Here is a 72,089-nt window from a genome sequence, read left to right as displayed (position 1 = left end):
ACTCTGCTATATCTGATACTCTTGATGTTCTTGCCCCTGTCATGAGGATCCGCTTGAAGCCCAAAGTTAAGTGCAACTCCTGGTACGACTCAGACCTTGTCACCCTTAAGCGCAAGTGCAGGGTGCCTGAGAGGAAATGGCTTGCTTCCTGTACATCCTCTGACAAACTGGCCTGCCGCCTGCTCCAAAAGCAATACCGGCTCTCTGCCCGCACCAAAAAGGGAGCCCATATCCAAGCCTGTGTCTCTGCGGCATCCCACAACTCGGCCGAACTCTTTAAAATCTGCAAGAAGCTGGCCAATCCTGCTACAGTCTCTACCTCTCCTGTCCCCTATCAGGCCCTCTGCACGACCCTGGCTTCTCATTTCATCTCTAAAACTCAGGACATCCTGTCCTCTCTCTCTTCCTCTCCTTCTACTTCCCTCTCTCCCTCTGACCCTTCTGTGGCCACCTCTCCTCCCTCCTCCTCTGCCTTTCTCCTGTTCTCCCCTGACGAGGTTGCTAGACAAGTCCGATCTATGAAAGTCTCGTCAAAACAGGTTCTCCCCTGTTCCTCTAAAACCATCAAGGACCACATTGACACTGTGGCTCCTGCTTTGGCTGACTTCTGCAACCACCCCTTCGCCACTGGAGTCTTCCCTCCCCCCCTGAAGCACTCGCTTGTACACCCTCTTCTTAAGAAACCCTGAGCTGACACTTCCTGCCCTGCTAACTACCGCCCAATATCCAACACTCCTTTCCTGGGCATACTCCTGGAAAAGCTGGCCATCTCCCAGCTTAATCTTCACGCTGAATTGGTTGGTTGTCTCCATGACCATCAGTCTAGCTTCAGAGCTGCCAGAAGCACGGAAACTGCTCTCCTGAACATCCGTGAAGACCTGCTCTCCAACCTTGACTCCAATATCCGCTGTGTCCTCATCTTACATGATCTCTCTTCTGCCTTTGACACGGTCAACCATGCCATCCTGCTCAACCGTCTCCGTGATAACCAGGGTATCACTGATCAGGCCCTGGCTTGGCTGACCTCTTTACTCTCCGATCAACCCGCCCAGGTCCAACTTGGGTCCTTCCTCTCCTCTATCTTTATCTCTACCTGTGGTGTTCCCCAGGGGTCTAACCTCTCTCCCAGGCTGTTTAACCAATACCTGGCACTTCTTGCCCACCACATTGCCGCTCTCTGCCTCAACTTTCAATGCTATGCGGATGACACTCAGCTCATTTTCAGGCTCCCTTCCACCACCTCTTCTCCTTCTCTCATCTCTGACTGCCTGTCCGCTATCCAGGACTGGTGTGCCGGCAACGATCTCTGCCTTAATGCCAGTAAGACTGAGATGCTCCTCATCGGCACACCTGCTCCCTCCTTTCCGGTTGCTCTCTGGCCGGCCTCTCTTGGCCCTCTTCCTTCTGCCACCTGTGAGGCCAAAAACCTTGTGGTCATCTTCAACTCCACTCTCTTCTTCTCTCCTCACAGCGCTGATGTCTCTAAGTAGTCACACTACCAGCTGCACCCCCTCAGAGGTATTCTACCTTTCCTCTCCTTCCCCAGAAGCTCACTGTCTCCAGAGCATTGGTTCTCTCTAGGCTGGACTACTGCAACAGCTTCTTTCTAAATCTGCCTGCTTCTACTCTCCGCTCTCTGCAACTCATCCAGAACAGGACTGCAAGACTTGTCCTTGGCCTCACGCCCAGGGATCGCATCTCTCCAGGACTGACATCTCTGCACTGGCTCCCAGTGGCTGCATGGATTAAGTTCAAAACTCTCTGCATGGTCCACAAGGCCATCTGGGGCCTGGGGCCTGAATACCTCCAACTCCCTCTTCTTAAATTACTTCCTTCTCAAGCTTTTTGCTCATCCGCCTCCAACTCCCTCAGGGTCAGTCGCTTCTCCAAGCAACGAGTTGGTGGTAGATCTCTTTCTTCGGATGGTGAATTCCCTCTGGAACAGCCTCCCTGAAACTTGAGGAGAACCATCTCCGGTTCCGCAAGCACCCCAAGACCTTACTCTTTGCTTCTGCTTTCTTTCCTCCTCTCCCATGCTGACCTCCTGACTGAAACTGCACTGGTCACCTGGCTACCCTCTGTTCTCGGACTCAGGTCCCTTCCCCCAAAAGCTGCACACCTGCACTGCCTCCCGGGCAACCCCTGCACTTGGGGGCTGTTTCTGTATCCCTACAGTCCCCACCAGCTCTTGACACTTGATGTCTGGACTTTCTCCTGCACTTTCCACTAGTTGGCTGCACATTTACCTACTGTTTTATTTATTCTTTACTGTTGCTCCTATGTATTGCACTGCCCCCTCACCCTTCCCCCCGCAATTACTCTCTCCCCCTCCCCTGCACTTGCGCGATCTCAATATCACATGGCCTAGTAAGATCGTTGCCTTTGTATTCCCTCTGCTCCCCCTCCCTTGCCTCGTCGCGCCTTGTAACACTTGTGTATAGGCGCATTACAAATGCCATATCATATCATATACAATATGCGTTATTTGTATATCATTTTGGCAATGTCAACCTCCCCAATATGTTCATCGAGCTTTGTTTGATTCTTACTGCAATCTTGATCCCATTTAACTATAATTGTTCAAGAAATGGGATATGCATCATAATGACTGCATATCTGGGCCTTTTTAGAAGTGGAATGTGTAGTGATACGATGTGGAACTCAACCTGTGAACCAAATAGAAATCGACACAACCATGACCCACAAATGCCTGATTTATACCGACAATACAAAGCTGGGTGGCTGTCCTGAATGGCCCACAGATGCCTGATTTACACTGATACTAGAAAGCTGGGTGGCTGTCCTAAATCGCCCACAGATGCCTGATTTACACTGACACTAGAAAGCTGGGTGGCTGTCCTGAATCGCCCACAGATGCCTGATTTACATTGACACTAGAAAGCTGGGTGGCTGTCCTGAATGGTTTATCATGCACTACTAAATCCCTGTTATTAAAGACTTCATGTAGAGGACAATGTTTAACTGATTTTAGGAGAATATGTACTCTGTGTTATTCATACACTAGTTACTCTGAAGTATAGAAGCACCATGCTGACATACACATCAGAATGCTGCAGAGTAGATCTTTCCACAAATACATATATGTACTCTGTTGAGTTGTAAATGTAATACTTTTTGAAGCAGACATGTTCATCCCACTATGCATAGGCCATTATTAAATAGAAACCAGGCTTCATTTAGAATCAATGCGGTTTTATAACCTCTTCCAAGATGTCTGCCGGCTTTCCGGAGGTCGACCTGCAGTAGAAACTATAAAGAATTCCCGCTGTCCTGATACTCGTTTGATCCGGGACCATGAGACAGCACAAGATAGAAGCTGTGAAAGTCATTGTGCAAGCTAGTGGTAAGACTGACCCTGTCTCCATACTGTGCCTGACTCGCGCATGCCGGGCGCTGCGCGGCACGACAACGAGGCTGAACCTCGTTATAATCTGATTTGCTTCGCCGGTAGGCAGAGTCGCCGGTGGCCAGCCACGAAGGCCACACAAAGGCCCTGTTTGGTGCCCAAGTCCTCCACTCCATCCATCTTCCTAGAGGGGTGAGGGCAGGAGCCCCCCCCCCATGCCAGAAGCAGATCCTGTGCTGCAAGGCAAGCTGCTGCCTCAACGGAGAAGGGCCTGCCTGACCCTGTCTCCATACTGTGCCTGACTCGCGCATGCCGGGCGCTGCGCGGCACGACAACGAGGCTGAACCTCGTTATAATCTGATTTGCTTTGCCGGTAGGCGGAGTCGCCGGTGGCCAGCCACGAAGGACACACAAAGGCCCTGTTTGGCGCCTGTTCGGTGCATGTGGGGGGGGGCGGTGCGGACTGCACCACTCTACCGCAGGAACTGTAACCTCTCCAATGATGGGCCTCCAACACTACGGTAAGCCTTTAGGCCTTACTCTGCAAGATTAACAGGAACATTTAATTGCAAAATTTCCTCATGTTGAACTCTGAATCGTCATTGCCACCACCATTGCTGACTAAGTGCCATTCTGTAACCCCTGTCGCCCTGTACTGAGCTGAGCAGAATTAACCTTGCCTACTATCCCATTGCTTATAAGCATGAGACTCACCTCTTAAAAATGGCCGCTCTTCTTAGGTGCCCGTTTGCCAGCTGCCACCCAGGCCCTGCCACCAGGTGCCTCAGACTGCGTGCCCGCACGCTAGAGTCCACCTTCAGCTCCCAGCCTACCCCCATGAGCACCCGAAATGAATGTCTATGCTCCCGTACTGTGCCCCCCACTATATGTGCTAACAAGGTCAGGATCATCCGCCCAACCGCCAAGCCCGCAGCCACTATAGCTACCCACAATATAGCTGTCAATGAATCAGCTCACCCCATTCCAAACTATATTACTTCTATATTAAATGTGATTCCACATGTGTCCACCACTACCGAAAATGAGGTCCCCAGTGCAAAATCTGTGATGTGCAATTCTTCTGCCCCCACTTTGAATGCTATTGTGCCAAATATGATTCCACGTGTGTCCACCACTACCGAAAATGAGGTCCCCAGTGCAAAATCTGTGATGTGCAATTCTTCTGCCCCCACTTTGCATGCTATTGTGCCAAATGTGACTCCACATGTGTCCACCACCATTGGAAAATCAGCGCTGTGCAACTCTTCTACCACCCCCAGCGTAACCACGCCGACCTCTGCACCCACTCTCCCCATGGACCCCCCCCTAGCCGTTACAGAACCCCATCTCAAATGCGCCATGATCAACGCTAGGTCCATCAATGCCCACGCTCTGGACATCAATGACCTCATCACCACCCATGACCTCGATCTACTCATGATCTCAGAAACCTGGCTTCACGAGGCCTCCGGCCCCGCGCTCTCCCTTGCACTGCCCTCTGGTTACTCCATCACTAGACAGGATCGACTCTCTAAAGGCGGAGGTGTAGCAATCATTGCCAAAGACGCCCTTTCGATTAGAAAGGTAGAGAAATCCCTACACAACAACAGCAACTACCTCCAAGTCAAAATCAACATCTCTCCCCATTGTACCATTACTATTCACACTGTCTATCGCCCTCCAGGCCCAACAGGAGACTTTCAAGCCTCTCTCACCCACCTCCTCTCCGACAACCTCAAAAAACACTCAAAAGCCATTCTCCTTGGGGACGTCAACCTAGGCCTCCTGGACAGCAAGGATTCAGCAGCCAAATCCCTTGACTCAGCCCTCAGGGCACTAGGATACAAAAACACCATCTTCTGCCCAACTCACACCCAGGGCAGAACTCTCGACTGGGTCGCACAGCATAACTGCCCACTCATCATCACTGGAAACACTCCCACACCCTGGTCTGACCACCACATCATCACCTTTAGCATCCTTACCACCAGCCCTTCCACTCCCGCACCACAACCCCTGCCTACCTGCCTCGCAAGAAGCTCCCGTCAGCTCACTAAGGAAAGGCTACTGCCCTTCCTCCAAGGCCCAGCCTTCAGACCACCTTTTTCCACAGACCTAGAAACCCTCGCAACAGCCTATGATGTTGCCATCAAAGCAGCTATCAACTCCATTGCACCACTCAAACCCCGGAAATCCAAACCAACTACCCACTCCAACTCCTGGTTCACCCCGGACCTTCTCATACTCCGCAATGAGAAAAAGGCTGCACTTACGCAGTGGCAAACATCCCACTCCGACAAAGATAAGCTGATCTTTAAAACCAGCTCCACCATATACAAAAAGGCAATCACTCTAGCAAAGTCCAAATCCTTTGAATCCAGAATCTTGGAAGCCCAATCTAGCTCAAAAGAAATGTTCGCCATCTTCAGGGAACTAGAGACACCCACTCCCGCCCCCCAGAACTTCACCAAAGACAAAGCCTGCTGCGATGAAATACAAACGGCCATGCAAATCAAATTGAGGACTCTCCAAAGCAAAATACTGGCTACCAAACTAGCCCTGCCTAATACACACATCCCTGTCCCACCACCAGCCTCGGACCCCCCCCCAACCTTTTTCCTTCAAACCCATACAGGAAATAGATATCATCAACATAATGAGGAATATCAAACCCTCTAACTGTAAAGGTGATGCATGCCCAGCCACCATCATCAAGGACGGTACTGAAGCGCTGGCTCCCTTCCTGACAGCCTTTGTCAATGCGTCCTTTGCCAGAGGGCAAGTCCCTGCATCCCTCAAGGAAGCCTGGGTCTGCCCTCTTTTAAAAAAAACAACTCTTGACCCAACATCCCCTAACAACTACAGACCTATCACCACTGTCCCTTTCCTCCTCAAAATATTGGAAAAAGCAGCCTACCTGCATGCAGGTCCGGCACTTCATTGAAGAGAACAAACTCCTGGGACTCCGTCAATCTGGCTTCCGCCCCAGACACGGGACTGAAACCGCCATACTTGACCTGAAAAACCAGATGGACGATGCCAGAGACATGGGCAAACCAACACTTCTCCTACTTCTTGACTTATCCGTGGCTTTCGATCTTGTAGATCACGACGTCCTATGCCACCACCTCTCCTCCACGGCCAAGTTCTCCCCTGACGCCACTGCATGGATCACTTCCTTCCTACAAGACAGAACCATGCAAGTATTCTCTGACCTAGCCTCCGCCTCACCCTCCTTCATACTCTGTGGTGTGCCGCAAGACTCCTGCCTCTCTCCCACCCTGTACAACATCTTCACACGGCCCCTCGTCCTCATCCTCGACGCTATGGGTATCTCGTACACTAACTACACTGACGATACCCAGATCCTCCTTACTCTCACTGGCAACTACGACACTGACTCCTTGACCCTTAACAACCTCTACAACACCATCCAAGCCTGGATGGCAGACAATGGACTATGCCTCAAATCCGATAAGACCAAACTCCTCCTGATAGGTTCCACCGACACACTAAGAAATCTAGACTCCCAATTCAGTCACTTCACCATCAACACCATCAAAATACCTGTCTCAGACTCATTCAAAACCCTTGGCGTCTATTTGGATTCCAACCTATCCATGGACAGACAAGTCAATGCAATAGCCTCCTCAGCTGCATATCACGCTAAACTAATCAACGCAGTCAGGCCCCTTCTCTCCAAAGAGAACTGCATAGCCAGAGCCATCACTGGCTCCAGGCTAGACTACTTCAATGTACTCTTTCTAGGAACCTCCAACAAAAATCTGGAAAGGCTACAAGTCATACAGAATAGTGCGCTCCGTGCAGCCCAAGGCATTGCTAAAAGAGAACACATCTCGGAGGCTAGAAAACTAGCCCACTGGCTCCCAATTAAGGAAAGAATCGTCTTCAAAGCTCTTACACTGACCCACAAGTGCATTCACCTCACTGCTCCCGTTTACCTTTCGGTAAGGATCCACCCTGTCTCCTCCACAAGGCCAACCAGATCACCCTATACCAACATGCTCTATGTGCCACTAGTAAAAAGAGCCAGAGTGGGTGGTTCCAGCTTCCCATATCTTGCACCCACACACTGGAATGCCCTACCTCCCACTATCCGAGGTGAGGCCTCCCTCATCGCCTTCCGTAAAGCTATGAAAACCATCCTCTTCACATAAGGTCCCTCGCATCAGCATGAATACTATACATATGACCCACTGCATAAGCTGGAATGTAATGACCAATTGCATAAGCTGTAAGTATTGTATTATGTCTGTAATATTTATAATGTACCAACGACTGCTACCATTCCTGTACCTCTGTAACTAAGCTCTCACAAGTAACAGCGCCTCAATGCCCTTGGGCTGCTTGCGTGCTATATACATTTAAATAAAAAATTAAATCTAGCACTGTGTTCTTGGTTTCCAAAATAGCGGCGTACCTTTATGTATATAGACACTATAGATATATGTGTCAATCTCTTAAGGCTCCCCTTCTTTACAAACGGGCATACATTTGCCCGTTTTAGGAGCTCATTTAAATGAACTCTGCACCTTGTTAATAGCATGTAGTGTACTCTACAGGGTGCGTTGTGTCTTGAAGTCCTTTAGATTCGGATGTTGCACTGGCTACATCAAGATTGTGATTGTTACCAAACAGTTACCTAAATTGTTGTTGTGAATAATAATTAGTATTGGTTGAAGTCAATCAAAGCAACGTCTGATATGAAATAACCGATTTGTGTCGTTCTGTTCTTACAGACACAATGATGGAATAATTTGGGAAATTGACATGTACAAACAAGTGATTAAACCTAGACATAGAGAGGGGCTAGAGGGCCAAACAAGATGGCTGCACTCTAAAGAGCTCCCACACGGCCTAAAATTAATCCTGCCTAATCCTTGTCTATCCAGAACTCCTCTGCCTTGACAAGTGCATTTCCACCCGGCCAGAAGGTTCCCCTGCTGCGACGCTGAAAACTGGAGCAAATCGCATGACTTCTGAGGGAAAACGCAGTCTCCCAGACCTCGGAGCGCGGGAGACAAGCGGGCCCACCGGAAACCGGGGAGCGCAGCAATAACCCCAGCCCATGAGCTGAGCGAGAGGGCAGGATCGGCGGACTCCCGCGATAAATACGCGGGTTGACACCGCGGGGAGCCCTCGGACAGGAACGTGCTCGAGGCAGCCGAGGTGCGTTGGGCGAGTTGGAGGCCTGCACCACCCCTGGAACTTCCTCCCTCGCCCCTGCAACCAGATCCGATTCGCAGAGAGGAGAGACCCGGGCCACGGCACTGCAGCACCAAAGCCGTGCATCAAGAGAACTCCTACAGCATCTGGAGGACCCGGAAAACACTGGTGGACATCACCCGCCGATTACTCAGGTACCAGGTGCGCGTGGGTGGACAGTCAGCTCTAGCCTAAGGTACTACCATCCTGAGATCCCCCCGTGAACTCAGAGCATCACAACCCGGACGAACTGCGATCACGCTGGGATCCCCTGAGCCATCCGGCTTGATGGTCACTCATAGACTTCACCCCCCCTGGCCATAGCAGCGCCTTTGACTTTGTGAAACCAGTGCCTGGTGGTAGACCCAGTCACAAACGGGTCTCTCACAACGGCCCCTCCCCCCAAGGCGCCTAATCCAAAAGACTCCCGCGTGGACCTGGTGGCCTGGGGAGCCCACCCAACCAACCCCCAGAATCCGTACATCACTCTCAGGCCCACCGATTATTTGCTACTCCCTTCGCGGCCCCCCAACTGGCTCCAAACCCTCCCAGAAGGGCAACAGACCACAATCCCCTTCCGTGACAACTCAGCCATAACACCAGCATACTCGAACCTCTCCCTCCAGCTATAGTAGAGAAGCAGTTGACACCTCAACCTAGTAGAGCCAGAAAGAGCAAGCTGCAGGTGGCTTCCGCTTTAGAGGTGGCAGGACTATCAAGTTGTCAAACACTGCCACAGCGAACTCACACACATTCAGCAGGAACCACCCCAAACTAAAGTGAAACCACACACGCAAAGCTCGTAGGCGCACCAAGCAAAGTGCTATCCATCACACTCTCCGGAGCACAAACCACGCTCCCCCCGAGGGGTGACAATCTCTACTCCACCACCACAGACCAGAACAGAAATCATCTCCACACCACAACAAGCTCAATGGGGAAGACAGATAGATCACAAAGGAAACTGACCGCCCCTAAAACCCCACGACTACAAGAGGAACCAGACACCCCCACGGCCAGTGAACTCCAAATGGAAGAAACTTCCGCGTCTGCCGATATAAAGACTCTTCTCCTGGATCTGAAGGCTGGCATAGGAAGTCTGAACAGTAAAATGGACGGCCTCGCCTCAAAGGTGGATCTCCTCCAGCACCGACTAGAAACTCACTCTGAGAGGCTCAACGAAGTGGAGCAACGAGTGTCCAATCTGGACGATGGCAAAACAAGCCTGGAGACGAGACTCACCCTGCTAGAATCCCAAATGAAAACTACTGCCGCCAGGTGTGAAGATTTAGAGGGTTGTTCCTGTAGGAACAACATCAGAATCGTCGGAGTGGGAGAGGGTCATCTCGAGAAGAAGATGGAGGACTTTGTTGACGCACTGTGCACCACTCTCTTTGGACGCGAGGCGCTTTCCTCCCTATTTGTCGTAGAAAGAGCGCACAGGATCTGCTCCACTAAACCCATCCCAGGAGGGCAGGCCAAAATCACCAAATTGCTAAACTACAAGGACCGTGACTCCATCCTCCGCTTGGCCCTAGAGAAAGGGGAAATACACCATGATGGGAACAGAATCCACTTCTTTCCTGACTTCTCGCCGCCGGTTCAGTCCCAGAGAAGATCCTTCTCATCCACTCAGAGATAACCAGATCACATATTCAATGATGTTCCTGGAACGCCTCAGAATCCAGCACAGGGGAAAAGCCCACTTTTTCCAGTCTCCAGAAGAAGCTAATGAATTCCTGGACTGGGCAGGTTGCTCCACACCTAACCCCACCCAAGCATGCCCACAAAGAGACAGAAGCAGGAACCCTCCATAAACCAAATCGAAGTCAAAGGCACCAACACCAAGCTGGAAAAACTTATCTCATGTTTCGGAGAAGATCGCTGCAATACTGCACCGTCCAGCAAACGACTATATGAACAACGACCAATTGGTCAGATCAAAGTTAGTCTCAACAACACAGACTGTCAATGGCCAATTAAAAACCAACATATACCCTAATCCGCTCCATTCAAAGTCACAACCTGGAACATAAAGGGGGGTAATATCCCATCCAAAACAAGGAAAATCCTACAGTACTTGAGAAGACATGAGGTCGATGTAGCAATGGTCCAAGAAACGCACTTAATTCCCGGAAAAGATCACATATGGGCCAAGTCTTGGGGTTCATACAGTAGGGTTGAACAACTCGCAACCCTGGGTGAGCTCGCTCCTATTCCCCTCAACGGGTTTCAATTCATTCTCAACAGTATTTCATGTTTCTTCATAAAGTAATCCACCATTTTCGTTATAATATTTAAGTTTCAATGTTTATTTATTCCTAACCAATCAGTGTTTCAAAGTAATTGCCAATGCATTTCGGACCTCCGTCCATCATCAGGGCTATCAACACTATAAATCAATAATGTTCACATCATCATGACCCATTCCCAATGATTCACCCAAACGTGAAAGTAAAGTAAATATACACATACCAGGTTAAAGTAATGTTCCATCATGGCGTTCACATCAATGTAACCCATCAAGAAAATATACAAAAACAACCATTATAGATCATCGTTAAGCATTATTTCACGATATGATTTCATAATGTACCAAACGTTTTCTACCTGTTTAACTTTCCGTCCCCAGAGTGTATGTTCACCTCTGTTGTCTGTATCCTCACGTAACGCGTATTCTCTGTAACAGATATTTATGAATGTGTGTGTGTATAATTGTTTCCCCTTTTGTGGTTCCCCTCCTTCAATATTCCCACTTCGCCTCCTCCTTTGTTGTGCTTACCTCTACTCTCCTGCTCTCCGTACGCGACAGTCATCCCAAAAAGGAGAGCTGCCGCCACTCGTACAAGCTTTTATCAACACTACTCATTCCCGCGCCTGCGCGCTGCGTTCAATACTGTTACGTTTCACTAATCTTCTCCGCGCATGCGTAAATGTGTCTGTTCAACACTTCAGAAGTATCATACATATCTGCTCGTGTAAACACCTGGTACTTACTAATAGAATTCACTGCTAGGCAGTCGTTAGCTGCCTTACGTCCCACAGGGAAATTAACCCCTGCGGGACATACTGTGAACTCCAACATTAGGTGCATTTATTGCAGTTAGTTCCACAGTTAAATGGTGTTAGACTACCTTAAATTCTACAGGGCATAAGCTCCCTGCAGGCATGTCATGCATACTAACAGTCATGATGTATCTTTACATTTAACACATTTTTTTCATTTTTTACACATTCTTTTCACATTTTTCTTATGTTACACACATATTTTTCATTATAGAAAACACATAAAGTTCAACTCCTCATTAATGCCCCCTGGTCTCAGGGAGTCAAGCCGGTCAATCCAAAACGATTCTCGTTGATTCAATTTCTTTCCCAAATCTTCATGTGCATTGTTTTGTCTGATAACCTCCAAAACTTGAATCCTCATCTGGCTGATGTTATGCTTCATTGTGTTCCAATGTCTGGCTACTGCCGAATTCGGATTCTTATTCCGAATACACGATCTATGTTCATTCCATCGCAACTTACCCGGTCTCTTGGATTGTCCAACATAGTAAATGCCACACGGACATTTAATACTGTACACTATGTTTGAAGTATCACATGTTGCATATCCCTTGAGTTTTATTTTTTCGCCTGTGCGAGGGTGGTCAACTGTATCACCTTTTGTTATAAAATTGCAGTTACTACAATGCAAGCAGGGATAAGTTCCTTTTCTCAATGTATCCAATGCTCTCTTTTCAGGTCTTGTTTTGACCAATCTGTCTCTCAAATTTGCACTCCTCCTGTACGCAAAAGTTGGAAATTCCTTGAACAAGTGTTCAACTCGCATATCATTGGTCAATGTACTCCAGTTCTTCTTGATTACACTTTTTATCTTGTTGCTTTGTACTGAGTAACATGACACATATACAATATTTGGTGCCTTCTTCTCTCTCCTTGTACCACTCGCTGTAAATTCCATCACTCGTTCTTTAGCAGATTCTATCTCCACTGGTTTGTACCCTCTTGCTTCAAACCTCCTCCCCATGTTCTCAATTTCTACCGCACATGTTCTTGGGTCGTTAACAATCCTTTTTACTCTCATCATTTGACTGAAAGGCAGATTTCTGATTAGACTTGGTTGGTGAAAACTTAATCGGTGAAGTAGATTATTGCGATCTGTTTCTTTTCTGTAAATGCCGGTCAAAAAATTGTTATTGTGAATGCGTATTTCAACATCTAAGAAGTGAATTTGTGTTCTTGAGATTTCTTTGGTAAATTGTATACGTTGGTCAATGTTGTTGAGATAGGTGAAAAAATCATTGAAAGATTCCTCTGGGCCATTCCATATTCCAAAAATATCGTCTATAAATCTGACCGACATCGTTATGTAATTTCTCCATACCGCATGATTAAGTACATGTTCTTTTTCAAATTTATGCATAAAAGTATTTGCATATGTGGGAGCCATGGAAGCCCCCATCGCTGTTCCAGATTTTTGAATGAAAAATGTATTTCTATACTGAAAATATGAATTTTCAGATATGAACTGTAACAATACCAAAATGAATTCCTTCATAGCTTTCAAGTCACCTTCTTGAAGAAGTAACCACTCTATTGCTTCTAGACCCAGGTTGTGTGGAATAGAAGTGTAAAGGCTTCTCACGTCGATTGTGAACATAATTGAAGTATCTGTGAATACATTTTTCTTCAGTATTTCCAAAAAGTGATTAGTGTCTTTAATGTAGGTATCTGTTTTTTGTATCAATGGTTGCAAAAATTGGTCAATATATTGGCCCAATGGCTGCAGTACACTGTCTACTCCAGAGACTATAGGTCTACCTGGTGGTTTTATGACACTTTTATGTATTTTAGGTAACGTGTAAAAATTCGGTATTTTTGGGTGTTTATTTGTAAGAAAAGATCGTGTTTTGGCACTTATCCATCCCAATTCCTCTGCTTTCCCCAAGAGTTCTTCTAAATTTTTCATTATCTCAATGGTTGGGTCATTATCAAGCTCAGAATATACATCCGTGTTTCTAAGCTGATTCATGCATTCTTCATGATAATCTTGACTGTTCATTATTACAAGTGCTCCTCCTTTGTCCGCTGGACGTATGGTTATCTTGTCATCTCCATATAAATCTTTCAACAATTTAAATTCATTCGGTTTCAAATTTCCATATCCCTTCCGTTTAAATGACACTTCTTTGAGATCTTTGAGTACTTGCCGATGAAAAATATCAATAGATGGTACATTTACGGGTGGCATAAAATTACTTTTCTTTCTGAACTCTTGTAATTCCTCTGGGTCTTGTTCTTTAAGTTGTGACATATGGAGTTCATCAAAAAATACTTTTAGTTTTAATTTTCTCACCAATTTGAATAGGTCTATCTTAGTCTCAAATAAAGTTGTACTGTGAGTAGGTACGTAACTGAGCCCTTTTTGAAGTAACATTTCTTCACTTTTAGTCAGTATTCTGGATGATATGTTCACAATTAACTTTCCTTCTGTCTCGCTCCTCGAGTCTCTACTCTTTGACTTTCTTTTTCTTTTCCCCCGTCTCGTTCTCTTCCTTCTGTCTCTCGTCCTAAAAAAGGTCGGGTTGTTCTAGACTCTCTTGCCGATGTGGTAGGTTCTGCTTGTTGTTCTATTATCCTTCTCCCTTCAGCTGTACTTTGTGGCGCTCTGGGGTCTTCAGAATCCGTACTGGAGGTATTATCTGTACTTCCCTGGTGTCGTTTCTTTTGAAATGGGGTTTGATATTTGTCCATCCAGGTATAAACCTCTCCGTTCAAATAGTCATACGTATCCCGTCGGAATTTCCTCACTTTCTTGGATTCAATTTCACTCTTGTATGATTCAAGTTTATGGTTGATGTCAACCAATATTGCTCCTAATTCTTCTTTACCAACCGCTGTACACAATTCTTTTTCTATTTCTTCTATTTCTTCGTTAAGGGTTTTAACGTTCTTAGTGAGCTCTTGAATAGTTAAGAAAATCAAGTCTAGCGAGCACTTGTTCAGAATCGCCTCCCACTTGCGCACAAATTCTTTGTCTTCCTTACATAACGTTGGTCTCAAATTAATTCTTAGTCCCCTCGGGATTCTCTGGTTTTTATAGTAACGTCCTAAAGTAATAGCATGTAGCTTTCTGTTAATTTCTTTGGTTGGATGGATAAGTGCCAAAACACGATCTTTTCTTACAAATAAACACCCAAAAATACCGAATTTTTACACGTTACCTAAAATACATAAAAGTGTCATAAAACCACCAGGTAGACCTATAGTCTCTGGAGTAGACAGTGTACTGCAGCCATTGGGCCAATATATTGACCAATTTTTGCAACCATTGATACAAAAAACAGATACCTACATTAAAGACACTAATCACTTTTTGGAAATACTGAAGAAAAATGTATTCACAGATACTTCAATTATGTTCACAATCGACGTGAGAAGCCTTTACACTTCTATTCCACACAACCTGGGTCTAGAAGCAATAGAGTGGTTACTTCTTCAAGAAGGTGACTTGAAAGCTATGAAGGAATTCATTTTGGTATTGTTACAGTTCATATCTGAAAATTCATATTTTCAGTATAGAAATACATTTTTCATTCAAAAATCTGGAACAGCGATGGGGGCTTCCATGGCTCCCACATATGCAAATACTTTTATGCATAAATTTGAAAAAGAACATGTACTTAATCATGCGGTATGGAGAAATTACATAACGATGTCGGTCAGATTTATAGACGATATTTTTGGAATATGGAATGGCCCAGAGGAATCTTTCAATGATTTTTTCACCTATCTCAACAACATTGACCAACGTATACAATTTACCAAAGAAATCTCAAGAACACAAATTCACTTCTTAGATGTTGAAATACGCATTCACAATAACAATTTTTTGACCGGCATTTACAGAAAAGAAACAGATCGCAATAATCTACTTCACCGATTAAGTTTTCACCAACCAAGTCTAATCAGAAATCTGCCTTTCAGTCAAATGATGAGAGTAAAAAGGATTGTTAACGACCCAAGAACATGTGCGGTAGAAATTGAGAACATGGGGAGGAGGTTTGAAGCAAGAGGGTACAAACCAGTGGAGATAGAATCTGCTAAAGAACGAGTGATGGAATTTACAGCGAGTGGTACAAGGAGAGAGAAGAAGGCACCAAATATTGTATATGTGTCATGTTACTCAGTACAAAGCAACAAGATAAAAAGTGTAATCAAGAAGAACTGGAGTACATTGACCAATGATATGCGAGTTGAACACTTGTTCAAGGAATTTCCAACTTTTGCGTACAGGAGGAGTGCAAATTTGAGAGACAGATTGGTCAAAACAAGACCTGAAAAGAGAGCATTGGATACATTGAGAAAAGGAACTTATCCCTGCTTGCATTGTAGTAACTGCAATTTTATAACAAAAGGTGATACAGTTGACCACCGTCGCACAGGCGAAAAAATAAAACTCAAGGGATATGCAACATGTGATACTTCAAACATAGTGTACAGTATTAAATGTCCGTGTGGCATTTACTATGTTGGACAATCCAAGAGACCGGGTAAGTTGCGATGGAATGAACATAGATCGTGTATTCGGAATAAGAATCCGAATTCGGCAGTAGCCAGACATTGGAACACAATGAAGCATAACATCAGCCAGATGAGGATTCAAGTTTTGGAGGTTATCAGACAAAACAATGCACATGAAGATTTGGGAAAGAAATTGAATCAACGAGAATCGTTTTGGATTGACCGGCTTGACTCCCTGAGACCAGGGGGCATTAATGAGGAGTTGAACTTTATGTGTTTTCTATAATGAAAAATATGTGTGTAACATAAGAAAAATGGGAAAAGAATGTGTAAAAAATGAAAAAAATGTGTTAAATGTAAAGATACATCATGACTGTTAGTATGCATGACATGCCTGCAGGGAGCTTATGCCCTGTAGAATTTAAGGTAGTCTAACACCATTTAACTGTGGAACTAACTGCAATAAATGCACCTAATGTTGGAGTTCACAGTATGTCCCGCAGGGGTTAATTTCCCTGTGGGACGTAAGGCAGCTAACGACTGCCTAGCAGTGAATTCTATTAGTAAGTACCAGGTGTTTACACGAGCAGATATGTATGATACTTCTGAAGTGTTGAACAGACACATTTACGCATGCGCGGAGAAGATTAGTGAAACGTAACAGTATTGAACGCAGCGCGCAGGCGCGGGAATGAGTAGTGTTGATAAAAGCTTGTACGAGTGGCGGCAGCTCTCCTTTTTGGGATGACTGTCGCGTACGGAGAGCAGGAGAGTAGAGGTAAGCACAACAAAGGAGGAGGCGAAGTGGGAATATTGAAGGAGGGGAACCACAAAAGGGGAAACAATTATACACACACACATTCATAAATATCTGTTACAGAGAATACGCGTTACGTGAGGATACAGACAACAGAGGTGAACATACACTCTGGGGACGGAAAGTTAAACAGGTAGAAAACGTTTGGTACATTATGAAATCATATCGTGAAATAATGCTTAACGATGATCTATAATGGTTGTTTTTGTATATTTTCTTGATGGGTTACATTGATGTGAACGCCATGATGGAACATTACTTTAACCTGGTATGTGTATATTTACTTTACTTTCACGTTTGGGTGAATCATTGGGAATGGGTCATGATGATGTGAACATTATTGATTTATAGTGTTGATAGCCCTGATGATGGACGGAGGTCCGAAATGCATTGGCAATTACTTTGAAACACTGATTGGTTAGGAATAAATAAACATTGAAACTTAAATATTATAACGAAAATGGTGGATTACTTTATGAAGAAACATGAAATACTGTTGAGAATGAATTGAAACCCGTTGAGGGGAATAGGAGCGAGCTCACCCAGGGTTGCGAGTTGTTCAACCCTACTGTATGGATATTGTTTTAGAACCTAGTGCCTAGGCTCAAGGGTGAGCCCCCATAATTGATTGAATAAAAGTGAAAGAGTAGGAATTAAGCAGTGCCCACCCCATCTCCTAATTGTATATTTGCTCCAAGTCTTGGGGTTGCCATAGATACTTTTCATCATACTCGTCCTACTCTAGAGGAGTCGCAATCTTAATTCATAGAAGGATCAACATCCGACTAACCTACACAGCAAAAGACTCCGAGGGCAGGGCTATCTCGGTAAGTGGCACCTCTCCACCCATGATCCGACCACAATAATCTGGGGAGGTGATATGAACACTGTCCTCGAGCGAATCAGAGATAGATCACGAGCTGTACCACAACCAAAATCTAAAGCCGCCTGCAAATAGAAGAAATCTGCAGGGTATTTGATCTAAAAGACGCGTGGAGAGCAGCCAACGGAGATCTACAAGACTACACCTTCCACTCGGCGGTACACAACACGAGATCTAGAATCGAATACCTATTCACCTCGACAAATGGCCCACTAAAGAGCAGCTCATGTCACATACTCCCAAGAACTCTCTGAGACCCCTCCCCTATAAACCTGAGCCTCAACTCCACCCACCCGGGATCCACGCTACAACGCTGGCGCTTCAAAACCGGCTCCATGCAAGACAAGATATTTGCTTCCGAATTAAGAGAAGAAATCAACACTTTCCTAGAAGCCAACATAGGTTCAGTCACCTCCGCCAGCACGATATGGGAGTCATTAAAATGCTTCACGAGGGGAGTCTGCCAGGCCAAAGAGAACGGCATCCTTAAACTCATCAGACGGGAGCTGGCAGCCTGTGAGGAACACCTAAAAAACCTTGAGCGCCAAAGCATGACCACGGACGACCCGAGAATAAAGGCCACCCTGAAAGAGAAACTGCAGAAATGTAATGCCTTGGCTGAGCGAGAACTAAAATTCGCAAATCGCGGCAACCAAGTCAGACAATACGGCGAAGGACAAAAACCTGGCGCCCTCCTTGCAAATTTAATAAGAGCCGACCATAAGTTGACTCCAATCGAAGGTATTCGCAACACGCAAGGAGTGATGGTACATACAGACGAAGGAATGGCGGAGGAATTTCAACACTTCTACCAAGATCTCTACAGTACCAAACACAAGGGAAACTCAAACGCTCTGCTAGAATATCTAGAAGACACTGATCTATACTGGGTTGAAAGCCATCTACGAGAACCCCTCAATGAATTGGTCACGCAAGAGGAGATCACTGAGGCTATCAAGACGCTTCCGAACTTCAAGGCCCCCTGCCCAGATGGCCTAACAGGGGAATTTCATAAAGCATTTGCGAATACCCTAGCCCCTCTCCTGGCAGCAGCATACGAGGTAGCTCTGGAAAAGGGTGCCCTCCCCCAGACCACGTGCGAAGCCAACATTGTCCACTTGCACAAACAAGACAAACCTCCAGAAGAATGCGCATCCTACCGCCCCATTTCCCTACTCAACCTCGACAATAAAATACTAGCAAAGGTGCTCACAAACAGGCTGATGCCACTGATGCCTGCCCTGGTTCTCGCAGACCAGGCAGGGTTCATACCTGGCCGCAACACGACCTTTGGAATCAGAAGGATGTTCGGTGTCATGGAAGCATTAGATCCATCCCAGCAATCACTCGATGCTGAGAAAGCATTTGACTCGGTAGAGTGGCCATTCCTGTTTGCAGTATTAACCAGGATGGGTCTAGGAGCATGCTTTATTAAACTGGTATCCCTTTAATACACCAAACCACAAGCCAACATCATAGTGGGATCAGCAAAATCAGCTGCCATCGACCTACAACGCGGCACAAGGCAAGGCTGCCCCCTATCAGCTCTATTATTTGCCTTGGTAATGGAATCACTTGCCTCCAACCTTCGCGAGCAGCGACAACACAGGGGGCTAGTCATAGGTCCACATAAACTTATCATCTCCCTGTACGCGGACGATGTTGTGCTGTTCATACGTGACCCCGTAGACAATCTGAACCCGGTCATGAGGGAGGTGATCAAATTCGGAGCAGCCTCCGGCCTGAAAATCAACCAGTCAAAATCCATAGTGTTCCCACTGACCCCAGCGACTAAACCATTTGCGGATGATTTCCAGCTTACGTGGAAAACATCCAAGGTTCGGTACCTCGGAATACAAATGTCACAAAGTCATCAGGAAGTGTTCCACGATAACTATGAAGAAGTTGCCAAATCATTGCAGGAGAAGGTGGGTCGTTGGAAGACCCTACCACTGACCCTCTGGGGAAGAGCCTCCCTAGTCAAGATGGTGATCTTATCGAAGCTCCTATACTTATTTACCAACATTCCCATATTACTACCACAATCCTTCCTGAAGAGACTGAAAAGTATGGTCCTTGATCTGCTATGGGCGGGCAAACCGGCCAGAGTGGCACACTCAATACTAACTCTCCCAGTAACAAACGGAGGTCTAGCCCTTCCAGACCTGTAGAAATACTTTTGGGCGGCACAGGCACAATTCCTCAGCTTCTGGTACTCCACACATTCAGTCAGACCCCACGTGCAGGTGGAACGAGCCCTAGCAACGCCCAACCTACTGAAGGCTGTCATCCTCGGCCAGATCCCCGTCCCCAACAACACCATGAATGTAGTCTTATCGACGTACAAAATCTGGAAAAAACTCGCTCAAAAATACGGGGTGCAAACCAGGTACTCGCCCCTCCTCCCCGTCAAGTTCATACCAGGGATCCCGCTGACGTTGGAAAGAGTTTTCCATCAATGGTTGGAAAAGCTCCACATAAACACCCTAGGGGACCTCTTCACAAAGGACAGCTTCCTAACTCCAGAACAGGCGAAGGCGAGAGACGGCACCACAGCGCTCGACACTTTCATTTATTTCAGATCTCGCTACACATTGCAAGCACTCCTGCCAACCTTTCCACTTCAACCTCCGACCTGGCAACTTCTACACAACGTAATACAAGCGCAGGGAGAGGGAAGGCTGGTCTCGCAATTGTATAGAGCCATCATCGCCGACACAGCCCCCGATAACTCCCAAGCGAAAACCAGATGGGAAAAGTCCCTAAATTTATCCATCTCAGAAGAAGACTGGTCTTTCATCTTGAAACAAACGCAAAAAATCGCTGTCAACACACGCCTCAAACTAATCCATTTTAACTTCCTTCATCAAACCTATTATACACCAGCCAAAGCAAACAAACACCATCCTGAATCGTCCTCAAAATGTGAGCGATGTGGGACAACGTCAGCCGATTTTGTCCACCTCGCGTGGGACTGTCCTAAACTAACTCCGTTCTGGAACCATGTCCTAGAGATAACTGGGTCAATCATCGGAGAAACTGTTCAACCCACCCACACAGCTGCTCTACTGCGAATGACAAGAATGTTCTCAGCATCAATAAGGAAACTGGCAGGTCTACTGTTAACACTCGCCCGTAGGAGAGTCGCCATGGCCTGGTCCCAAGGCCCTCTCCCCACAGTCTTCGCCTGGCGTAGAGACATCCTTTATTGCCAGGATGTTTAAACAGACTTCTTCAAACTACTACCTCTCCACGCCCGCCCACCAGACATCTGGGGCCCGCTGGTACTGTTCCTGATGAAGGAAGCCGAGGAGGCCCCTGCCTCCCCAGATAGCACTCAATAAACAAGAACCGCGCTTTCTTGAATAATTCTGGCCCGGCATCCCACATCGCTCTGAGACGTAGAACTGACTAGGTGCAGAATACATCAACGAAGATATTTAACTCTATGGCGGGGAGAGGAGGTGGGTTGGGAGGGGGGGGATTGGGAATGGCGCATAGTTAATTCCGCCCTAATGTGGGTGAGAAGTTGTATTGTGTTACAAAAAAACAAAAATAAAGGTCTTAAAAAATGTTTTTTTTTAAAACCTAGACATAGAGGTGAGTGAGCATATAATTAGAGATAACTAAGGTTACACCGTTCACTGGGTTTATCTTTAGTAGTTCCCATTATGTGTTCACAGGCTATCCTCCGATGAGGTACCAATATGCTTACCTATGAAGTCAATTATGAACGCTGCTGGTATAAACTAAGGTACTGACCGTTCCTCTTCCTTTATGACCCATACAAATTGATGTGACCAATTTAATTGGTATTTTCTATAGAAAAATGTGGGCTTTGGAAAGAAAATACATTTTGATTAGGTTCTCTCTACCCAACAGACATGATACATTTTGTATTTTTCCTGCATGTGCTACACTCCTTCTTGAGGTTTTGTGGATTGCTTATTTATTCTGTTTTTTTGGACCTGAGTTGGGAGCACCTAGGTGTAAATTTTTGGATGCCCCACCGAGAACCACCAGAAACTGAGGAGCTGAACGCTCTCTGCCGCATGCACAAGGAGGTGAGGCCAGGCTCCAGAGACCAGTTTGAGTGCGCCCAACCGAAGAGGCATAGTAGACGCTGAGTCCCCCAAATGTCTGCCTGATCCCTTGAGCATGGCTGCCTGCCCCGGGTGGAACAGAAAATTAGGAGAGGTCCAGCATAGAGGGAGTTCGAGGATCGACAGACACGTGAGTGCCCCCTCACATGAAAGCACAAGGCACAGTGTGGTATATCATTTTGTACATTTGTCCTTTTCTCTTTTTAATTATTCAGTAGCACAAATAGTGCAAGGATCTCCCCAAGGTGGGGAAAGATTGCATTGTGTAGTAGTGCATGTGATTTGGAAAAAATAGATGTTTCCTGAAGTGGAGAGAGAGAGAGCGCAGCGTAATGGTGTAAGGAGATTTCGGAAATGACGTCATAAGTAGTGTAGTGCTGTAGTAGAATAGTGCACGTGGATTAAAGAAGGGAAGCTCCTCAGTAGAGAGGAAAGATGATGTTGAGAGTAAAGTAGTTTTGATATGTGGATGTATAGTCATTTATGTTACGATTACGGCACCGAACTGCGAAGAAGTGATTTTGTTTTTTGATGTGTGAAAAATAAAAAAGTAGTAATTGTGATATTTAGGGGTGTTTTATTCGACAGTTTATTATTGTGATTAGGGGTTTGTTTGGACATTGGTGAGTTTAGAGGATGGATTTTTTTGTGTTAAGTCAGATTTGAGGGAGGGGTTTGGGATTGATTGGATTGGTTATGCTTTGGATGGTTTTGTTAATTAATGAAATATATGTGTGTGAGGTTGATGAGGTTTGTGTGAGGAAGGAGCAAAAGAATGTGCTGTATGGGTATGAAAAAGTGAAAGGTGACAGGAGCGAAGTGAGTTAAAACATTGAGAAGAAGAAACGGTTGACAATTTGTATTGTGAAATTGGGAAACGTTTGACTGACTTTTGTGGATGAAAAAGTATTTTTGAATTTTAGTATATTAATATTGACAAGGGAGATGGAGGGAAACTCACAAAGGGTAGAGGTATTGGGCACTGCTGGTACAGCGTCAAAAAAGGGATCAGGGAGAGAGAGACGTGTCGGCACCATGGTGACTCCATTGGCGGACTATAGTCCTTGCCGCAGCATAGAGACAAGAGTGAAATTTCACTTTGAGTGGGTAAGGGACAAAGCAGGGCAACTATTTACACCCTGACCCAGAGAGAGAGAGGGCGCCCACAAGCGATATATCATAGGGGACGTGTATGCCTGTCTAACAGCAAAATATAAGGTCCAGAAGATGAAGAAAATACAGGGTGTTCTAGAATTGTGGACGTTTTATAAAGAGGAGGGGTGCCCATGAACACGCAGGAGAGATTGAAGGGGTGTGAGCACCCAGGCCCAGGATGCCTCTGCTGCCACAGCAAGCACAGCAGCTGCTGTGATGCTCTCAGCCCCACCCACAGCATGGTCATTTCCTCTAAAGGCTGAAGCAGGGTATACCAACCCCTGATATGCTCCCGACAGACGAAAAAGATAAAGTAACAAATACTACCGCACATAGCAGAAGTACATCAAGGGACTCAGCACTACCCTTGTTACAGAAATAGGGGGGAGCGCGCAGAGACAGATAGACTAAGTGTAGAAAGAGGCAGAAGAGTAGCATGTGCGCACAGCAAGGGAGCAAGAGGAGGTGCATGTCATGGCTATAGCTCCTGGCCCTGGTACTCAGGGTCTCTGGGCCTCATCACAGTGTCCCTGCATGGCCCCAAGGGCCCAATCATGCCCCAAGACTCTCCTGGAGTCAGTCCTGGTGACTTTGGCACCAGGCTCATTTGGCAGAAGAAGGACCTGGAGCTCTCAATGGGAATGGAACAACATGGCTGCCCCCACATGGTTCAGTTCAGAACTGAACCATGCGGTCTAGCATCTAAGGTGTGGTCAGGCCTGAAGGCACCTGGGATACATGCAGACTACTTAAGCCACACCCAAGCTGCAGCACACGCTTTTGTGTTGCTCTGCACTCGCAGCGTGACGTTCACTGTGATCTGTCCTCAGCATTCCAGGCCTACACCTGCAAAGGAAGAGAAGAAGAACACCATTAACCATCCTTACCTGCTTGTCAATCCTGCTCCTGTCAATCGCTCCAGTGTCACCTCGGAAGCTCGTCCTCGCTTGAAGGCAGCAACCTGGAGGAGGAAAAAGAAAGACAACATTAGTAAGCGTTTCCATCCCTCATTCAAGCATCATTCAGAAGCACACTTACCTAAGCGAAACTCGCTGTTCGTTTATTCCGTGCCGGCCTCCATCAACCTGCAAGAGAAAGGCAAGGCAGGTAGCTCTCATACTTACTCGACGGCAGTCCGGACAACATCCACTCATCGCTCTGCATCCTCCCGGCCGCTCACCATCCAGAACATCACGGCGGGCTGCAAGAGAAGAATAACACAGGTTAGCAAACAGCAAAAGCGCACATAGCGCCATGCTCCGCGCATTCACTTACCATCTCGAGCACAGCCCTCTCAACCAGATCAACGTCTTCATCATCCCTTCTGCACCTAAGGGAGAAGGAGCACATTAACAAGGGCAATTACAATTCCGGAAAGATTATCAAGAACAATAGACTTACCTGAAGAACTGAGTTACAGCAGGTCTGGACTCTCGGGCCCGCGCCAGTGAAGCAACTTGGCAGCGAAGCGCCCCATTCATGACGCACCCCTGCACAGAACTGCAGGACGGAGAGCACATCTTATCAAAATCCAAGGTGAGGAAAACTCTAAGGGGGTCGCTGGGGTTCACAAGGGAGGTGGGCCCAGAAAGAAAGAGATTGTGGGCTAGACCAGAACTCCTGTATTCCAGACTAGATCCTCGGCAGAACTAGAACCCGGGGGAGGCAATTCCAGGTCGGGAGCAGTCCAACCAAGTCCGGTGGCGTCCCTGTGGATACCAGGTGAGCGTTACAGTGCAGCGATGTGACAATCCACCCCTACATCAATGGAGATAGTGTTCAAATTGGACACATGAGCCTGTTGCTGATACAAATTTGCCACCTCATGGGCAATTAAAAAACGATTCAGATTGCAAAGCCAGGGAGGATGAGATGGGGTCCCATGAAGAAGGGGAGGAATAGGACGAAAGGCCCTGGGCGGAGAGACTCAGTAGAAGACCGACTCATATAGTGGTGGAAATGCCAACAGGGGGCGGGGATCAGGGAAAGATTAGAGAAATAAGGACACAGTTCCCCCTATTACAGAAAGGCAGTGGGGGTACTCAGTATGTGCCTCGGCCAAATATGGACAAGGACAAGTTGATGACTAGCCTACCAGCCCCCACCGCAGGTGCAGGGAAATGGATTTATGCCATAGAAAAGGAGTTGGCAGGGATAACATTAAAAGTAGATGACATGAAGAGATTTCTAGTCACCCTATTGGGGTAACAAGCTAATGACTTATGGCAGAAGAGGTTGTAACAATAAATAGCAATGCCCATGACAGGATGCCATTCAATAATTGCAGAACAAATGTATGGAAGTCACTGAGGGAAATGTACTCTCTTGGGAAGTGCTCAGAAGTGTGTCAGCGGTTTGTCGGTACATTGTTTCCATTGCATTCTGTTTGAAGTTGCTGCCACACCACTAAACTCTGTGAAGTTACATATCATATCCCTTGCTCGTGGGAAGTGCTCAGAAGTGTGACAGCAGTTTGACAGTTCGACGAGGTGGCGCGTGGTATCGTAGCTAAATCCTCATTATCCGTACACCGTACAATGTCAAAGGTATTTGTATTGCGCACCATCACCACCGAAGTGACCTACTGTTGGTCATGGTGCCGTTAGGGCTTTTGGAAGTAGCAGCTTCGTAACTGACGAGCCTGATGGCAGCAAAATGCTGGGAAAGGAACCAGCGGGAATCAACAGTAGAACTGTTCTTCATTTACCTTAAATCGATTTTTCACGTTCTTTACTCCTGTGCTGTTTTTCTTTTTTAAACATATTTTTATTAAGAGAGCAGGTTTACAGCGCAACAGAACAAATAAACATCATACCGCAGTTGAATCACTTACAGCATGTGCAGGGATATGCATCGGGTGCGGTAGTAGCATATGCAAACAAAGAGCAAGTCACTGAACATCATGGTGAGGATGAGGGTGTAGTATCAGCATCGGAGTTCAAATCACACAGGTAAAGGCGTAATAACATTCAAATGTCTTTAGGGCGGCATGGGGACGGGAACGATAGTAGAAATAATTCCTCATCATCACTCACTGTACATAAATCTCTTAGAAAATCAGCCCTGGTCGGGGCGGTTGCAGAGTTGCAGCATTTAAGGATACACTGCTTGGCGACAACACATGAAATATTGAACAACCGTCTTGTAGACTCCTTCACCTTGCCAATGTCACCAAACAAGTATTTCAGGGGAGCGAGCGTTGCCGGGATAGCAGTTATGTCTTCGAGCAGTTCCGCAACCTCCCCCCAGAATTTCACAACCAGTGGGCATGACCAATACATATGGTAAGGGCCCGCACCCGGAGCATCACATTTGGGGCAGGCACCCATGCAATTGTCTACGAACTTAGCCATTCTGGCAGGGGAGTAATGGAGTTGGTTCAAGATTTTAAATTGGATTAGACGGAGCCCAGAGTTCATAGAGACAGATCGGGTAAGTTGACAGTAACGGGCCCAGCGGATATCATCTATCTGGGTGCCCACATCCCGCTCCCAAATTTCTTTAATCGTGTTCCGTGAAGGGGAGTGGGCCTGCGCCAGGGAATACAGCATCAAGACCCCTTTGCTGTGGCCACTCGTGGACACTATCGCTCTAATGCATTCATGTGTTTGGGGTTCTAACGGGAATGTTGGCCATCTTGCCGAAAACGCAGCTCTCATTCGATGGTATTGGAAGCGTTTAAGCTGGCCCCCCCCTAACACCTCAATGAAATTCGCAAGGTCGCAAAATTTGACCTCTGGGAACATATCCCCTAATGTAAACAGTCCCCTGGGGTCCCAGGAACGCTGGAGGGCCTGATCAAATGTGGGGGAATACCGGAGAATTTCCACAGAGGGACTTCTGGATCGTAGGGGGAGTCTATACCCATTTTCTTATACAATCTAACCCAAGCATGAGTGGTCGTGTAGACCGGGTCAAATGGACAGGTGTCACCGTATCTAGGAGTAAGGAGGACTGAACGAATGTCATTGGGACGGACAGAGTGCTTCTCAATCAATACGTGTGGGGCTGTGTCGTCAGCGTTAAACCAATGATTCGCAAATTGTGCTTGCGCACACAAATAGTATAGTTCAAAATCTGGTGCCGAGATACCACCCTGTGCAAAGGGTTCAACCATCTTGACCCACCCCATCCTGGCTGTCTTCCCATTCCAAATAAACGAAGAGGCGAGTGATTTAAGCTTTGAGAAAAAGGGTCTACCAGGCCAGATCGGGATGTTATTGAAATAATACAATAGTTTAGGGAGAACGATCATCTTGAGTAGTGCCACTCTGCCATACAGGGACAATGGCAGGTTGGCCCATAATTGGAGCTTGGTCGTAAGGTTCTGCAACAGTTCCCCGTGATTATGTGTGTACAACAGTTGTTTGTCTCTAGCGACCATAATCCCTAAGTAACGAACCGTATTGGGAGCGAGCCTGAACCCTTCAATCCCAGCCAGGTCGCCCGTATCATCGGTCAGGGGAAATATTTCAGACTTTGGGACGTTGATCTTCTATCCTGAATATTTTGAGAATTCCTGTATATCGGACATGATGGGTTGTATGTTCTCCCCAGGGTTGCGGACGTAAAGTAGAGTGTCATCAGCGTATAACGAAATAATCTGGGGGGGCCCAGTCATTCTGAGACCTCTGTGTGAATGGTTTTGACGTATGAATTCTGCCATAGGTTCTATGGTAAGTGCAAAGAGTATTGGTGAAAAGGGACAGCCCTGCCTGGTCCCCCTGTGGAGATGGAATGTAGGGGATAGTGTGGCGTTGGTCAATACCTTGGCAGTCGGTTGTGTGTATAGTAGTCATACACCTTTGATGAAGTACTGACCGAAACCAAATCTCTCTAGTACTAGGAAGAGGTACATCCAGGATACGGAGTCGAAAGCCTTTTTGGCATCCAACGGTACCACGGCAGCCTTAGCCTCTGGGTCTATTTGCGCCATTACATTAAATAGCCGCCGCAAGTTAAGAGCCGTTGAACGGGCAGGTATGAAGCCCGCCTGGTCGGGGTGGACCAGGATCGGCATATATGGAAGGAGTCTGGTGGCCAGCACTTTAGGGAAAATTTTCGCATCAGTATTTATCAAGGAGAGGGGTCTATAGGAAGCCATATCATGTGGGGGTCTACGGGGTTTCAAAAGGACCGTAATGATCGCCTCACGCATCGATTCTGGCAGAATCCCTTGGTTCATCGCCTCATCCCACACCTTTAACAGTAGCGGGGCCAATTCATCACATAATTCCTTATATAGTTCCGCACCTAGGCCATCAGAGCCAGGTGAACGACCACTCGATAGGGATTTGATGGCTTCCGCAATCTCTTCGACAGAAACAGGTCTGTCCAGTACACCACGGGTTTCAGCGGTTAGTGTAGGGAGATCTAGATTATCTAAATACCGGAACGTGTCTTCTCTGTTCTTTTTGTCATGTTTAGAGTATAGGGTAGGAGTAGAATTCAGTGAACGCGGAGTTAATGTCCCGGTCAGTATTGACCGTTATTCCCGCTGGTGTCTGTATGCTTGGAATCGGGTTGTGGTATCTATCAGCTCTGAGCATATCGGCTAGATATTTCCCTGCCTTGTTGCTCTCCCCATACCGTCGGGCTTTGGCTGGGGCGGCCATGTACAAGATTTCTCTATTGGCCAGTTCATGAAATTCTTTTAGGGTAGTGTGAATCTGTAACATCTGTAACAGGGTCCTACTATCCCGCGTGATACCATATTCGGTTTGCAACACGTTTATTTTGGCTTCAACAACGTCCAGTTCACTCCTCACCGATCTCAACATACCAGTGGACTTGCCAAGGATAGCTCCCCGGACCCAGGCCTTGAATGCATCCCACAGGGTGGCATATGTGGTGACCGAACCCTCATTCACCTCCAAAAACTCTGAAATCTCTGTGTGTAGGGATTCACAGATGTTAGGGTCCCGCAGGATCGTCTGGGGCATTCTCCACCTTCGTGCTGGTGGGGAGACATTACTCAGGTTAATATCAAGTGTTACTGGTGCGTGATCTGAAAGGGTGCGGGGATGTATTTCGCAACTGGAGACCGCCCGGGCAAGGGAGTGACTAACGAGCCAATGGTCAATACGCGAGTGGGAATCGTGTACAGTCGAATAAAATGTAAATTTCTTTTCACATGGGTGTAGAGCACGCCAAATGTCTATCATGCCCATCTGTTCCATTAGCTGTTTCACGGCTAGTGCAGCCCTGGAGGGGGTTCTAGGGGCGATCGAGGAGCGATCCATGGATTGATCTAATATCATGTTAAAGTCGCCACCCCAGATTATTTGTGCCTCCCCTGATGTGGACAACAAATCAAGCATTGTACAACAGAACTGTGGGTCGTCAATATTAGGTCTGTATGTATTAACCAGTATTATTGGGGATCCCGCCATTTCCCCCCACACCAGGGCATATCTACCGTGTTGATCTATTTTGCTAGAGTGATATTTGAAGCAAAGCTTATGATGTATGAGCATCAACACTCCCCTGGATTGTGTAGAAAATTCTGTGTAATATCTATGAGGTCCCCATTTTGGCAGGAATTTAGTGTTGACCTGCCCAAGCGCATGTGTCTCTTGTATAAATAAGATGTGGGGTTTTTGGCGTGTAATGTACGCTGCAATCTTCCTTGCCTTAACCGGGTTATTTAGTCCCCTGATATTCCATGAAAGTACCCTTATATTTAGGCCCTTGGCAGCCTGTGTCGTACTCAAACCTTGTGGCATGCCTTTGTCCGTACCATTGCCTCAGTCGCAAGAGGCACAAACTACCTGCTGAAAAACTGCTCTCTGGTTTTAACTTAACAACAACTTGGAGTAATAGCTCCCCCAAAAGGCCCGGTATGACGCCAGGCACAACCATAACCCGCTCTTCCCCCCAACCCCCACCCGCATCATCAACCCCAACCCAATGATGTAACCCTTGAGTCATAACCTGGAAAAACTCCTTGGGGTGTGAGTTGCACCCACATGGCCGCCAATCCCGGAAACCAACACAGCTCTACTTCAGCAATTAACGACAATCAGGGCCGCTTCACCCCCTATGGTTTAAACGATGCATCAGTGCAGCCAGAACAAAAAGTGGTCAACCAGCAGGGTCATCAGGCTCTTTTGCGGCCTCAGGCGGTAGATTCCGATTTATGGCCCGATCACGGGCCGGCAAAGGGATAAAGGCTTCAACATACGACATAGCTTCAGCAGGAGTCTCAAAGAAATGGGCCCGACCTCCATGTAGTATCCTCATCTTTGCCGGGAAGACAAGCGAGTAGGGAACTTGACGGAGCCTCAATTGTTTCTTAACAGGTTCGTAGGATCTTCTCAGTGTCTGTACATTATTAGAAAAATCCGGATATATGTGTATCCTGTTATTTTCGTGTAATAAAGTCCCCTTTTCCCTAGACATCCGCAGGATAGCGTCTCTATCTCTATAATTGAGGAGGCGGGCTATTATCGTGCGAGGTGGCGCTCCAGGTTTAGACAGAGGTGCCGACGTGCGGTGAGCACGTTCCACAAGGAAATGGTCCGAAAAGGAGTCTGGACCAAGGAGGTCTCTTAGGAGGGCTTCCACTTGACGTTCCATGGACCCTTTACCAAATGGTTCAGCCACCCCAACCAGACGGATGTTGTTCCTTCTGGAACGAGATTCGAGGTCCTCACATTTATCAAGGGTCTTCCGGAGGTCACCCTTTAGTTGAGCGATGTCGCGGCCATGCTGTATTATTGAATCTTCATTAGTGCCAATCCTATTTTCGGCCTCAGTAATGCGTGCACTTTCTTTGTCCACCCTCGCCTTCAGGGAGCTAACTGTTGCCCCAATATCGTCTAATTTAGTGTTAACCGCCAGGAAGCCATTTTGAACCATTGACATCAATCTGTCTTCTCTCTCATCCATCGGTAGCCCAGATTGGCTATCCGTCAGCTTCGGCGGAGGTGTTGCAGATCCGCTAGGCTGGGTACTGGTGTAGGAGTCCATTGGGCCCGTTGTTTTGGAGCGCACTCCCCTCTGCTTGCGGCGGCCCATGCGGCGAGACGAGTGGCCTGTGTCCTCCCACATATCCCCACACACTTGTAGCAGACTTCAGGGTTCCTTTATGCAGGTCTAGTAACGTGAAAGGGTCCCACTGGCAAATGTTTCTATGGCCCAGCAGAGGAGTGTAAAGCAGACTCCAGGAGCGCCTGAGAGCGTCTGGATCAGGCCATACGTGGTGTGAGCACAGGGGTTGTGTAGATGCACACTTTCAGCGGTATTTTCGGAGGTCACCGCAGTATCGGACGTTGGATTCTGGGTATCTGGGGTCTTGCGTGGCTCCGGCTCGCACGGCCCCCAATGGTGTGCCAGGAGAGGGGTCACAGCTCACACTGCCAGGCGTCCACACGGGTTTGTGCAGTAGCACGGGGTCCCACCATCTATCCAGGGGGAACCCTCCACTTCGTGTTCCAGGAACACGTTGCCGCGTGTAGTCACCGGCAGATTGCGCCACTAAAACGCGCTAAAAATAGTTAAGGGCCGTGGCACTAGCCGGCAAGTCTCCTGTGTTTGCACGGTGCCCTCAGTCGCCTCACCCAGTTACCGTGATTGAATTGGCCAACAGATATGGCGCCAACCGAGGTCCTCCCTAGTGCGGGCAACTCCTGTTCATGTTTCCCCCACCGCACGCATCACCATCCGTGTGCTCACCTGTGCTCCGCGTAGCCGCCAGTGGCCAAAACGCACGGCAAGGCCAGGGGTCGCAGCGTGCGTCGGCCGCCGCTCGTGGGCTGGGGGCCCGCCTCTACTCCAACCAACCACGGACGGGACCGCCGCAGGCATGCCGCACCTGAAAGTGCCTCCACACACGGGGCGAACTGTCTTGTGTCTCCACCACTCACCGAGGTCTCACGGGGCTCAAGCACGCCAGCAGGTCGAGGGCGGGAGCGCCCAGCCCCCTCCGCAGGAATCGGGCGAGCCGCGGCTCACAGCGTGTCGCATCCCCTCCCCCAGCGACTCAGAGGGGAATCCTCCGGAGCTCGCAGGCGGCTCGCCACAAAGCCGCAGCCCGTAGGATCTTCTGGGCAGCTTTGCTCGGGTATGTTCTGTCGCAGCAGCCTCAGATTTGCACAGCCTGTGCCTGTTATCCGGCGCCACGTAGCGCTGCCTTTTCCTCACTCCATAAGCGGCCCTGAAGGAGGATATTGGTAACAAGGATTCATACGAGCCGGAGCTCCTGGATTAGGCGGCCATCTTAGTCGTGCGCAACAGCGCCCCCATCACTCCTGTGCTGTTTTAAACATGGTTCGCATTCTGAGAAGTAAAGCCAACCAACCAATAGAATCCTTGTCAGCAGGTGGCTCGTCAGTGGCTCCATTCAGTGTTATATGTGAGTCAGACAGTACGGAAGGTTGATTGTCAGTCGTGGAGGCTAGTGAGCCATCTATTTCTACACATGTATCCTATTTTTCCCAATTTATGAATAGCCCAGCTTATGTGAAGAACAAGACGTGTCAGCATCAGTATTGAATATTAGTAGGGTAGGGGTGAATAAGGCTAAGAAAGTTTGGCTTTCCCAAACTGACAGAGAAAGTATCAGCTAAGCTATGAATATCGGCCACTACATTTACACTGAAGCAAGATGAAGTAAAAGACACTAGGCAATTGGCCCCAATCTTCTGCACTTTGGGGGGAAAAGTGGAAGGATATGGAGCAAAATGGGAAAAAGTGGTGGTTAAGAAGTCCTTAGAAATAGAAAGAGAATATGTCAGTGATGTCCATTCTATAAGGGCTGATCCAATGTACTCTTGGAGTAAGGACCAAGGGGTAGGCAAACCAATGAAACAGACTGAGTCAGATTGAAATTGCTTCTACTGTGGTCGCTCATTTGGTAAAAGTGGGGAAAAACCTCTTAATTGACAAGGTATCATGCCCCTGCCTTCTGAAATCCCAAGTTTGAGATTATTTACAAGGCATTATTTGGCGCAGGTGTAATTCTTGAATGAGAGTATTTTGGATGTACTTAGGATTAATCTCTACTCCAAAGTAGTAAGGACTGTCATATTGGCTGGGTGTCAAGCCTTTCTGCTGCTGGGGCATCATTTGAGAATTATATGGTAATTTGTCTGCAAGAGACTTGGATGCGCAACCCCCTCTGTTATCGAAGAGTTTAATGTGTGCCATTGTCTCAGGAGGATTGCTCAGGGGCAACACGCTCATCTTGGAAGCAAGACAACACGGAGCAACACAGGTTCGATCCCCGGATCCACGCTTATAAACCTCTGGCTATTCAGCACATTATGAATAACCAATTACAATAACAATGTCAAGGCAAATAAGGGTGATAAGGGTCGTCTATAGGGGGACTGTTGGCTGTTATTTGGGGTGGTTCAGGTTGCTCAATTCATCATATTTATTCTGTAAGAAACTATATTTTACCAGCGAGAATGGAGAGGAGAGATTTTATTTCAGATGTGGTACAGTATTGTTTATTATTTAATGATTATTTTAATCCAGCCAATGCTGAGTTTGATGAATTTTTGACAAATATATCTGACCTTTTGCATGCTGAAAGCTCAGAAGATTCATTCTATTCAATCCTCCGTTCACTTCGCCATCCCACTTCCCTATCACTCCTCTTTCGTTCACCTCTTCTCTTTCACCCTGTCTCCTTTCTAACTCACAAACATCTACAAACAGAGAGAAGGTGAAAAGAGAACTGTCTCTACTGTCTCTAGGTTTCCATTTTTGGTGCTAGTGGTAAAGACAAAATTATTAGCAGTATTTTCTTGGCAATCAAGATGTTCTTCAGTAAGTATTTTAAGTTTTTGAAGCATGGTGTTTATCTGGAGTCAGCTCTTGACAGCCATGACTCACAAGTCCTGTGCCCATGCTTTTGGGATACACATCTGGCCAGCTGCTGTTAGCTATGCTTGCATTTAGTGGCTTGTAGTAGGAGTATCATATGTCATTTGAGAGGGGTTTTATAGATGGCTCTAATTCCCCCAGGTCTCTGCGCACTGGAGACTGAAGGTAAAGCATTTGAATATGTCCATTTGGAGGGAAAAGCCAAGTCCTGAAGGCCTTCTGAAAAGGAAAGAGGTTCTTGATACTTCTGATGGCAAAAAGGAAGAGACATCCAAATACGGGGAGGGGGCTCCATGGAGAAAGGTATTCCAATCATTTCGTCCTAGGCAAAGCCAGGAATCCGGAGCATATGGAAGATTCTGTAACAGAGCAGAATGAAATGTAGTTCTTCAATTTATCAATTATTAATGATAAATGCCGGATCCGTTCCAAAACAAACACTCAGTGAGTGATGCAAAGCACCTTGAAAATAATCCACTTTACTACTAGAAGCAAATAGAGCAGTCTAATTACAGGGGTATCTGAACTCTTCTGCAAAGACTTTTCAATTTAAAAGTCTAGATTATTTACACAAGAGGCCGGAGAAGGGACTTCCGAGTGGAGATTGGCCAGAAAGACCGGATCCATTCATCTTCGGGGGCCACCTATGAGCCATACCTGTCTGCTGAGCATTGAGTTTAAGCCATTGTTTGCTCATTGCTTGTAAATTGTGCTGTGGTGTCTCAGCCTGATACCCCAGGTAAGTCTCTATATGGAGTAGGACCACCAGCCCACAACATTTTATGAGTTTAGCCAGATGTTGCATGAAACTGGAATACATTGTATAAACAAATTAGCTTTGGGACATGATTGAAATTATACAAAATAGACTATAAATAATGTTGTACTTTGCTTTTCGCTCTAAATCTCATATAAAAGTGACATGTGTAAATTACATCAAAAATCACGTCTTTATATTGAAAAGGATTAATCAGCAATATCCATGTTGAAAGCTAACCAAGTGGGAGGGCTTCTTCTCACTCTGTGATATGGCAGAGGTGCTTAAGAAGTTAAAGAACTCCAGAGCGCCAGGACCCAACGTACAGTAAACATTATCATGAAAGGATATACTATGGAATGGGCTGAGAGCCGAGCAACTATGTTCTGCAACATTGCATCTTCCATCATTCTCCCTGGACTTGGACTGTATCTTTGCTGGTCATAGTTTTCAAAAAGTCAAACCAGGGGGGTCCAAAACTCTACAAGCTAATAGCTACAGGCTAGTAGCTAGAGGCCAGTGGCTTTTCTAGATGCAAGATCTGGCATCGCTCATATTAAAGTGACCATACGTTCAGGGTTGTCTAAGTGGAAAAGAAGGGGATTTCAGAAGTAAAGTAGCTGGGCTAAGACCAATAAAATCATTAAGAAATATCATGCAGGTTTCCAGAAACAGCTGGGGAATAATATTAATGGAGCCGATCAACAAACTGATAGCACTGACTAGTGTGACATTAAGAGACATACATGTTCGATAGCGCCTCTGGTGGGCTACAGCCCGTTTCTCTTAATGGAAAATTTAGATCTTCTTCTTTAAACTTTATTTTGGTTTTAAGTAACCATAAATGTACAGAGCAGAAATAAAAAGCATTGAATAAAAGGTTGTCAAATCTTAACACATACCAATAAATGTTTAAGACAGATTAAGGGCCTCATTACACGGATGGCGGTAAGGGTTTACCGGTACCGGTAAGGGTACCAGTGCCGGTAAACCCTTACCGCCTTACTACGAGGTCCCTTTGTGGGACCCTACCTTAACGGCTGGTTTTAAGGACGGGACCCGCAAAGGGACCTAGGAGGTAATTACGGTACCGCAATTTGCGGTACCGTAATTACCACCTTCCCCATTCCCATTGAGCCCTATGGGGGCAAAAATGGGAATGGGGAAGTGCCATGGTGAATGGGGAATTACCACCCCCACACACCTTGGAATAGGGTGGTAATTCCGCCATTCACCATGGCGGACCCGGTAAAATACCAGCGGCAACCATGACGCTAATAGCGTCTGTGTAATGAGGCCCTAAGAGTCGTAAGACATGGGCCACATTATGAGTTTCTTGGTATCTTGGCAGTACATCTGCTGAGCAACCACCAAACATATTTACTGTTCCCACCACTAAGCCTGGCGGAATTACTATCGAATTATAAGTGGCCTATGGTGGTTTTAGTCCCCATTTATGGAGTCCATGTGACTCCATGGGGATAGCAGCAGAATTACCACCAAAGCTAATTCTGCCAGCGTTAATTCTGCCAAAAAGGCAGTCTTTTGGCAGAAAAGTCATAGAATTATCTCCAACATTTTGCTGGAGGTTTTTCCTCCACCTTACATCCAAACCTATAGTTTGGCAGTGCGGTAATGCCACGGTAAAGCAGTGGTAACTAGGTTACCACTGCATTACAACAGTTTCGGGCCACACCGCTAAACTCATAGTGATGCCCATTGTCACATGGATAATAGAACGGGCAATCACATCGAGTATCATAATTCATAAGTGGCTATAAGGCAAATCAACATCAAATTGCAGTATTCAAAATACATTTAAATAATGAATAATTAAACCAACAATACAACTAACGCCCTAGTTGAAGAACTATTTTCCATGTGTAATACACAATCAATCACACCGATTATTATATTTAATTACTAGAAAACAAGATACTAAATAATATCAGATTGCAGTATTCAAGGTACTTTTCAAAGAAGAAAAAGGATTAGCAACAACAGTGGAGAGTAACCGTATAATAGTCTACTATCAAGTTGCAACCAGACACTATAATTCATTCTATCTTGGATGAGTCCATAATGGCTCATGGCAATGCCAAGATCCTACATCTTATCCACCTGGCCTGTGCCAAATAGGTGGAAATCACAAAGATGACATCTAGGTCTTTCGATTTCCTGCACAGAGCTTCTGCCTCACTGAGAGATTGTATTCCTCTATTACTTAAATATAGGTTTACATTTTTGTTGAGTGCCCTTTTATGCCTACAGCACAGAAATAGAAAATGTACGTTTTCAAGCTCTTCAGAACAAGATGGACATCTATCTGACTGGCCCTTATTCCAGTAAGACTTAAACAAGGCCATTGGCAAAGTACCCAATCGCAATCTTATGTATAAGGACCTTTTGAATAGATTGTTAATGACGTACAGATGCGCTTGTTTGATAATTAAATAAGAATAGTCTCTTGACAGTGCCAAACACTTGTTAATGTTCTTCCCCCATGGACCACTCTACATGTGCTTCAATGACAGTTCATCTACTTTTCAGGGTGATCACAGAGGGATTTAACCAGAACTCCCCCTATTGTACCCATTGTAAGTGATCTCTTAGGTGTTTAAACCATGAGAGGGAAGTTGTATGTTGGTGCCCCAGCAAATCTAACAGGGCTTCCCTACATTTAATCAAAAGTGGATTGCTGGACCAAATGCATAACCAGTAGAGTACTGGTTTCAGTTTGATATTAACACCAATAGATTTTAGCACAAGTTCTAGATGTAGCAGGATATTTGGTGTGCTGTGGGACGACGACTGTGGCCAGTATTTTTTATAAAAGAGTTTTTAATTACGCTCAATCTGTAGATGTTGCAGCGCCCCCACAATTCTGCACTGTACATCACCACTGGTAGGGTCTGCATTTGATAGATTATCAAAGCCGAGAGAGGAATATTGTTACCAAAGATTTGGAATAGGTCACGATTACACTGCTCCTTTCCCTTAGGATGAGGTTGGCTTTAGCAATTTGTTTTTTCTAATTCATGTTTCACCCAAGGCTGATTGCGAGGTAAAAAAAAAAAAGGACATCCTCGATTCTCGTTTCCCATATACATAATTTCTTGCAGGAACAAGAGCTAGACTTTTCCCCACACCTCGGCAATTTGGTCTCATCTGCGTTAAGTTTAATTAGCCCACTTGGGGTGCAGGAAATGAGGACACCATCACCCTCAAACATTTGCAATGGAATCTTTTCAACCTATGCTGGGAATGTCAGATGTGTATGTGAGACAGTATATTATCAGGCACCCAATTAAAGAACACATTAAACATTAAACACCAATTAAAGAATGCCAACTTGTCTAATACCCTTCCCAACATAAAAGGGGTTAGTGCATTACTGCGTCCACGTCTCAATTTATGATAAATCAACAGAATAATATTCTTGAGGCCAGTCTTCCCATCTCAAATGCCTATTATTTATTGATGAACGTAACACATGGGCCATCTCAAACAATATACATTTGCCAAGTCTGTGGCTAGGGTTCTAGTCAGGATGTAGTGAATACTTTCACCTCTTCTAATGACATTGCCGGCTTCCAGTTTCTTACACCAATTAGTATATAATCAATATATCTAATGGTCCTGGCGTTATGATAAGTAGGCTGAGGTGGTATCACCGTGTAGTCTCCCATTATATGCCCTAATACCCAAATTATAACAAAGCTGAGCAGTCTGTAAGGCACATTTATAGGATTTCCTTAGGTTTGGTGGAGTTGGGGGAGGAGAGCCCCAAATCAAGTCCTCCTTATTAGCAACAAACATTTCATGTAAGGGTTCTCTGAAGGCTTAGATCTCCCACAGTTAACAACATTGTTTTGTTTAATTCATCACCAACCCAATTGGCTACCAAGTTATAATGTCCTCATACCATTTTAGCCACAGTGAGCCTCATTCCGAGTTTGGAGGTAGTCATGGCGCTATACCACCGACTTGGTGGTAAGTCCCCATTGTAAAAGCCATTCCCCATTCCCATTTGAGCCCCCATAGGGCTCAATGGGAAGGGGGAAGGCGTTAATAACGGTACCGCAAATTGCGGTACCGTTATTGACCCCGGTATCCCTTAGCGGGTCCCGTCCATAACGCCTGGTAAAACCAGGCGTTAAGGGAGGGGCCCGCTAAGGGAACTCGGAATAGGGCGCAAAGGGATTACCGGCACCGGTGTCCTTACCGGTGCCGGTAATCCCTTTGCGCCCACCTCGTAATGAGGCCCAGTGTCTGTTACTTTTATAGATGGTTAATAGCAAAAATGTATCACCTCCTGGGATTTCAATAAATAGGCCTTGTATGTCTGGTGAATCTGTATCGATAGATTTCATGTGGGCATTCAATTGTACACAAACCCACATGCATAGCCCCCCACTTGGCGATCCTATCTTATGAGAGGGACAGGCAGCGGAAACGTGAAACACATATAACCCTCAAAATATAGAGGGTTACAGGTCCATGTTTCCTAGAAACATATTAAGTCTAAAGATCTAATGAAATCAACCTAATCAAGGTCGTCCAGATGTTTGCACAGGTCAGCAATGTTCCAAGACACCAGATTAAGCTCCTGCATAAGATCCCTCTCTTGTGTTAATTCAACAGTATCACAAAACACTGGCAAACAGGGAAGGGAATGTCAAACACTGACTCATGCAATGTTGAAGGATATCGGTTCAGGGTTGGGCAAGCGGGGAGGAGGATGCCAAACACCGACTCATACAATGTTGAGCAAGGGTTGTTAGCGGTTTCTGCATGGATTAAATTAACTGGGGATCGACCTATCCTCTCAGGGCCTGCTGTAGAAATAGTACAGACGTCAATTGGTAGAAGCTCCTATGCAAGTTCCTCATTACGAAAGGTAATTTTAATATCATTTTGGCACCTTCCCTAGGGCATGAAAGCGCTCTGAGGCCCATGGGCATGTGGCACGTTATAAAAATTAAAATAAATAATTAATTAACATAGATTCAATAGTTTCATCTCTCACAATTGACAAGTATCCGAAAGATATATTTATTGATAAGACTGTCTTTCCCCTGATATTGATTTCGATACATTAGTCATGTATAATACTCCTCCTCTATGGTTATAATCAGGAGGTCTTAATAGGGCTGTATTTCTTTTCTAAACCTGGTACCTAATCTCCCTTGTGCCGATAACCATTCCCCAAAACAGTATGAGGTGCATCACCAGATATTTTGGGGCCTTTTTCCAGCTAATTTCTAGGTGGAATATACCCCATGTTTGGGGATGGATGGCTTTTAATATGATTTTCAATCACCTGGAAAATTGGATTCGGTTAGCAGGCATTTAATTAGTTAGCGGTACATTTGTAGCTACAGCAATCGTATATTGTGGCCTACCCACAGGTGGATTCATCAAAGTAGTTAGGTTTTTCAGATTTTGCTCGACTATGCCAAACTCTTTTTTTAAATAACCAAATGATTGTCGCAAATGTCTAATTTCAGCCAGTAACATAAAGCAATTGGAACAAGCCCCCCACTGCGTAGTCAACGCAAGGGATCTGGGACTTGATTTCCATTTTGCTAATCATGGTTCAACATCGGGATGGGAACAGTATTGTCTGGATTAGGATCCGCTATAACAGTTCACTGCTCCTTAAACAAATTAATTAGTGTATCAAAACAATTGGAAATTTCAATACCTTTAGAGATAACAAAAGGGACTTGCAAGGAGTCTTCCGCCTCTGACTGGCCAGTTGATGGTTGATTATTGGACAGTTTATTTATTTAATTTTTTTTTTATAACACGCTCAATATCTGAGTTCGGTTTCTAATCACGGATCTGGGATTTGAACCTCTGTTGCTCTGTGTGGCCTTGCTTCCAACACCAGAATGTTGCCCCTGTGCTATCCTCCATTCACAATTGGTCACTTGAAGGAATATCTGGGCCCTGCCTGGTGCAATTCATCTCAACTGGAAGGACATGGGCTCTTGATGCACTATTAAAGGGCTTGTCACATCCTGTGCACCCATAGGGATTCCCCCCTGTATGTATCCTTTGATGCTGGATCGGACTCAATCTACGAGTGAAGTTCTTCACACACTCCTAGCACTGTTATGGTTGCTTCCCAGTATGTATCTTATTATGGCTAGTCAGAGTTGATTGGTGAGTGAAGCTTTTCTCACACTGTGTACACTGGTGGGGTCACACAACAGTATGGCACCTCTAATGCCTGGAAAGACATGTTCTCTGGGTGAAGCTCTTCTCAAACTCTGTACACTGGAAGGATTTAAATCCAGTGTGGGATCTTGTATGAGTCATCAGGCTTGATGCAAGATTAAAGTGCTTACTACATTATGTACACCCCTAGCGGTACCCACCCCAGTATGGCTCTTTTGATGACTCCTCAGGGATGAGAGGAAACTGAAGCTTTTCTTGCATTCTGCGCACTCATAGGGCTTCTCCCCGGTATGGATCCTTTGATGACTGCTCAGGGCGGAGGGGTCACTGAAGCTTTTTTTGCACTCTGTGCATTGATAGGGCTTCTCTCCTGTATGGATCCTTTGATGCAGGTGCAGGTGTGAGCTCCGAGTGAAGCTTCTCTCACACTCTATACACTGGTATGGCCGCTCTCCAGTATGGATCTTCTGATGCTTCTGCAGATTTGAGCTTTGAGTGAAGCTTTTATCGCACTCTAAGCACTTGTAGGGTTGCTCCCCAGTATGGATCTTCTGATGCTTCAGCAAATGTGAGTTCTGACTGAAGCTTTTCTCACACTCTGAGCACTGGTATGGGCGCTCTCCAGTATGAATCCTCTGATGCTTGACCAGATACGAGCTATACGTGAAGATTTTCTCACACTCTGTACACTGGTATGGTCGCAACCCAGTATGGATCTTCTGATGCTGGTGCAGATTTGAGCTCTGACTGAAACTTTTCTCACACCCAGTGCACTGGTATGGTCGCACCCCAGTATGGATCTTCTGATGCTGGTGCAGATGTGAGCTCAGAGTGAAGCTTTTATCACACTCTGTACATTGGTATGGGCGCTCCCCAGTATGAATCTTCTGATGCTTGACCAGATCCGAGCTATTAGTGAAGCTTTTCACACACTCTGAGCACTGGTATGGACGCTCCCCAGTATGGATCCTCTGATGCTGTTGCAGATGTGAGCTATAAGTGAAGCCTTTTTCGCACTCCGTACACTGGTATGGTCGTTCACCAGTATGGATCCTCTGATGCAGGTGCAGATGTGAGCTCCATGTGAAGCTTTTCTCACACTCCAAGCACTTGAAAGGTCTTCCCCTTGTGTGGGATCTCTGATGCCTTCTCAACTTTGATGTCTGATTAAAGTGCTCATCACATTCCGTGCACTTGTAGGACTTCTCTCCAGCATGCATACTTTGATGGCTGCTCATTCTCTGTTGGAAGAAGCAGAGGCACCCTTTATTATTTTATGTGATAGTACAGCCTAAAAAACAATAGATCTAGAACAGAGCTATTAATCCTCATTTTACCTGCAGATCACAAATGCACTGGGTGATCTGTGAGAAGTCACATTTGTGAACCTTCACCAATCAGAGAGAGACAGGGAAAAAATTTACTTGTTGGGAGAATCCTACACGTACTCACATGTTCAATACTGAGTACAAATCTAGGCATATTTGCCCCCCAAACATGAATAGATGAGACCTGGGCATGAATATATGATATGATATGGTATGATATGGCATTTATAACGCGCCTATACACAAGTGTTTCGAGGCGCGTCGATGCAGGGGAGGGGGAACAGAGGGAAGACAGACAATGATCTTCCTAGGCCAGGTGTCATTCAGATCGCGCAAGTGCATGGGAAGGGGGAAGGGGAAAAGTGCGAGGGGGAAGGGAGAGGGGAGAAGTGCAGTACATGGGAGTGGGGAAAGTGCAGTACGTGGGATAGTAGAATAAGTAGGAAAAATAACAGCCGGATGGTGGCAAGTGCAAGGTAAGAGCAGACATAAGTGCTGGTGGGGGACTGTAGGGATACAGAATACAGTCCCTAGGTGCAGGGGTTGCCAGGGGGGCAGTGCAGGTGTGCAAGTGGCAGGGCCTGGGCCCAAGGTCACAAAGGGTGGCCAGGTAGCCAGTGCAGATTCAGCCAGGAATTCAGCAGGGGAGAGGGGGAGAGAAAGCAGAAGCAAAGAGGAAGGTTTTGAGGTGCTTCCGGAACCAGAGATGGTTCTCCTCAAGTTTCAGGGAGGCAGGAAGGCTGTTCCAGAGGGAGGCCCCTGCTGAGGCGAGAGATCTACCACCAACTCGTTGCTTGGAGAAGCGACAGACCCTGAGGGAGTTGGAGGCGGATGGGTGAAGAGCTCGAGAAGGAAGATATTTGGGAAGAGAGAGTTGAAGGGATTGCGGCCCCAGGACCCAGAAGGCTTTGTGGACAATGCAGAGGGGTTTGAACTTAATCCTTGCAGCCACTGGGAGCCAGTGCAGCGATTTCAGTCCTGGAGAGATACGATCACTGGGCTTGAGGCCAAGGACAGGTCTAGCAGTCCTGTTCTGGATAAGTTGCAGAGGGCGGAGAGTAGAGGCAGGCAGATTTAGATAGAGGCTGTTGCAATAGTCCAGCCTAGAGAGAACCAGGGCTCTGGAGATGGTGAGCTTCTGGGGGAAGGAGATGAAAGGAAGAATACCTCTGAGGAGGTGCAGCTGGTAATGTGACTTCTTAGAGACATCAGAGATATGAGGAGAGAAGGAGAGCCTTGCAGGTGGGAGCAGGAAGAGGGCCAAGAGAGGCCAGCCAGAGAGATGCAGAGAAGGAGGGAGTGGGTGTGCCAATGAGTAAAGTCTTACTGGCATTAAGGCAGAGGTCATTGGTGGCACACCACTCCCGGATAGCAGACAGACAGCCAGAGATGAAGGAGGGAGAGGAGGAGGCCGAGGGTAGCCTGAAAATGAGCTGAGTATCATCCGCATAGCACTGAAAGTTGGGGCAGAGAGTGGTGATGCAGTGGGGAAGGAGTGCCAGGTATTGGTTGAAAAGCCAGGGAGAGAGGTTAGATCCCTGTGGGACACCACAGATAGAGAAAAAGATATCAGAGAGGAAGGACCCGAGTTGGACCTGGGAGGGTCGGTCGGAGAGGAAAGAGGTCAGCCACGCCAGAGCCTGACCAGTGATACCCAGGTTATCAAGGAGACGGTTGAGCAGGATGGCATGGTTGACAGTGTCAAAGGTAGAAGAGAGATCAAGCAAGATGAGGACACACAGGGTGTTGGAGTCGAGGTTGGTGAGCAGGTCTTCACGGATGTTCAGGAGAGCAGTTTCCGTGCTTTTGGCAACTCTGAAGCCAGACTGGTGGTCATGAAGACAACCAACAGATTTGGTGTGGAGATTAAGCTGGGAGGAACCTCGTCTGCAGAGAAAAGGGGAAAGGCAGAGAAGGAGGGAGGGCGTTTGGCTGCAGAAGGGCTAGAGGAGGAGCAGGGAATGGAAGGAGGGAGGCGATAGGAGGAGAGTGAGGACAGGATGTCCTGAGTTTTAGAAATGAAGTGAGAAGCCAGTGCTGTGCAGAGGGCCTGGGAAGGTACAGGAGAGGTAGAGACTGCGGCAGGATTGGCCAGTTCCTTAGAGATTTTAAAAAGTTCAGCCGAGTTGTTAGATGCCGCAGAGATGTGGGCTTAGATATGAGCTCTATTCTTGGTGAGGACGGAGAGCCGGTATTGCCTTTGCAGCAGGCGGCAGGCCAGTTTGTCAGAGGATGAACATGAAGAACACCATTTCCTCTCGGCCACCATGCACTTGCGTTTTAAGGTGACGAGATCTGAGTCATACCAGGAGTTACACTTGGCTTTGGGCTTCATGCAGATTCTCATGACAGGGGCAAGGATATCAAGAGTATCAGATATAGAAGAGTGGAGCATGGAGAGGGCTGTTTCAGGGTGAGAGTCAGCCAATGGGGGAGAAGGGGGTGAGAAGGTGGTGGCAAAAGCCTCAACTGACACGTGCTTCATGGGTCGGATGACCGCGAAGGTGGGTGGCAGTGATGGAGGTGGCTTGGCCTGAGGGGTAGGGAGGGTGAGGTGAGAGGATAGGAAAAAGTGATCACTCCAGGAGAGCGGAGTGGAGAGGGGGACAGACAGGGGAAGGTCAGAGGAGATAAGAATATCCAGAGTGTGCCCTGCAGAGTGAGTCGGGCCTGAGGGAAGAATAGTGAGTGAGAGAGTCGCAGAGGTCACGAAAGAGTCCAGAGGGAGCACAGAAGGCATCCAGGTGGATGTTGAAGTCTCCAAGAAGGAGGAGTTGAGAAGTCGAGGCCAGGAGTGAGGAGGAGAGGTCTGCCCACTCAGAGAGGAAGGAGGAGATCTGACCAGGTGGCCGATAGATGGTAGCCATAGTAAAGGAATGGCTAGGAGAGAGAGAGAGAGCCTGCAGACAAGGCATTCAAAAGTGGAGTAGGCCTGCGTGGGAATGACAGAGGCAGGAATCCACTCTGGGAAGATCAGAGCTACACCCCCTCCAGAGCAGTTTGACCTGGGCGCTGAGAGGATCTTGTAGCCGTCAGATAGGAGCGTGTCAAAGCTAGAGACAGAGCTGGCCGTGAACCAAGTCTCGGTGAGACCGAGGACATCAAGGTCAAGTTCTTCCAGAAGGCGGCAGATATCAGAGGAGTGTTTGACAGCAGAGCGAGAGTTAAGAGTGGCGAGGTGGAGAAGGTTGCCATCCTTGAAGGACTTCCGGGGACAGGTACAGATCAAAGGTATGCCCTTCGGAGGTGTAGAGGGAGCCCGAGAGGGGGCAGAGAGGGAGGGGGAAGGTAAGGTATCCCCTGAGGAGGCAGAAGGGGGAGGCGAGGTAGCCGAGGAAGGGGGAGAGGGGACAGCAGGAGAAGAAAGGAAATTGATGAGGCGCTGGAAGCGTCTATCAAAGAGGTGAAGGTTGAACTGAGGACCTTGGACCAAGACTGTCCCATTCGAGTATCCCATATCACTTTCACTTTTTGATGCAGTATTTCTCTAAAACAGGAAATTCATTGGGGAAATAGAATCATCAATTTGTAGCTATTGACTATTGGACTATATTCCATCTAGAGGTTTTGAGTGAAATCTGATAGACAATTAAGTGGAGTGGAGTTTATGATGCCCTTAGGTACCCCGAGGAGGAATTCACCTCTTGACTGATAGCTACCCACACATATACTTATGATGTCTATGGCCCCTGTGACTCTGGCCCCAGCAGTGCAGTGGGGAGCAGGGAAGGTATAATGGAAATATATACAACAGCATAAATAAAGTTAACCACACCCCGAGGGGAAACAAGTGCCCCACCAACCAATACCCCCTGACCATCGCCATGACAATTCCCTAACAGAACCATAGCTCCTGTGCAGTCAAATGCAGTGTGGCCGTGGCAGCACCAGAGCCAAAGCTTTCACAAACAGCCAGAATCACGGCTCCTGAACCATCAGGGAAGCTATTGATGTATGTGGCTGGGGTGCCGGGCTTTGCCTACTGCCCTCAGTTCTTATATGACACGGGGGAGGTCGAGAACATGCTCAACCCCTTGCCTGTGACATCACAGATATTGATTAAGAATTCCATAATCCTCTGCTGTGATAGTACACCATAATCCTCTGCTGTGATAGTACAGCAGGGCGATATGGCATTGGGAAAAGGGAAAAATTGCCATTGTTATACACAACACTGCTATAATAATTATGTCTTGGTCAGATGGTGTGCTGAAGGCGTGTTCTCTCCCCTCTGCTACCACTCATGTTAAGCTGTGTACATCCTGATGAATTCATTAAACCACAAGTAGATCTTACACAAGTGCTGGTTCATGTGTTATCTCAGAAGGCACAAACAGGTCAGCATTGCGGACTAGTAGGAGGGAGGATACAGGGGAATGGGTGTCTCTAAGGTGAGGTGGGTGCAGTGCATCGAAGATGGGAGTGGCAACAGCCGATGGAGACTCATGTATTACTTTATAATTAGCTAAATCGCAGTAACATACTATAGCTCATGGAACACTAAAGACAAAACACCTCTTGGCTCCACATTTGCCAATAGCTGGCTGTGCATGTTGCATGCATTATAGAAGATAATTTGCGGTATTATATATTTCCCTTCTCCCCCTTTTCGTCTTCTCTGTCACCATCACGTGGGGAATAACCCAACTCAACAAAATCCTTCAGCGGTAGTCCAATACTCCCTCCTGCCAAATAGAGGTAATTTCCTCATCGCTCTCAAAATGTATCCAACACATCTTTGAAACTTTTAAAGTACTATATTTAGTCTAATGAATGATCGAAATAAAAACGATACACTATCTAGTCTTGTATATTTAGAGTACAATAATACTTAATTCTTGAGAATTGTTCTTCAGCCTAATACTCGAAGGCTCGCCCTGATGTTTGAATATCAGAGTATATAATTTCATACATTATATATAACTAGAACATGTTACAATTAGCATTATTCACCGAATACTATTCAAGCAGCTATATACTAAAACAAAGACAACTACGACCAATATGTGTTCTGCACAGTGGTCTTTGATAAGGAACTATAACATGTGCTCGCAAGGCCAAAGAAAAGGAAATTGGACAGACAACAAAACAAAAAGAAAAAAGAAAAAAGATACAGAAAAAATTCTGAGATGATGTTTGGAACTCACTACATATCCACATATTGTACAAGAGAAATTTAAACGGACTCTGACCCGTGCATACAACATACTCCTGTGAGGTGGGTCTAAATGGTAATCCAATGCAAAGAGATTTATCCAACACGGCTGTAGACAAGCATACCCAAACATGGAGAATAGCTACGATCAGGGCCACAGGAAAGATTCTGAACTTGGAGTAGATTAGTCATGTTTTGTAAAGTTGGGAGTTAAATAGGAATTCACATTCCAGAAGGATCATTTTTTGCAGACAAGAACACATATATTTAAACCTTAGAAATTTAAAAACTTTCTGGAATCGGTTCTGGAATGTACCTCGTATCTCATGGAAGATAAAAGATGTATTTGTACATAAATGTTTGTCTTTGTATTTGAAAGGAATAATATTACAGCATCTTCCGGCGGTGTTGCTCTGCTAGTACCCCCCGACATCTCTGGCACCTCTAATTTGTGTGAGTAACAAGGGATTGAAGGGATGATAGGTGGGTGATACAGTTTTGAAGTGCAGCGGCACGCTACGAGCATCAATTGCGACCGCCTGACCTGATCGCCATGGACGGATGGAGACTGAAAGGTGTGTAGGTGGGTGTGGGTGTGTTTCTCAGACCTGTCAAAGTGGAATGCACTTAAGAGACCATAAAGCAGTGCAGATATGATGTAAGCCCCTCTCTGAGGTGCAGATATGCCCAAAAGTACACCCCATGTCTTCACAGGTTGAACTGCCTGAGAACCTGAATAGGGGTTACGTCGGCCCTGGGGGCATTATCAAGCCTTATTACGTGTATTTTAAAGCACCACGGGAGGTGCGGATCTATATCACGTAGGCAGGTCAAGCAAAACTGTACAGGTTTCTAGTGGTGCTGTAAAGCCATCTTTGCTAGTGGAGGATGCTCAGTTAGAAAGTAAATTGTTAATGCAACCAACTAACAGGGTTTGAAAATGAGGGGAGCTTGAAGCGATTTAGCTCCTGCTCCTAGCCTAGGAAAGCCTAGTTTGCTTAAAACCGCCAGCCAGGGCTTTACGTGTGCCGGGGCTAGCAGGAGCTGAGCACCGGCAGGCTCTGAAAATTGTGTGTGAGACGGGCCCTTCCAGGTCCCCTGAAGACTCCTGATAACTCCAGCCCACCAGGCTGGTAATAGGCAATGCTTGTTTTGTAAAGTCGGAAGCACTTGCGCGTAAGCGAGAGCTTCAGGCTTTAGAAAAAAGCCTCGCCTTGTCATTGTGTCGCCGAACTAGCTGCATATTTAATGAAAGGGGTGTGTGGCGGGGGGTCGGCACACAATCAAAAGGCAAGGCTTTTTTTGTAAAGCCTGAAGCTATCGGGTGCAAGTAATAGCTTCAGGCTGTAGACACACACATAAAAGCCAAGCTTGTCATTGCTTCTCCGACCCCCTGCCAAGTAACCCTTTCTTTAGAGATGCAGGGATCATCACCCTTAGTGAGAGTGTGATGATCCCCGCATCCCCGCATCTCCAGTGAAAGGGTATCCTGGCAGGGGGTCAGCGCCACAATTAAAAGACAAGGAAACACTTACCTGACCTGAATGGTGCCTGTTAGGCCACGGGCCCCTGCCCTTTTGCACAATAGGGCTGCTGCGCTTACGGGGTGTGGCCTAACAGGCAGCATTTAAGTGAGGTAAGTGTTGCCTCTTAATTGGGGCACCGACCACCTGCCAGGACACACCGCCTAAGAGCCCCAGCTCGAGTATGCTGGCCACTTAAAGCACCACAGACAGCTTCCAGTAGCTACCTTTGGCTGCCCAGGCCAGTTGGTGCCTTAGAAACATGTATATATGACATTATAAGCATTCTAAAATACTGCAAGTTAAAGAAGAATTGAGGCACATCTGCTCCACATTTAAACATAATGAATTATACAGAATGGTAAAAGTGTCCTAGTGAGATTTGTGGTGCATTGGGTACTCGCCCCTGGTTTCCCAGCGGTAACTCCTGCTACTGGGTGAGACCGGACACCCAGGGGCTGATTTTAGCTCCTGCTCATTGAATCTTAATGTACAGCCCTGAACTAAATGTACCATACTGACTCTTCTGCAAATAACTTATTGTGCAAAACCTTATAAAAAAAATATATTTCTGAGGCCACAATTTGGTAGTAAAACCTTCTCCATAGCCCTGTTAAATAGAATAAAGATTGGGTGGATGAAGGTAATATCCAGTCACCTTTGCAAACAGGTTTTCATACAGGACTTTCTTTTATATTAAAATTAAGGCGAGATCTGCTTTAAGACCAGGAAATATGCCTCTTTATGTGGCGTTTTTAGATTATTCATTAGCATTTGATCACACATTTTTGAATAAATCGAGAAATTGGGATATAGACACCAGCATTTTCAAATTCTTGAGACTGTTACATAAAACTAAAAAGGTGAGAATGAGGCTGTACAGAGGTCGAGCATGACCTTAAGATGGCTTCCTACCAGCACCTTTATTGTTCAATCGGTACGCGGCCGATTTGGGAAGGGAAATAAAAAGGCAGAAAATCCTCTCACGGAAAATCGTTTCTAGACATATCCATTGGTTGCCCATGGCGACAAGGTCATTCTTTTTTACCATATGTAGCGCGATCTCCAGAGAAGTCTGAAAGATATGGCGGAAATTTCAAAGTAATATCATTTGGAAGGAAATTGTTAAATGTCTAAAATGATGGGGTTTACAAAGAGAACAATAAGGAAACTGAAAGGAGAGTCCTTAACATGGACAGGTGTATTTCCTGGTAAGTTTTATTATAGAGTGGACCCACCACAGAGCCCAACATACGGCCACTAACTCACTTCAACTCAACCGTCCTCTGCCTCATGAGCCCACATGTAGATTCCAGCTCGGCTCGTGGAACAGGGACCTAAGCAAAAGTAAACAACACAGAACAAATCATTACATATCTCCCTCCCCAACATAAAACTAAAACCCAACAAGAATTGAATAAAGACACAATAAATAAAAATGTAACTAACTTACAAAGCAATTGTAAAGCAAGAGTAATTTCACTGAACAAAATCCTTCAACCAACTAGATTTGCGTGCAAATCTCTTGGAACCCTCAGAGCCACTCACTTTACAACTCGTACTTTCACTCTCCCCGACATCCAGGCCTCCTTTCTTCATCCTCACCATCCTCGCACATAACTTGCTCATTACTCACTCCCTGAGTTCCCTCACATTCTCCATCCCTCACAGTCTCGGCTTTTGCTAACCTGCCCTGAGACCACACCCCCCCCTCCTTCTAGGATGACAACACTTCCACGTACAGCATCAATCCTCTTGGGACCAATGAATTTACTATCCACACACTTTTGTGAAAGCCTGGGATTCTTCACCAACACCCAGTCTCCAACTTTCCACTCCCTAGTCTAACACACTCTCTCCTGTCAAATGATTCTTTATTGATGTTCTGCCCCCGTTCTATAAGTCTCATTATAGCGTCTCTATTCACCACAACTGCCCCTGCCAATCCTAACCAACCAGGACAAAATCTTTTTTTCACTGAATTTCATAGGTTTATAGTAGCGCAACTTAACAATAATAACTTTGAATTTATGTACATGTAATATGGAACATACTGAACCTCTTCTACTGAACTTGATGTCCGCGAACTCTTTTAATGTCCGCGGGCATGTTCGGAGAACAGTACCACTACCTAAAAACTCTGGGGGTATGTATGATTGTTATATCATAACATAGGAACATTTAACAAATTCAAAAATCAGCACACATACACATTATATATAGTAATACATAAGAAATGTAAGCCATATATGTAACACACTAACCATTCATTCAAATACAATATGTTCTAAAATGGAATATACCAGAAGAAGATAAATTGGCTTCCAACATAATTAGCTCACAGACACTACAGAACTAAGAACAAGACCAGACCTACAGAATACTTTGAACATATCTTACCTGAAATAGTAAGTGTACTTCATTTTACTCATATATTTGTAAACTTTCTGTATTAGATTTCACAGAAATGTCTAGTACTCTGGAATGGCTAGAGGAGCATTTCCCACATGAGGAAATGTCACAAGATAGTGAAACAAATGGTAAACACTTTACAATATAAACCATTTGATTATTATTGTTTTATATACATTTAACATATATATATATATATGGGGACACCATTAGAAGTCACATGACAAGTAATGTTGATGAGTGGTGGAAGACTCTTGTAGAAGGAGAAAAAATGAAAATAACATTGGCACTCATAAGACTAGTGATTCTAATTGTCAAGAAACTAGAGGTGATCAACAACATGACCCAGGCACAATAAAGTGTTGCCAAGCTCTGCTATCAGGATACTGTACATCAAACTGAAGACACATCATGGAAGAATGGACATGATCAGGTTAAAGGTTTCAAATATGGAAACCATACAATCTGTTTAAATAACATAAAAAAATAAAAAATAATAAAAGAAAAAATGGATTTATTGTTGACCAATTTTAATAATTTGAAAACTTTTGTTGAAGAGCATTTTAAAACAAAAACCTCATACAGTTGCCCCACATGTACTTGTCCCCCTCACCATATCCCAGTCAATTATCCCCAAACCCTCTTCATAACCCAAAACGTTTTGATGAGACTTCCATCCCTTCTTCACCTGATAGCAATGATGTTGAAACCCCTAATTTTCCTGTTTTTGTTTCCGTTTCTGCCTCACCTTCTCTGTCATAAATGATTAATATATGTTAAATAAAGTTACATTTTTATATTGTGTTGGAATTAGTTTCCTTTTTTTTAAAAAAACAAAGTAGGTGTCTGCGGACAGCGCGGGTCTTCTGAAATGTTCGTAAATAAAGGAAAATTGAGGTGTCCTGAAGAACACTATACCTGTCCGTACTGTTCGCTAGCAAGTTGAAACTGTTCTAAGAACACAATTGGTGTCCTGAAATGTTCGTAAAGAAACAAAAATTAAAGTGTCCTGAAGAACACTATACCTGTCCATAGTGTTCGCTAGCAAGTTGAAACTGTTCTAAGAACACAATTGGTGTCCTGAAATGTTCGTAAATAAACGAAAATGGAGGTGTCCGGAAGAACACTATACCTGTCCGTACTGTTCGCTAGCAAGTTGAAAGTGTTCTAATAACACACGCGATGTCATGATATGTTCGTACCGAAACGAAAATTAGAGTGTCCTAAAGAACATTATACCTGTCCATAGTGTTCGCTAGCAAGTTGAAATTGTTCTAGAACACACGCGGTGTCCACAAATGTTTGTTTGACGTGTGACACACTTTTACTTACTTCAGGACCCGAACAGTGTCCGTAGAACATCAACGCGCATGCGCAAACCAATGTCCGTGCATTTGGTGTCCTGCGGACAGGCGCTTCCTTCGCGGACATGTTCGCGAAGGGATCATGTGACGGCGCCCACGCTAATCGCGTGTTCTGAATGCGGACACTGTTCATTTCCCCGAACAATTTAAAAGTACATTTTCAAGTAATCCACAATATTTTTCAATAAAAACTCACCATAGCACAATTCCCACATACTAATCTTGAGTTTCTACATACTTTTTGAGACTTTTGGAACCTTTTTTTGTGTTCGATCTGTCCGCGGACAGCGCGCAAGTCCGCGAACCACGTACAAGCACCCCTATAAAAGACCACGCCCTAGAGCTTATTCTCATTGTGTTTCTGGCTATTTTTCAGAGCACAGCTATTCTTCCTGCAACTTGGAGATTACACCATTGAGATGGCATCCCTGGCTGCACTACTGCCACCTGGTGCTGCACCTGCTTCAGCACCACCCCCACCCCCTCCACCACCACCACCTTCCCAAGGGCCTGAAGAGGGGAACAGGAGTGAGGATGTAGAGGAGGAAGAACAGGATGACGAGAATGAGGTAGAGGAAATCCCTACTACCCGCACTAGGCATTAGTCTTGGGTGTGGTGGTTGTTTACTATTCATGGGAATGGCCCTAAGGCTCGTGCGAACCGTGTCACCTGCAATGATATGCAGTCGCGGGAGGCACGGTTCGTACAGCTTTGGGATCAATACCATAAAGCGACACCTGAGGTCATTTCACTCTGGGGCTATTCGCAAGGTTGTACCTTGCGAAGAACGTAGTAGGTTGATTTCCTCTACTTCATCCTCCGTTTCTGATCCTGTCACCACAAGGACCACCTCTGTGGGACAACGTCTTCCTCAAGCTGCCTCACAGGCCATACAGAATTCTGATGACCCTTACCTTTCGAGGGTCACAGTTGTATGTATGTATTGTGACACAGTACTCTGCAGCGGGGAGCGACTTTGCAGTGCTTTTGAGACTATCGTCTCAGAGCACGAGAAGACCTGCTCACTACCCAAATAAAACCCACTCTACCTCTTCCTCTCTCAGTTCGCCCTTTCTTATCCCTGTGGTTGGTGTCCCCCCCCCCCTTTACCCTCCTTTCCCCTCCTCTCCTAGTGTGTCGTGTATAACAAACCAAAAAAATACAAAATAACAAAAATCAAAAAACAAATAAGGCTTTTTTCAGAGCCGCCTTTCACAGTTAAAAAATAGAAGTGAAAATAAATGAAGCAGGGCCCTTTGTATTTTCATAAGTCCACGGACAGCCTGCGAACATCTAAAAAATTGGGTTGCTACCCTATCATAACCATTGCAATTTTCTCTGGGAGGAAGTGGTGGCTCTGAAAAGAGCCTTTGGGAGGTGTGTGTATGTCAAAAATTATAAATACTTAACGCCTACTTCAAAATGGATGCTGTAATTCTAAAAAAGGTTGCAATGAATTTTGTACATTTCTCAGAAAAATCTGATTGCCAGCATAAGTAAGATGGACTCCATCTCTGCGAAAAATGTATGTACTACGAAACATAATATTTTCATTGTGAAAAGAGGACATGCCAAAATATCTTAGAAAAGCACACACAGCCCTATTGACATTGCGCCTTGCTTTTTCCATTTGTGGACCAAATGAAGAAGAACAAAGCCACATTTGTCTCTGCGCAATCCGTGAAAATATTACTTGAGAATTAGGAAACATGTCCATGACCTTCCCAAGTCCTTCTTTCATAGCAAATTGCAAAGAAATTCCAGACACATGTCCTAAACTGTTCCCTCCACAATGAATTACAATTATGTCTGGATGTTGCTCTGTCTCCAAAGTAGCACAGAGAGGTAGCAAGTCCAACCACTTCATTAGACGTACTCTATGCCAATGTACTTCCACATGTGGAAATCCAAGATCTACAGCTACTCCACAGCTTTCTGCATGCACCTTCAACCAATGTATCCACAAATCTCCCAAAATCCAAACAATCTGTTTTCTGAAACACACAGCCATAGCTATCTGTTGTTCTCTCAGCAAAAAGAGTATCTGAGAAACACTCTCCTGGCACAACACACCCACTAAACTTTCCTGACCAATCCCTTTCAGTGCTCATTCTCATTTGCATGACTTCTGAACCCAAAAATCCCCGGATGTAACACCCGATGTCCGCGAACTACCGCCATGTCCGCGGACATATCGTAACATGAACAACCCTTCTACCATTTCCACTTCACTCTCTGTGCCATTCCCTCATTGGATGTAGCTAAGAAGTCACATGACCATCCACCAATCACATTCAAGACCTCTACATCTAACTGCATCATCATAGATCAGCACTGCAAATGTATTGTGAATCTCTCTGAGTACAAGTGTCATATCATTGGCAAGCACCATCTACAAGAAATACTGTACAAGTCTCCAAGATGTCTACTTGGGGCTCCATGCATATCCATATGCATGAACACAAACTACAGGTATGCATATTTTCTGTACAGTACATGAACACATTTTCAAACTGACTTAATATTTTTTTTTATTTCTTTATTTATTTAATTACTTTAATTTAAGCATGACATTGAGGCACTATTACCTGGAAGAGCTTAGTTATAGAAATAGTGGTATTCAGTGTTACATTATAAATTTCACAAGACATAGTAAAGATATTTTGTTTGCTACAGTTAGTCATTGCAATACAATTTGTTCATTAAGAACATATCATGTGTATTGAACTGGTGTGACGTATCTTATGTAAATAAGATAGTTTTCATTGTTTTGAGGAAGGCGCTGAGGATTTCAATTAAAAAATAAATGTCTAAATTAAAAACAGTGCTATATACAAACAAAATTGCTAATTTGTTTCTTTTACAATTGCAGTGAAGACCATTCTCCTGAAAAGAAGCAGCCGAATTTGAAGAACAAAGAAGAACTAAGAAGTAACCTGTTCATTTTAGAAAAAAAGTAAGTAGAATAACACCTTAATATTTGTATTATTACTGAAACACGCTGTAAAGTTAATTCATGCTATTTCTGTGCCTAAAAATAGAGATTGTGCAACATTCGCAATTTACAGCCAGAATGGCCCACAAATTCCTATTTTTGGCCACACAAATTACCCAACTCAACCGCTTGAATTTTGATATTATAGAACAAACAACTGTTTTAATTGTATACATTAGATTTACTATTTGTACTTCTCCACACCACTAGCTTACTTTTTTCTGTCATCTAAACCCCAGTTTAGTAGCACATAAATTCAAGAATACCCAACCCTACTAGTTGTAGTTCCCAATGCACAATCACACACCATTACATACATCTTTATCATCTTACTCAAACACTTATGCACACAGCACACATACATTGCAGAACACCCCAACCCATACCTTCTTTATTTTTTTCAACAGACCCTAAAGAATGCCTACCAAAAGTCAAGTCTGTAGAAAGCAACGCAAAAGTAGAGCGCATGAAAATAAAAGTGTCCAACATAAGCATCCATCTCTAGCAGAATATGTAAAAAAAAGTTGAAACAAAACAGCTAATATAGTCATTTAGTGAAACACAAGAAGTTTCAAGTACAAAAACTTTGCCTCCTCTATCAAAATGTAAAACAAACCAAAAAACAATTAACAGAAAATCAGTTATCACTACATATAAAACTGCTTCTTTACATTTTGATATAGTGCAAAGTAAGCATACCAAGAAAAGTATTTTAGCCAAAATGTACCGTCACAAAGGCCTTCAAAATCTTATAAAAACAGGAGAAAAATCAGGTTCAATGCTTAAAACCTATCGTAGGAAATTAATCTTAGAAGCTTTGATAGACAGTGCAATTCTTCTCAAAAGGATGTTATTTATTTTAGTGTTAAACTAAATGAAACCACTAACAAAACTAATAACTAAATTACAAAAAAGACTTCTCAATAAACAAAATGTCAACAGAAATAACTTCTTAAGTATCTGCGGAGGTGAATGGAATCACACTACGAGCACAGAACCATACTTTAATGAAGAAGCGTACAAACAAAAGCAAACAAATACAATTGCCATACATAGCAGTGGTCGAGGTTATGAAAAAGTGAATAATACCATAATGGAACAAGAAGTACTCCTTATAAAAATATGCCCTGAAAACGTAGAATTACCCCTCCATTCAACTGAATCAGAACATCTAGTGTACAAATAGCCATGCACGTCAATGTGTAACATTCCCAAACAATTTTTCAAGTCTTTACGCCAATTCCTCAATCAATATGTAAAAAGCAAAGACAAAATAAAAATTAAACTACTGCAAAATATGGACACCTGTCCAGTTCGCACGTACACAGGACTACAAGGACATTCATTGGCCTGCATTACATGACCTACTTGTAAAACCACCTTCCATGATATCAAAAGGATATCAACACATCATTCAACTATAAGAATTCTAGTCTATAAACTGTACTATGCTAAAAGTCCTGCTTTAGCACTAGCTAATTTAAATAACATCCTTCTACATAGTACAGCAAAATACCTATTTGAAGAAATTGACTATATCCAGAAAAAATATTTTGGAAGTGAAAGCCACTTACAGAATGAAATAGCTTTAAACCAAATTAGCAACAATTCTACACATGGCAACCTTTTACTAAACACATACCAAAAAGAAATACTAAAATTTTAAAGTACATCAGCTGAAGTACCAAACCATGTGTGTGTATGTTGCCGCAGAACTTTTTATAAAAGTAACACAAAAACTGTAGACCTATCATACAAAATAGAAGACAATGAAGATTCTAAATGGTTTGAATTAGCTCTCTACCTTGTAGCAGAAAACAAATACGAAATAACTGACCCCTTAATACTTTGCAGTTACTGCACTACAAAACTTGACAACCAAACTCCTTCACGTGCTATCACAAATTATTTGGAATTATACCCACTACCAAAGCCCCTACAACAACTTAATTTATATGAGAGCATCATAATTCAAACAGTGCCCCCATTTCAAGCAATAATACGCCTTCAACCAAAAACAGCATAATTACCTCCCTCTGAATTGGTAAAAGGCATTCGTGGAAAAGTAGTTTATTTACCATTAGATTTAAAAGAAAATGCGCATACTCTAGGAGTGCAATGTCCAATGCAGCAATCTTTAATTATCTAAGTAAATGGAGTACCTAAAAAAGACAAAAAAAATATGGCAACAGCTGGTAGATTTACATAAAGTTAGACATGCCTTGCAATATCTTAAAGAGACTAATGAATATTACAAAGAAATTAATAATGAAGAAAACTTGAAGGATACAACTGAAATAATTCAAGAAACACAAGAAGCTGGTCAATTTGAGCTCCTAGATCCTGCTACAATATCAAATACTTTAGACCATTATACAATTCATCCTTAGCACTCTAATGACATGATAGAAGATGCACTGGAAATGTACCAAATGCGTCAAACAAAAGGATCACCAATCAGCATATGGGAAAAAAGTATAGAAGCATGTGTTGTTCCTCTACTCTTTCCTACTGGCAAAGGAGGAAGGTACGATGATAGACCTATTCAAATATCAGCTTCAGAATACAGCTCATTACGGATGTATTCTGAAGATCCCAGATTTAGACAAAATGGGGAATACATATTCCACCTACTCTTTGAAAGTGAACTAGCAACTTTATGTTACGGAGTTGCACACATATTAAAATCAGGATCACACTTTCAAAATATGACAGCTACACAATTATTACAAAAAGTGCAACAAAAGGATGAGGTTTTACAATCAAATATTACAAATCTATTAGCAAATATGCGTGGTACTAAAGAGTACTGGTTTCGGCGTCATGGAGATGTACGTTGTATGATCAGAAACCTTGGACCACCCACTCGGTTTGTTACATTACGTTGTGCAGAATATGCATGGGAAGATTTCCATGATTTCCTACGCATATCAAACAAAAACAAAACAAACATAGATATATTAACACCTGGAGAACTTTGTTCTTTGGATCCTGTTAATGTTTCAAGATATTTTCACCATCGCTTCATTGCTATGCTACATTTTATTTGTAATAAAACTGTTCCTCCCCTTGGAGAAGTGCAACACTTCTTTTGGAGAAAAGAATACCAAGCCAGAGGAGCACCACATATCCACATGGTTTTATGGATTAAAGATGCTCCTAAATTTGGTCAAGACAGTGATGCCACTGTTTTACAGTTTATTGAAAAATATGTCACTTGTGAAATTCCATTAGAAGTAACAAATAGTGATCTTCATGCACACATTTTACAAATTCAAAGACACAAATGTGGAAAATATTGTCGTTGCAAATACAAAAACAAAGGAAAATACTACACCAAATGCCGATTTGGTTTTCCTAGTCCAGTTACAAATACAGGTCAAGTGAACAACCTCATGTCTTCAGTTAGACATAGTGTTAAAGGTAAGTCACCTAAAAATACATATTACATAAAAAGAAAAGAAGAAGAAAAATGTATCAATGATTATAATGCAATCATTGCCCACTTATGGAATGCAAACATGGACGTGCAGTACATTGCAGACAATTCTACTGCAGTTGCACAATATGTCACAGCATACTTAACCAAAGCAGAAAAGACAGAGCTCCAAGACCTCTGGAATGACCTGTCATCAGATAAAACAGTGTCTCAGAAATGATACAGCTTGGGCATAAAAATGCTCTCCCATAGAGAATGTGGATCATATGAGACAGTTGATCGTTTAACTGGTACTGCATTGTATGGTAAATCTGAAAATATAGTATGGCTAATTCTTGGTCCAGCTAAATCTAGAAAAAGAGTTCTAAAATCCTACGAAGATATAGAAACAATAGCCAAACAAGATCCCAACAGCCAAGACATTTAAAAAAAACAATTTATTGGACACATACTACCCAAACAGAAGTAATACTTTGGAAACCATGTGTGTATACCACATAGCCCAAAACTACACATACAAAAATAATATAAAACCTGATGAAAAAAAAGTAAATACAGAGTAACAAACTGTGAAGGCAGCTTAGCTAAACTCACTAAACCAAATTTAATGAATCATATCAAATTGTCATTAAAGACTCCTCAACATAAAGAAGTATATTACATGTCCCTGCTACAACTCTTTAAACCATGGAGAAAAGAAGAAGAAATACTAGATAACTATGACTCATATGAAGATTCTTTCAAAGCAAATGAAAGCACTATAACTGATGTAAACTTTACACAGTACAAAACAATGTTGCACAATGAACAGCAACACGAAGAAGAACTCCAGGTCCAACTAGATAAAGAAACTCCTGACAGTAGTCAACCTTCTGTAACAGGAAGCCAAGAACCACTGGGAGAACCACTAATAATAAATGAGGCAGAATTAGCTATGATAGAAGTAGAAAACACCATGTGTAAGTATGAAGATAAAGAAGACTTAACTATACTAAAATCAAAACTAAACAATAAGCAACGTAGCATTTTTCAAGAAGTAACAAAACAAATTGCACATTGTGTACAACATGAAAATAAAGAATGTTCCTGCCATAATTATAAACCTATACTACTGTACGTCAGTGGTGAAGCTGGTTCTGGCAAAACATTCCTAATCAAAATCATCAGTAAGTTCCTTCAACAATTGACAAACAACAAACTGTCAGCTGTTGTCACTGCCCCCACAGGTTTAGCTGCCTACAACATAGGTGGTGTCATGTTACACCGATTACTACTATTGCCAGTAGAACACCAGAACAAATTAGACTATTACAAACTTTCTGCAGAAGCTGCAATGGAACTATGCAGAGTATTGAAACAAATGAAAATGCTACTAATAGATGAAGTGAGCATGGTCTCCAACCTAATGTTGGCTTTGATTCACCTCAGATTACAAGAAGTACTCAAAACAAACTATGAAGAGCTCTTTGCAGGAAAACACATTATTGTTTTCGGAGATCTTCTTCAATTGACACCAGTAAAAGGTGAGCCTATTTTTAAAACATTAGGACACAAACTCTGCCGTAAAACTGTTGGCAGCATTGGAAATGTCAACCTTTGTCAACAATTAACAGAAAACATGCGACAATCTGCAGATCTCACTTATGCCAACATCTTAAAAAGTATCAGAGTTGGTATACTTTCTAAGGAAACAGAAGCAATATTGAAAACCCGGCACATTAATGCACTTTATGGCGATAATGCATGTGCTACAGATGTTATGGAACAATTAGCCCACAAAAATGTCAATTGTATGGCCTTAATGCCAACTCTTGCAAGCTGTTTCAAATTCAATGAAATAATGTTGAGTAAAGAAATGCAACCAATAATGGAAATTAGCGCCACAGACAAACTAGATGTACATGGTATGACACTACCTATGTGTGACCAAGCCACAACAAGACTAAATAGTTTAGAAAAATCAATCTCAAAAACAGCAGGCTTAGAAAAGATATTAAAATTATTCTTAAATTGCAGAGTAGTGCTTAAACGTAACCTTGACGTGGACCAAGGACTAGTTAATGGAGCACTGGGTACAGTTGTTGGCTTTCAAACATACCCACGTGACAACAAAATTCAGTTTGTTCATATTCTCTTTGACAAACTTTCAGAAGTAAAAAGGATAGGACGCTCAACAGCTCGATTCCTTCTCTTCAAAGACATGTATGTACGCAGAGAACAATTTTCTCTAACTCTTGCATACGCAGTCACAATTAATAAATCACAAGGTCTTACCCTAGACAAAGCATGATAGATATTGGTAACACAGTCTTTAAAGAAGGCATGAGCTATGTAGCACTATCACGCTTAGGTACACTTGACGGTCTATTTATAATCAACTTTGATGCAAGTAAAGTAAACGCTGATATTCCTTGCATTTTAGAATACAATAGACTTCGCTCATTATACACCCCCCATCTAAACACATATTCTGTTTCACAAAAAGTAAAACGTTATAAAAGAAAAATAAATCAAACAGAAATGCAACATGATGTCACTGCAAATCCTCCAAAGAGAGTAAAAGAAACTAATACTTCATCAAGTACCACAAGCAAAAAAGAATCAATTAGGGAAAGTAAACCAGGTACTTCTTCAAAGAAGGAAGACAAACTCCAAAAAAAGCAGTCAGATACAGAACTACCTGGTCCATTTAAACTCTCAAATATAGTTGGTGTAAGTTGCTATGCAAATGTAGCAATGAATATTCTATTTCAATTACCACCAATTGTTGACAACATTTACTTACACAGTACAGACCCATTGTGTTTGCAAATGTTAGTACTTCACAGAAATGCAGCAAACAATCCTGATAACACATATAGTGTTTATGGAATAAGACAACAATTGGACTACTGTGCTGGAATGGTGAAATTCACTATAAACTCACAGGAAGATCCACAAGAATTTCTAATGTACTTACTACAAGTACTGGAAAACAAAAACATACCTTATAAATGAAATCTTCCAGATTTCATACATGTGGAAACATATATTCACTCTCTCCAACAATGTGACATAAGAACAAATCCCCAATGAATGCTTTGTATACATATATCAATACCTAATTGTGAATCCATTCCATTTCAGCAACTTGTACAAAATGCAAACCATGGTAGATTATGTTCTACCTGCAATTCAGATAATCGCTCCACATTACTAATACAAACACATAGTAAATACGTAATACTAATGCTCCTACGTTACAATACAGATGGTATCAAAAACAACTGCTAGCTGACTGGATTCCCACATGGTCAAATATCACTTGGTAAAACAACCTTCACAACAATAGGTATAATCTACCACGCAGGAGCCACAACCAATTCAGGGCACTACACTGCATATATAAAAAAGAAATGTGGATGGTTTCAATGTAATGATAGTACCATTACTCTAAAGCAGAGATTACCAGCAAATCTTACAAACGCTTATTTAATGTTCTTAAAACCAAAATTTGATAACTAAACTGTACTTAAACCCTAAGTAAACGTGTAGTAAAAAAAATGTAAACTGTTAGAATATTCCAAAAGCTATCTAACTGCCCAAAGATTCTACAACAACTAATAAGATAAATGAATACCACTAAATTAGAGCAAAAAATAGACAATTAGAATACGCCAATTGGTATCTAACTGTCCCAAAATGTAACAATATCCAAACAGATAAATCAATACCACTAAAATATATCAAAAAATAGACAGTTAGAATATGCCAATTGGTATCTAACTGTCCCAAAATTTAACAATATCCAAACAGATAAATTAATACCACTAAAATATATCAAAAAATAGACAGTTAGAATACGCCTACTGGTATCTAACTGCTTCAAAATTTTATAATATCCAAACAAATAAATAATATGTTACTGCTCCAAAAAAATGCAACAAGCCTATGTATAAAACATTAGCCAGAAACAAGTGAACACTGAAAACAAACAAACAGATAAACTGTAGCATAACAAAAAAAGGTTTTTTTTTAATCCAGCATGGATTTCTTTTCTCCCTCAGTCCCAATGATTTTAGCAACAAACACAGAAACTAAGCAAATTGCACAGTACTCTGGTTTGTAATCTACTAAATATGAGGCTCCAAAAAAAAAAAAAAGTTGGCCATGCACCCAACACTCTATGCCCTGCCCACAACCACCGCAGCATATCACACCCATAGAGTCAAACATTTCAACTATGGCCCATGGAAACTTTTAATATCCGCGGACATTATGCGTGTTCTTAGAACACTTTCAACTTGCCAGCGAACAATACGGACAGCATCTTCAGGACTCCCCCTACGAACATTTCAGGACAACGCGAAAGTTCTTAGAACACTTCCAACTTGACAACGTACAATACGGACAGCGTCCTCAGAACACTTCCATTTTGTTTATTTACGAACATTTCAGTACACTGCGAGAGTTCTTAGAACACTTTCAACTGGACAACAAATTCAGGACACTGCGAGAGTTCTTAGAACACTTTCAACTTGACAACGAACAATACGGACAGCGTCCTCAGCACACCCCCATTTTGTTTATTTACGAACATTTCAGGACACCGCGAGAGTTCTTAGAACATTTTCAACTTGACAACGTACAATACGGACAGCGTCTTCAGGACACCCCATACGAACATTTCAGGACACCACGAGTGTTCTTAGGACACATTCAACTTACCATCGAACAATACGGACAGCGTCCTCAGAACACCCCCATTTTGTTTATTTGCGAACATTTCAGGACACCACGAGTGTTCTTAGAACACAATCAACTTGACAAAGAACACTACGGACAGCGTCCTCAGAACACCCCCATTTTGTTTATTTGCGAACATTTCAGGGTACCGCGAGAGTTCTTAGAACACATTCAACTTGCCAGAGAACAATACGGACAGCGTCCTCAGAACAGACAGCGTCATCAGAAAGCCCCCTACAAACATTTCAGGACACCACGAGTGTTCTTAGAGCACATTCAATATGCTATTGAACAATATGGACAGTGTCTTCAGAACACCCCCTACGAACATTTCAGGACACCGCAAGTGTTCTTAGAACACATTCAACTTGCCATCGAACAATACAGACAGCGTCTTCAGGACACCCCCTACGTACATTTCAGGACAACGCGAGAGTTCTTAGAACACTTTCAACTTCACAACGAACAATACGGACAGCTTCCTCAGGACACCCCCATTTTGTTTATTTGCGAACATTTCAGGACACCGCGAGTGTTCTTAGAACACATTTAACTTGCCAGAGAACAATACGGACAGCGTCCTCAGGACGAACAGCGTCATCAGAACACCCCCTATGAACATTTCAGGACACCACGAGTGTTCTTAGAACACATTCAACTTGCTATCGAACAATACGGACAGCGTCTTCAGAACACCCCCACGAACATTTCAGGACACCGCGAGTGTTCTTTGAACACATTCAACTTGCCATCGAACAATACGGACAGCATCTTCAGGACACCCCCTACGAACATTTCAGGACAACACGAGAGTTCTTAAAACACTTTCAACTTCACAACGAACAATACGGACAGTGTCCTCAGGACACCCCCATTTTGTCAATTTGTGAACATTTCAGGACACCGCGAGTGTTCTTAGAACACATTCAACTTGCCAGAGAACAAAACGGACAGCATCCCCAGGCCACCCCCATTTTGTTTATTTACGAACATTTCCGGACACCGCGAGTGTTCTTAGAACAGTTTCAGCTTGCTTCCGAACAAAACGGACACATATTGAGTCCTCAGAACACCCTCCATTATCCGTGATGTCCGCAGACAAATCGAACACAACAAGAACGTCTACCACATGAAAAAACACAACTTTCAACCTATCTCATACTCTCCCACCCTCCCCAAACACTCCTACACACCAACACACTCTACTAAATACAAATTTTGAACCAAGTTTCACTGCGCTGTCCGCGGACGTCCGCAAATCCAAGATGGCAGGCGCCACCGAAAATCTGACGCGCTTCACGCTCCACACCGTCCAATCAGCGAACACGTTGCATGTCCGCGGACATGACGTAAGCCGATCGGCCAATCAGGACACTGTCCGCGGAGCGAACTGGGAAGTGTGTTCGCGGACCGAACACAGATATCACTAATTTTTTATGACCCACTTTTTGGTCATTTTTTAAAAAACTACTGGACGGATTTTCACCAAATCTGCAAAAGCACGCTTTCGGGACCAAGCCGCTGCTCCTGGTCCAAATTTGGTGAAAATCCATCCAGTTTTTTTCCCATTCAGTCTATGGGAAAAAAAGAAATTTTGGGACCCCACTATAACTTTTTCCCCCCTGGACGAATCCTCACCAAACTTTGCAAATTCAGAGTGGGCCATATACTTTTTTTGCAAAGTTTGGTGAGAATTCGTCCAGGGGGAGCGAAGTTATAAACCGCCCAAAACGTGCTCTTCCCGTGGAAACAGCAACTTAACCATAACTACATGGCCACTACTGTGGCCATGTAATATATATACATATTGTAATTTTTCTCTTTGTAATCTGTGTAAGGTTTGATGCAAACCAAAACACACACACAGACAAATAAATTCTGACATGAGAATGTGACTCTAAGATGCACAGTCCGGGTGACTCCCATTGTACTGTAAATAACCATCTTAGAATGGGTAATGGAACAAATAGCACTGAAGGCTCCTCGCTGCTTTGCATAAAAATAAAGAGCATTCCGAGAACATATGAATGACTACAGAGCTTTCTCTTTGACAATGATCTCTGTAATATAATGGTTTTATGCTTGAACCGCTAAGTACATAAGGCGCAATGGATTTTTCATGACGCTCACCTACACATTCAGGAGTTTCTTACCGTGAGCCATATACTCTCATTCAGACAGTCTGAGAGTTTGGCTTTGATGATAGCTGCCTGTAACATCTGCTACTCTGTTGGGGTAGCCATCCTTCTCCTCATGTTTCTACCCCATATGAGGAGAGCCCCACTATGTTTGAGAGACCCACAGAACTTTAGAAAAGGATAGGCCGGGGCTCAGGCTATTCATATATGTGCACTTGGGGATCTGTACATGCACAGAAATCCTCAGAGTATGATACACTTAAGTTTATAGAGAATACACAAATAGTGAATACATTACAATGCTGCTGGACAATAGAGGCTTAGATTTGGGTTTTATTGGGAATGTTAAACCTATATTTGTAGACACCTGGACGGGTACCAGGTACAATAGGGCTCCTGGAGCGACATATGTGAGGGTCACATCCAGCAGAGAAACGAGGCATGTGCAGTGCTCAGCACAAAGCCCCACCCATCGCCTTGGTGCTGCCCTGCAGAATGGTTGCCAGACAGTGTATTCATGATCCCTATGTTAAAGCCAATAGGAGACAGCGCTTTGCTTCTGGAGACATGCATGAGATGCAGGAGATGTTACTGTACCATCATCCCGCCCTATTAATCCCCAGCTTCACCTTCCTTTACAGGGGATTATAAGTATACATAATGTACACGGTGTACTGGCACTCTATACTGTCCCTTGTCTAGGTTTTCTACCTGTATTTTCCTCCTCTGCCTCCTCCATCGTTTCCTGTTCATTATTCACTACCATTGTAAAGACCCCTGTTAGGCCATTGGTCCACTCGCCAACCTTATAACTTATGTAGAGCGTTTCTGAGCACTCAGCTGTCTTTCCATAAATATAATTATACGTGCTGCATACAAGGCAAAAAGTGCCAGGTCATAAAAGACACGTTTAGCCAGTCCTGTTTATCTAGACAACAGCACGTTTCATGATGGGAATTCTTACACTTAAAAGACCATATTTAACAGGACACGTGACACTACAACTCCCAGAATCCAACGCATTGTTGGCTAAAATTCCAGTGATGGCTGAAGATGAGCCCCATGACATGTGTCCAGTTGGCAGCATTGACTCATGTCCCCAAAGAAACATCCCAGGGGGCACCTCACCTCATCTGGCTCTTTCCCAGCCATTTCTCCCCAGTGATCTGGGATGGCCTCCTCTCCAGTGATCTTGGGTGGATTTCTCTCCAGTGATCTTGGGTGGATTTCTCCCTAGAGATCCTGAATGGATTATTCTGCAGTGACCTCTTGCGGGATTCAGAGCAAACCCACTAAGGAAGAGAGGAAGGTCCTGGGAGACTGAGTGATGTGGAAGGTCCCAGGACTGCACTGAGGCTGCGCAGAACAGGAGATACTAATCACCTGAAACAAGATACACTAATCACAAGACAGGGAGACACTTCTCTCCTGAGCATGAGCAGAGACTGTCAGTAATGAAGCTCCTCCAAGTCCGTGTTAATTGGCTTCTAGACCACAATGAAGTGTCCCCTTAGGGACCTCTTAGAGAAAGAGTGAGAGTAATCTCATTGGCCGGATATCAGTTAAATGCTGCTTTTACAGACCGGCTATTGATCAGCTCCACCTGGGCACATCTTCTACTATCGCTTCAGTGCTTTAAGTGGGGTGAGAAATTGAGAGGGAAGCTCATTTGGGGGCGTGGCTTCCACAGTGGGAGTGGCCTGAAAAGTGCACAAACCATAGTAAGGTGCCAAACAAATGTGTGTAAGCATTTATATATTTGTATGCGTATCTTACTATGGTTTGGGTACTTTTCAAGCCATCTTTTATAAACATAGAAATATGTTTATTTCTGTGTTTATAAAAGATGGCTTGACTTGTGTGGTACCTTACTATGGTGTGTGTACTTTTTAAGCCATCTTTTATAAACATAGAATTCAGTAACATATTTCTATGTTTATAAAAAATGGCTTGAAACGTACACAATTCAAGCCATCTTTTATAAAGCTTTGAGGACTGGTAAAACCCAAGGTGTCTTTGTCCGTCGAAAAAGCTTTATAAAAGATGGCTTGAATTGTGTACTTTTCAAGGCACCTTTTATAAACATAGAAATGTTACATATTTCTATGTTTATGAAAAATGGCTTGAAATGTACACAATTCAAGCCATCTTTTATAAAGCTTTGCTAATGGACAAAGACTCCACGGGCTCGGTGATCTGGGCTCTGCTCTGCAGAGCAGATAGATCACCAAGCCTGAGGCGTCTTTGACCCACAGCGAACCCGGGGGCTGCGTGGTCTAATCTACAGATTAGATCACAGAGTCCCCAGGTTCGCTGAGGGTCAGTGAGCTGGGGTGGGGAAACAAAGGGACCATTACTTCCTCTTGTGACCGCTCACGCGAGGGCTCACAAGAGGAAGTTACAGTTTTAGCGATGCTGTGGCGGGTTGGCACTTCTATTAGTCACACAACTGCCTGACTTTAAAATGGTGGGTACAATCTACCATTGTGGCTGCGGCCGTATAATGTGTCTCGCCATGGCGTGGTGGGACCGGGGGCTCCAGCTCAGCCCCACTTTTTGGAGACTTCCGGGGCCTGTCCCTGGCTGGCCCCAGCCCACTTAAAGCACTGTCTCTCCTTGAATGGCATGTTTAATACGCGGGTACATCAGGGAACAGTCTTGGAATTACCACCCACACCCCTCTCTCTCCATCTTGCTCTCTTTCTCTCTCTCCCTCTCCCCCTCTCTCACTCTCTCCCCCCTTCTTGCTCTCTTTCTTTCTTTCTCCCTCTCGTTCTCTCTCTTTCTTTCTCTTTCTCTCTTTCTCTCTCTCTCTCCTGGGCAAAGAGACATGCTGCGTAACTCTTACCAAGAACTCCTCAGGCATGTGGAATGTTTCAATAAGAGTTCCCAAGCAGTTTTAAGTATTTCCCTACTACAAGCAGTAAATGTACTCTTTAAGCATGAGTAAGCTGCTCATACAATGTTCACAGACTGTTTATACATTATTAGCATGTACTGAACAGCTACAACACGTTTATTAAATTCTGAAATCACTCAGTCTTATAAACTGCTTGCTTTAATAGGACTTGCTAATAAGCAGTTGATTAACTGCTTCAAGTATTTTTAAATCAAAATGTAAGCAGTTTCTAAGTTACTTTATTTTCTGCCAAGACTAGCAGATCCTTACATTAGGCATTCTGTAAACAGTTTGCTTGCTCAGCCAATTCTTAGGAAAGGTCTTCCATTTTGACCAGGGACCTCTCCATCCGTGTCTCTCTCTCTCTCCCAGCAGGTCAAGGAGAGTGAGGCTGAGGCGGAAGCAGAAGAACGAGGAGACTTCACTTCCATGTAGAGGAGGAAGCCCAGTCCAGTCGTACAAGTGACCTAGTGGGGCCGTGGGAGCATGAACATTTAAGGGGTACTTGGAGGCCTTAGGTGTCAATCATGCACCAGTGGCAAAGAGAGTGCCTGGTGGTCTGGTTTCCTGAGGAAACCATTGTATTACCAGACAGGGTTGACCTCATTGTTCACATTTGCTCCCAGATTGGGGGTGGGGGGCATTTGTGATGTCATCTTTGATGTCCTGGGTGTTAGTCTTAGCAGTGCACACTGGTCGCGTGAATTATGGTGGCTTAGATTACCATAACTGGCAAATTTCTGAGGTTTTTCGGTTTTACTTGTAACCATAACGTCCCTTTAACACAATTTTTTTCAATGAATTTCATGTTTTTATAAGTGCAACTTAACCATAACGTCCTTTTAACAAAGTTTTTTCATTGAATTTCATAGGTTCTTATTAGTGCAACTTAACCATAACGTCCCTTTAACAAAGTTTTGTCAGTGAATTTTATATGTTTTTATTGGTGCAACTTAACCATGACGTCTCTTTAACAAAGTTTTTGTTCAGAGAATTTCATGGGTTTTTACCAGCACATGCTATTCACCTTCAAACTCTGCCATTTCCCACCTTTTAGCATTATTTTTAACACTTCCATACCTTTTCCACTGTTTTTGCTTCCGTCGATGTCTGCGAACATCTCACATCATCACGGACCTTCCAGACAGTGCCACATGGCCATGCACTCATGCGTGGCATGATGACGTGTCCAAGAACGCGTTTGCACTTTGTGTTCGGGTCCTTGCTTCAAGAACAGTGCAGCACTACATTTTCTACTGATCTAGGAACTTTAAAGCTCACAATGTACTCTTCCACAGTTCCTACACCGATTCTTACTCATTATCCATAAACAATCTAGTACAAAGCACATACTTGGAAGAATAGTAGCAAAACTGCTATTTATCTTAAAAATCGCATCAGCTATTGCCATCCCTCCTCCCTAAGACCCACCAGCACCTCCAGCTGAAGGACCCATACAACAAAAAAAACACAGTATTTCCAAAGACAATGAAGAGAACCAAGAAGATGAGGTAGAGGAAGTGCCTACCTCTAGCACCCAGAGAGGATCATGGGTATGGCCGTTCTTAACCACTGTTGGGAATGTACCAAAGGCAAAAGCTACAAAATGAAATGCAGTGAGCACTGAGTCGCAGACTACCTGTACATTACTCCTACGGGACAACCTCCATGCGCCGCCACACCAAATCCAACCACCGCAATGCTCTCAGAAAGATTGTTCCTTTCTTAGCAAGTAGTAGGCTGTCTTCCTCCACACCATCTTCCTCAACCAATACTGTAACCACAGAGCCTACTTCTGTGGGACACAAAATCCCACCAGCTACCTTGCAAGCAATAAAAGAGGCTGTTGATCCATATCTTTTGAAGACAACAGTAATCAACGAACATGAGAAACACTGCCCACTACCTTAGAAGTAACACACGTGCAACATCTTCACCTGTCCACCTGCCCCTGCATATTAGTGCTTGGTGCCTCTTCCCTCATTTCTCTCCCCACCTTACATTCAACCATTTTTTTTTCAAAAACTACAAAAGAAAGGTTCTTTTAGGAACCAACTTTCACAGTTAAAACATAGAACTAAAAAGAAAATCTTATAGACTACATCTACTTTACATTTTTCAGTAAAGTACATGGACTCAATATATTTTTCCAACATTTTCATTAGCATTTTGTGTTATGCTAATGGGAATAATGTGGTGTTCATCCTCCGTTCCAGGGACTGGAATGGGGGACAACAGCCCGGCAGCCCAAGTTATCAGCCCAAGCGAAGTGGGTCTGTGTGCGCCCTGATGCCTGGGGGCTTTGGCACATTATAGATAAATAACGAGGGCTCCAGACCATTATCCTCCATTCCAAGCCATGCGATGGGGGATAAAGGCCATTAGCACCCCTAGTTCCAAAAGCAGGAACCAGGGGTGCTAAAAAATAGATTTTTCTTCCTGTAGGAAGGAAAATCCTTTTCCAAGATGGCCACCATAGAAAGGGAAGGCAGGGCTCAGTACAGAGCCACTCTTCAAATTCCATGCAAGCCTGCAGAAGGCGAACACGGAACCCTATGACCATATTACCACACACATATTTTTCCCTTTCAAACCTATCCTACTTTCAAATAACTCTACCACATAGCCGGTCCCAGGTGGACATGGACACTTTAACCCCATTTTTCGTCCCTCTCAGTCATGGCCAGTAGCCAAATTGTCCGGGTCATGACCTTATACCATGACCTGGGCAATCTGGCCACTGCCCATGGCCACACACACATGATGGAGCACCCTTTAACAATTACAAAGCACATGTGTGGAAAGCTCTGAGAGAGCTGTATTCAGATATGTAAGATATGGGGTCAATACTAGCGTGTAAAATTAATCCAGATGAGGACTCTGCAGAATATATATGATCAATACAAGCATTGTGGACACAAGAGAATACACAGTAATGGGATGATAAAATACCTTTATTCTATCACATTTTAGTGAGGGGGCTCTGCCCGATGTGCAGGTTTCCCAAGAAACAATAGTAGGGATAGAAGCGAAAGGATAGCCTGAGATACAGGAGACAATTGTGCATTATTGTAAAAGGAAACAGGAAAAAGACAAGGAGATATCAGACGATGTACAACAAGCAGAAAATAAATCAGTACAGAATAAACTGGACAAACTAAGCATGGATGACGCTGTGCTCACGAGACCAGTTAGTGTACCACCCACCCAACAGGGGGGACTTCCAGTAGCAGTGGTAACACAGCAAGGAGGA

The 72,089-nt window shown here is 44.3% G+C and overlaps 1 protein-coding gene across 1 annotated transcript; it reads right to left on the bottom strand.

The window, feature by feature from the left end:
• Window positions 1-38,122: 38,122 nt before the first annotated feature.
• Window positions 38,123-67,272, bottom strand: LOC138489290 (zinc finger protein 271-like). The gene is made up of 2 exons (XM_069616991.1): window positions 67,066-67,272; window positions 38,123-42,098 (listed from the first exon to the last, which is right to left on the bottom strand). The coding sequence occupies exons 1-2, from the start codon at window positions 67,087-67,089 to the stop codon at window positions 40,998-41,000; spliced, it is 1,125 nt and encodes a 374-aa protein (XP_069473092.1). The 5' UTR covers window positions 67,090-67,272; the 3' UTR covers window positions 38,123-40,997.
• Between the last annotated feature and the right edge of the window lie 4,817 nt (window positions 67,273-72,089).

Source organism: Ambystoma mexicanum, chromosome 9 (genome assembly GCF_040938575.1).
Source record: "Ambystoma mexicanum isolate Mex_15411 chromosome 9, UKY_AmexF1_1, whole genome shotgun sequence".
Taxonomy (NCBI): Eukaryota; Metazoa; Chordata; class Amphibia; order Caudata; family Ambystomatidae; genus Ambystoma; species Ambystoma mexicanum.
Note: the sequence above shows the minus strand (reverse complement) of the source record. Positions and strands in the feature narration are given on the sequence as shown.

What these genes read in the sequence shown, in the direction of transcription:
- LOC138489290 (XM_069616991.1), bottom strand. Translation starts at nt 67,089, where the DNA reads ATGGCTGGGAAAGAGCCAGATGAG. An exon ending in CTGGGAAAGAGCCAGATGAG is followed by an intron (nt 42,099 to 67,065) that starts GTGAGGTGCCCC and finishes TTCTTCCAACAG; the next exon opens with AGAATGAGCAGCCATCAAAG.